At 39.6% G+C, this 66,606-nt stretch overlaps 1 protein-coding gene across 1 annotated transcript; it reads left to right on the top strand.

Moving 5' to 3' along the window:
• The first annotated feature begins 26,529 nt into the window (after window positions 1-26,529).
• On the top strand, window positions 26,530-64,675 carry LOC124253912 (sodium/glucose cotransporter 4-like). The gene is made up of 15 exons (XM_046687766.1): window positions 26,530-26,671; window positions 44,713-44,845; window positions 46,050-46,121; window positions 48,570-48,674; window positions 49,018-49,077; window positions 52,501-52,605; window positions 52,825-52,930; window positions 54,258-54,338; window positions 56,359-56,573; window positions 57,644-57,779; window positions 58,992-59,099; window positions 59,877-60,196; window positions 60,907-61,128; window positions 62,617-62,806; window positions 63,767-64,675. The coding sequence occupies exons 2-15, from the start codon at window positions 44,768-44,770 to the stop codon at window positions 63,973-63,975; spliced, it is 2,007 nt and encodes a 668-aa protein (XP_046543722.1). The 5' UTR covers window positions 26,530-26,671; window positions 44,713-44,767; the 3' UTR covers window positions 63,976-64,675.
• Window positions 64,676-66,606: the final 1,931 nt, after the last annotated feature.

Below are 66,606 nucleotides of genomic sequence, written 5' to 3'. Positions count from 1 at the left end.
TGAACATGGTCACCAAGGGTCGGTATAGCACGTCTGATGTGGTAGGAGATCATGGCCTTTCTTCTTGCTGTTATCCGGAGAGCCTTTACATTTATTTATTACTTGCAGCAATGTTGATCAATTCTGATTGTACATCGGTATGTCAGGTGGATTGTGATACAGAGAAGCAGCCTCCGTGATCTTGATAACATCAATGGCAAGTCTTGCATCACCAAGTTCCTCGTGTGGTTTATCATCTTTCATCACTACAGAGATACCCAAGCATTCTGCAATGATGTCTCTGGTCTTTAACTTCCATGTAAGAACATCTTTGTGGAATGACCTTTGCTTTTGTCAGCCCTGTAGTCTGTTCCAGAACTTGGTCTGTAGACACACAGTTGACGATCTACATGCAACAAATCTGTTTTATTTCGACAAAATGAAAAATGACAATTTATATTTGGGGCATTAACCAATAAATTAAACAACGCATTAAGTATGTAGGTCTTGATGAGATAAAATGATTATATTGGCGAGTCCTTACTGGTTAGTTTAAAGAAAACATTAGAGTTGTACCTGAATTAGAAGATAAAGCTACTCTGTTGTCAATTTTGCGGTCCTTTATCGTTGACTTAAGACCGCTAACTGTAATTTAATAACTTAACGCTTTAGCGTGAGAATCGAGTTTCACACAATGTGGTGGTAGAATAAACAATATCGTCACCATCCGTTTAGTGAGCCCCCACATGAAACATAGTTAGCTCATGTTGCCAAGGAAACAGAGCATACCTATTTCATTTGGCAACAACAGTACCTTTCTGGAAGAATGGACCTGTATCTACCAGAAAATATAGGTTGGGGCTGCGCGTATTTTATACCCCTTTGATTGATGGTCACTGGACCAACTTCACAGACTGATATACTAGCCATGAACTCCCGTGCTTGTGAGTGTAGCGGGTCGTGGCGGTGGAGCGGAACATGCTTATCACGTGAACACCTGGTATGCTGACGTTCAGTGTGAGAGAGAGAGATGTGTATTCAGTTTGTTCAGCTGACGTGATACGTAATATTTTTATCACCATTTTAGAGTTTACACTAGAATGATTCTATAGAATTGAAACTGATGATTCTCAGAATTTGTTTACCTTGGTCCATGTATTCTGCCATGTTTGTTTTACCCTCTCACAATGATGCGGTGTCCTCCCATTCTTCAGACAGCCATTCTTCAGACACTTGAGTAGAGGGATTAATTACCCTCACCCCACAGCAATAATGGAACAGCTTAATAAGCCTACACAGTGCTCAGGAGAGTAGAGAGATTTTTAAACGAAGATTCAATCTTTATTCCGTACTGAGGAGGCCACAGGCCTATAGTACATAAAACATACATACATTTATATCGCCTGAGTAGTAACTTTTACATTTTTTCAAATATAATTATTTTTCTTTCTTTGCAATGTTGCATGGAATATAATCATTGATAAATTCTGAAGTATTTAAATTGTTGTACTTGTTAGTAATGACATAAATTTAATGTTTGGATATCTATAAAATGATTTGGTAACTATTTAAGATATGAGTACAGCGGACAAATAAGAAGGAAATGGTACTCATCCTCGACAGTATTTCAATTCCTGAAGTCCTTGAGTCAGTGACATGATAAAATTAGTGTAGCAGCTAACTTTTTGGTCATACCATGCGTTACCAAGGGGTCTTCTCGTTTACCCACCACCTATTGTTCTAGGTGGACATATCACTGACTTGATAACGGACCATATGTATCATTATATACTGATGGTGGTAGTAAAGAATGTTCACTAAATTTATTAAAAAATCAGCAACAACAACAAATCAATAACCTCAGTTCATGAACGGTGAACACCGTTCACCTGGATGAGACTAATTAGTGTCACCCACCAGGACCAAACGGTGAGCAGTGTAACTTCTAATCATAGATTACCCATTGAAAGGGGACGATGGTTTAATATTAATCTAGGAAACAGAACATGTACAATTTGTAAAAATGATATTATATGTGACGAGTATCATGCTATTTTATCATCTACACAGCTTAATGTCGAACGTAAGAATATTCTTCCCTCTTATTTCTGTAATAATCCACATATGGACAAATTTATCTCACTTATGAAATCAAACTATACCCCTATCCTATTGAAACTTTCACTTTTTGCTAAAACTGTGCTTAGCCACTTCTAAATCAAAATACCTACCCATATGATATTGTATTTAAACGACTGTATGTTCTCTATATCATTCTGTATGATTTTCGAGAATAAACAATTCTTCTGTTCTGTAATCACTAACCCGTGTACACTAATCTTCTTTAATCCCTTATCATAACTTTAGGGTGGTGGGTAAGTGAGAATAACCGTTACCAAAACCAGTTTTAAACAGCAATGTTTTTATGTTCGTTAACCAATTATTGTTTCCATTATTGTCATAAACTATCATCATATTGTAACACATTTTGGGAAATCTATGTGCAGGCATGTTCAACAATCTTAACCAGTATTTGACAGCCTTAAGTTGAGAGAAAATATGTGTATCGGGAATCTACCACCTTCACCGTAAACCATAACACTAGGTGTATTCATTTTCCTACTCAAACCATGCATTCGTGAAAGATTCCATAGTTTATTTCTATGTACCGAGTCAAATGCTTTCGAGAAAACTACAAAAAAGAGCATAAAATGTACCACCTGATTTTAATTGACATATATGAATAGAGATGTACATACGATGTATGAATATTTCATTACATGTTATTCATGACCACATGATGCTATCATATGAATAAATTATATACATACATACGTCAATGTGTTCCCTTTCTCAATTGAAATACTAAACTGGGTTCTTCCATTTCTCTATCAAGGTAACAGCTTTCTCGATTGATGTGCATTAGACCGTAAAGGGTGTTGTTTTAAGCTGTCTGAAGAATGACTGTCTGAAGAATGACTGTCTGAAGAATGGGAGATGACCAATGAAACAGTTGTAAAAACCATTTGTTTATTTGTTTGTTTCGTCGCAATCAGTATTTTTCCTGTTACACCACGGATACTTTAAAATAACATCACTTGGGTGAAGTTAAAAACACAATAAAGGAATTGCAATTTATCGTATGGAATTCGATTGTCTAACCATGCTGTCCATTAAAAGCATGTCTATCAGCGAACTAGTTCTGTTTGTGATGCATTAATGCCATTATTGCTGTGAATGATAGCGTATCATGCACTCTTTTTGTCTTAATAATTCAGTAAGCAGTCATTTTATAGTTGGCACGTCTGTTTCAAGGTTTGTGCCTCAATAAACGCAAAATATGTTAAGTCAATTCATTACACGAGCAATGTATAATACCAGCTATAAACATAAAAAAGTGATTAAGTATTGTAACGAGATATATTTTCCACTCACGTTTCCGTCCGTGCAACACGAGACATAGGATCCGGCGTGAACGATGCAGGTAGGTATGCATGCAACTTTGTGTCATATGGATTCTTAAATGTGGCAACTTTTCAACCATGAAGGTTTTGTTTATGTTTGTGTTTGTTTGTTTGTTATGTTTTATTTTGCTGTCGTTTTGTTTTGTTTGGTGTGTGTGTGGGGGTAGGGGTGGGATTTTTGTTGTTTAACGCCGCACTCAGTAATATTCCAGCTATATGGCGGCGGTCTGCATTCAATCGAGTCTGGACCAGACAATGCAGTGATCAACAGCAAGAGCATGGATCTACGCAATTGGGATACGATGACATGTGTCAACCAAGTCAGCGAGCCTAACCACCCGATCCCGTAAGTAGCGCTGAAGGGTTCGTTGTCGGCACAGGTACTACAGATATGTACCCCAGCTACGTTTCTGTATACATATATATACCCTAAACAAAGTCAAAATACAGAAACGTACACGGTACCCTAAAAGGCGGACGAGTCCATATTCCGCAATCCAAAACCGAAACCGCATGTAGTTGTTCCCGTTCAACTGATTGCGAGTGGTATTCATGTGCATCGCGAACTATCCGTTACTGTGTATTCTCATTACTTACATAACGCAATCAAATGTATCTAATACAACAGTATGACAGTTCCGATCAAGAATACGACACAATGGGAATGTAATCGTCCTAGGGTACGTTTCTGTATTCTCATTATGGCCAAGGTACGTTTCTGTATACAGAACGTACCTGGGGTACATATCTGTAGTACCCGTGCCGACAACGACCCTTTCAGCGTTAGTAGCCTCTTACGACTAGCATGGGTAACTGAAGATCAATTCTAACCCGGATCTTCATGGGTTGGCGGCCTGTATGAGCAGCTATCAGCGATGTTGCGGGTTCGATGCCCCACATGGGTGCATGAATGGGTTGTGTGAACCCAAATTCTGGTGTCCCTCGCCGTAATATTGCTGGAATATTGCTAAAAGCGGCGTAAAACCATATTCACTCATTCACTTCCTAAAACTAGATTTCCATAGGACATAACCCGTGAAGATCCGGGCTAGAATTGGTCTTCAGTAATCCATGCTTGTCGTAAGAGGGGACTGACTTGGTTGACGCGTGCATCGTATCCCAACTGCGTAGATCGATGGACTCCAGCCCTGTAGCTCCCGTCCCCCTAGGCCCCTGTTGTTACAAGCTTCCAAAGTAGTACCTCTAGCCCCTCGCCGGTATCCTCCCATTACCCCTACATCCCATTACCCCTACAGCTTATAACAACAAAGTTCACGGTCCAATGCACTGCTAATCCCCTGCCTGTTACCTGTTACCTGGACAATGGACTAGCCCAAACGGTATCCTCCCATTACCCCTACATCCCATTACCCCTACAGCTTATAACAACAAAGTTCACGGTCCAATGCACTGCTAATCCCCTGCCTGTTACCTGTTACCTGGACAATGGACTAGCCCAAACGGTATCCTCCCATTACCCCTACATCCCATTACCCCTACAGCTTATAACAACAAAGTTCACGGTCCAATGCACTGCTCATCCCATTCCTGTTACCTGTTACCTGGACAATGGACTAGCCCAAACACATGAACACAAGATTTAATGTTTTAATTTATGGATTTAATTACACAAATAAATGAATATAATACACAGATATCTCCCTGGTCGTGACATGAATATGAGCAGCAGGTCATGTTAACTTTTTAATATTAATTTTTGTCTTTTAAACAAGTCTCTATCTATCTATGCTCAGTCATCTCAAATTACTTGTCTCATCTCAGTGTCAATTTCAACATTTACTTCGTTTCATCTTAACAAACTTTCTCTAACCAAGAACACCTTAATCCTTTCTAAGTTGTATACACAACACTTTAAAGATCTCATATACTCTAGGGGGGTACAAATACATAAATCACTAACTGGCATCGCTATAAATGAAACCCCGTCATTAAAACTACTCACTTCGATCTTTAATCAACTTAAATAGACCTTTTTGACAACAGTGCACAATTCTCACCCGCGAACGAAATTTCAACCAATCAGAGCGGGGCGTCTCTGTGACGTCATATGAGGAATACATATGAGGGCCGATGCAGAATTCATCTACATTTCAGGGGGTAAATTATCTTGTTTACAGGTTTGTATAAACCTGAAATCGTGACAACTGTTGTGGAAAATGAAAGCTATATGTTCTCACAATCTACTGTCATATAATCTGGTCTCCTGCTTTGCCTAGTTTCCGAGTTACAACTTGTTTTCATAGACGATTCTGTCAAAATCGCTTGGTTTCGTTAGGCCTTATTTGTATAATGACTGATCCAAATTGATCCCATTTCTGTGTTTTTTTACCTCAATTTTTAATCATGTCATGTAAAACTATGACGTCTATTACGTATGATATTAAAAATTGACATTTGATTTATTTGAATCGGTAAACTAAACAACCCTATTTTGCCATTGCTAGAGGAATCTGAAATTTTACTTAGGTAAATAGGTACATACAGTTTTAGCACACAGCAAATGTTTATATGTATTTCTTATGCAACAATGAAGTTCTGTTTGTAATCTCAAAACAGTGTCGGCCCATAAGTTTTCACATGCAATTAAAATTGCATGCAATACAGCAATTAATACTCCCTCGTTGTAACCCGTGTTAGGTGGTATAAACCTACACATGATATTTGTCATCATTCACTTGATGGTCAGTTAATGAATTTATAACAGGTATAATTAGTGGTAACACACTTAGATTACCCGACAAAGGTTCCCATTGGGCATTTCTTGTGTCTGGAGTAAATATTCAACATTATAAACATCGATCAAAGGATTAACCGATAACACGCTGATTGATTAATTACTTTTATCTTACACAGCGGATTTGTCAAAAGGTAGTGTTTATGTATGTAGATTTACTAATCTATACTGAATACACTCTGTCGTGTCGGTGTCTGCGTAAAAACAACGTCCTTCCTTCAAAGGATTAACCGCCAATACAGTGATTGATTGCTCATTATTGGCTAACTAAATTACCGTTTTTAAAGAATGGCGGACATTATGCAATCAGTTGCCAGGTGTGCTATCTTGGGTGACCAATGAGACTATACACCAATGTGACATACCTGAAACGATATACATGTATCACTTTTTCGTATACTAGACTGTTAAAAGACACATTACTTGGAACAGCTGCAGATGAATGGCATATCACTCGTTTTTGTGGATATTGATGGATACATTCCTCGAACAAGGTAATAGCCTGACATTGTTCCTATAAATTTAATCTGTTTTAATTTTAATATTTGCATTTAGTTTGTATTCATTTGTCGTAGCATTCAACAGAATAGTTGTTTTCGTCGTGAAGTGTAATGAGACATACACTAGGGCGTGTGTGCGAATTATGATTCACATTGGCAAACTATTAAATGTCTAGATATTAAAGTCCTGTTATAAATTCACTATAAGTATCAGCAGATCGTCTGCTTTTTATTTAGTTTCAAAATGCATGCAAGTATAATAATAAACTAATTAGGATTATAAGACCAAATATAAAGACGTACATTGACTAGTATCTACATACTGGTGAGTGCACGTTAACCACGTGAATGTAGCAAGAAATTTATCGCGCAGTATTGTCACTTCGACCCCCACCTCGCTTTCGTGGAAGAAATCGTTATGTTATAAGTTGTGTCATGCAAAATGCTTTTGGTTATGATTCAAATACATATTTAACTACGAGTAGATTTTGATTTTCCAACTTGATGAAAACAAACCATAATCTCATTAATTCTAACAGACTTTAGCCCGTGACTTCACGATTTTCAAAAATGGCGGCGCCCTGTCGCGAACGTCTGCCAGTGTGAGTATAAATGCTATTTAGGTTTGTTTTCACCGAGGTACAAAATCAAAACTACTTTCTACTGGTAGTAAAATATGTATTTGATTGATGGCCAATAGGATTTTGCATGACATAGCGTATAACATAACAAATTCTCTCGTGGAAGCGAGGTGAGTGTCAATATAATACTACATGTACTTACAGTATTATTGTTACTTCGACCACAACCTCGCTTCTGAGGCAGAAATCGTTATGTTACAAGTTGTGTCATGGAAAATCTTTATGGTCATCAATCATATACATATTTTACTACGACTAGTAAGTACTTTTGATTCTTTAACTTCTGTGAAGCCATCTGGACACAAGTAAGATATCGTTTCAGGCTTCCACAACGCTCGCTTCGCACTCACAAACATAACCCATTTTGCACGAACTGCGGGGTCCTGTGGAAATTTGTGCATGGCGACACCATCGCCCGACCTCTAGGAGCAATTGACGACAACACAACGATTTGGCATGTCTTCGTTGATGTCGAGAAATCATCAACATGACGAGCTTGCTACACACTTTCTATACAACTAACTGAAAATCCTTCCTTATATGACGTCACTGCAGTGCTCTGGCGACAGAGTTACGTAACCTGTCTGTGGTTTCGTTGGCGGGTGAGAGTGAAGCAGGCGACATTTTGGCAACTTTTAATCGCTCGGTACTAATTAACCACAAGTTTTTAAAGTAAGAATTTGGTGTTTCGCATAAGACTGACCACAAATCTTTCATGTGTAGTAGTTAAAAGAGTAAAAAAAACAAAGTTTATTTGTTCTTTAATCGCTCCCATGGGTAAGTTCATTATGCCAGACAGGTAAATGCTGTGTGTTGTTTTAACTAATTGTAGGCGTACTGGGATGTAGGGGTAATGGGATACAACCCCCTCGCCTGGCTGTTCTGTTAGCTGTACTCACAGTAGAGGGTAGAGGAATAATGCCGATCGATGTTCATGCTGTTGATCACTTGATTGTCTGGTCCAGACCCAATTATTTACAGACCCCCGCCATATAGCTGGAATATTGTTGGGTGTGGAGTAAAACTAAACTCATTCACTCCATAGACTATATCGACGTTTAACAACTGTCACATCCATCAATATATTTCGCCTGACCTTTGTTATCTGAGAATAACAGAATCGTTGACCAGATGAGGAGACGTTGTTGTGGTCATGGCCGTGGTGGTTGTAGTCGTCTTTCACTTTTACCCTTGAAAAATGATAATAACCCTGTTCCTTCAATCCAACTGCGAGAACAATGAAGAGATATCTGACTTACACACCAAACCCCTCGATCAGGACTTCTTGGAAGATACCAGTTTAACCACTGTTGAGAAACGTGTTGTGTCGATGACGTGTCAGTTAACTGTTGTAACATTTTGTCTGTGTGTATTATGTGCCGCCGGTGGAGCAGGGTATGTTCACCTTTTCGCGAACACCTGGTATCAGTACTATAGTGATTCATAAATACATGCTTTGTCATCTTGCGTTTTTGACATATTGTCATCGGACCGGAACTTGCGTTTTTGACATAGGGTCATCGGACCGGAACTTGAGTTTTTGACATAGTGTCATCGGACCGGAACTTGAGTTTTTGACATAGGGTCATCGGACCGGAATTTGAGTTTTTGACATAGGGTCATCGGACCGGAACTTGAGTTTTTGACATAGTGTCATAGGACCGGAACTTGAGTTTTTGACATAGTGTCATCGGACCGGAACTTGAGTTTTTGACATAGTGTCATCGGACCGGAATTTGAGTTTTTGACATAGTGTCATCGGACCGGAATTTGAGTTTTTGACATAGTGTCATCGGACCGGAATTTGAGTTTTTGACATAGGGTCATCGGACCGGAGTTTTTGACATAGGGTCATCGGACCGGAACTTGGGTTTTTGACATAGGGTCATCGGACCGGAGTTTTTGACATAGGGTCATCGGACCGGAGTTTTTGACATAGGGTCATCGGACCGGAATTTGAGGTTTTGACATAGGGTCATCTGACCGGAATTTGAGTTTTTGACATAGGGTCATCGGACCGGAGTTTTTGACATAAGGCTAGCCTTGCTCCAAGGCTGTACTGAATGCTAAGCCCATGGATGTATAGTAATTCTAGGGGGCGGTGGGGTAGCCTAATGGTTAAAGCGTTGGCTCGTCACGCCGAAGACCCGGGTTCGAATCCCCACATGGGCACAATGTGTGAAGCCCATTTCTGGTGTCCCCCGCCGTGATGTTGCTGGAATATTGCTAAAAGCGGCGTAAAACCAAACTCAGTCAGTCAGTATAGTAATTCTATCCTTTCAAGAGGCAAGTTTATGTATTATCATTTAAACTATCAAGTTTTATCTTAGAGACTTGTGCAAGTCTAACATAAGGCCATCGAACAGGAACTTGTCATATCAGAAAACGAGTCCATAGTGATCGACACGATTCAGAAAGACATAGTAAATATGCGGATCCAACCCGGACCTTAAGAAGTGCCCCATGTTAGGTGCTTTCCCATCTGATGACTGACACTGTGCCAGTAACAGGGATTGCTGTCAGCAATACAAGCCCTTCTGACACTATCGGCATTGAAGAAGGTTGCAGCGTTGGGCAGTCTACACATTCTCCGAATGTTCTTAGAGGGGTCGACCAGGTAGAGCTTCCTAGGAGAAGTCCCACACGCTGTCTGTGCAGCGTGGAACTGGGCAAAAACCCTAGCTGATAATGAACCACACCAACCTGTGTCAGGATCAACCGAACCCTCTTTGCTGCATCTCATTAGTTTGATATGCAAGAAATGATGATGATGATGATGATTATGATGGTGATGATGATGAAAACAACGGACGTTTCAGTTGTGTGATATCCACCAATAATAGGCTAACAAAAACATGAAAGCATAGCGAGAGAGCAAGAACAGATGGGAATTATTAGATAAGCGGTAACGACTGAAGACTCGATGTTTCAGGATTGTTTTGGCAGAGACTATAGAGGGAGAGAACTTGATGTCGGCAGGGAGGTAATTCCAGTACAGCTGCAGAGGTGAATGTTCTCTGATGACCTGACTTTTTTTCAATGGCACTATTAGCAGGCGTGTAATGGAAGGCTTGTGGGTGGAATGCATTAGTTGATGAGCTCAAAAGAGGTCGTCGAGAGCCAATCCAGGCTGGCATTGAAAAGCCTCACTAGGTATTCTGTATTATATCGCAGCCAATTTCAGGGAACCAAAGTATACTAAGCAGCAAAAGAAACGTCAGTTTGGAATTTTCCTTCGCAGAAACGGATAACTGTAAACTCATTTACTGTTTTGATTGTATATTTTTGACAACATCTCCAACTTTACCTGAGCAAAGACATTCCTTCCCAAACTCAGAATGGAACCCAGGAAATGGTCTCAAAAACGCAGCCTGATCTCTGAGATGGTACAGTGTTCTCCATGTTTTTTTATGCAACTCATGCTGCACGTGCTGTTCACAAGGCACATCCCTATAAAATGCACCCCCAAATCTGGTTGAAACATTCACATTACAACGTCAGCAGGATGCCCCTTCTCACGACAGCTGAGAGGAACCAGGCACTAGGAAGACTTGAAGCTGGCCACACTGCAGAACGGTGTCAACATTAGTCCTGAAACGTTCACGTAATGTCTTGGAGTTGTGCTGAGTTATTCATTGATGTGTCAAGATATTGTACACAAAACCTGTTTTTTGATCCGCTTATTATGTGCCTATCTAATTTTGAATTGGTACTGACGGGTTTTTTTGCTGCTGAGTATATATTACATGTAGCCAATGTCAGGCTTTCAGAGCTGGGTTGATGTGTTGTTGTTCTTGAAAGGCATTTAGAAGTTAGGCGAACATGAATACATGACAACATTTTATGGATAACGTCTTTTTATTTTTATATGACGTTTCAGAGCTAATTCTTGCTCCTTCATCACGTGAATGATGATTTGTATGGTGAAATAGGTTTCAATGATCAAAGGCCTGAAATATGCCATGAAGTAAATTTCAATTTATCAAATAGACTAGGGAATTCTAGGCGATGTTTGCCTAATATGTCAGAACATTTGACGGTCATAATTAGACTCGTGTCTCTGTGAACCGGACGCTGCTGTGGAGATTTTCCCAGGATTCAGTAGTTATATTCCACTCCCACTTTATTCGCCGGAGTCAGCTCTAGAAAACAACAACTCTACAGACCTTGAAAGTATCATGCAATCCCAGGTAAATGCCCATTGTGTCGTTGTACAAATCAACCTTATTGTTACGACCGTCGTAAGTCTATGTTAAGGTAATCATTTACGACCACCTCAGGGCAAAGATCGTATTGTACAACGGAACCCAGGACGACAAATGGGAAATGCTGGAGTAACAATCACCATATGTCGTTAACCTTGATTATTGTTCAAGGGGACGGTATGGTATGGTAGCCTGGTTGTTAAAGCGTTCGCTCGTCACGCCGACCGCCCGGGTTCTATTCCCCACATGGGCACAATGGGTGAAGCCCATTTCTGGTGTCCCCCGCCCTGATATTGCTGGAATATTGCTAAAAGCGGTGTAAAACCCAATTCACTCACTCACTGTTTTTTTGTTCTACAAAACATCATTCACACATACTCTTTTGTTTTGTTTTTATCCAACTATTTTCAGTTTGCAAACATTACAAATCTATCAGAAGAAAACTTGAATCAAACCGTAGTCAATGTACAAGTATCAAAACTGTATATAGGGAGCAACACAGATATTATATATACTGAACCACAAAAGAAATGTCGCACTGATAGGGGTTTCTTAAAGCACACACTATAATTCACTCTAATTAACAATCAAAACGGAGGACTGAGTTAAAACTTGACAATTATGGTTAACACATTTGCGGGAAACACATTTAGAGTTTACACAAACAAAATCACCAAAAATGGTACCATGAAGATACCCCAAAGTCAGTATCGTGTGTGGCCTCTATTGGCATCGATGAAATCGTTGCATCGTCTGTACATGGAATGAATTAGTCGGTCGATGAAGGTCATACGCACTTGGGTCCATACTCTGCGAAATGCCTGATCGAGTCTAGCCGTAGTTGTCGGCCTTGGTTGGAGGCCATTCAGTCTTCTTTGAATCTCGTCCCAAAGCTGTTCTACTGGACTTAAATTCGGACTGAGTGCAAGATTTTGTAGGGTTTGGATGCCATGCTATCTTAGGAAGTCCAATGTTGCTCTGGCAGTGTGGGCACGAGCGTTGTCTTGCTGGAAGATGTGATTTCTGTAACGGCCAAAATGTGGTACAACGTGGGGGTCTTATGACTTGGTCAAAATAGCGAGCAGCTGTCATGTCATTTCCTCATCCTGGACCAAGATTCTGGAACACCATGGTGACAACTAACTGGTTCAGACCGATTGCACCCCACACTAAGATGCTTGGACCACCCCACGAGTCTCTTTCAACAAGACACTCATTGGAAAACATTTCACCACACCATCGCCATACTCTCACTCTGCCATCGACTGTCGAAACACAATATCGGCTTTCACGAGATAACAGCACAGTTCTCCATTGTCGATAACGCCAATTTCGATGCTGAGTTGCCCATTTTGGTCCGTTTGGGAGGTGATGAGCGGTGAGGACAGGACTACGATATGATCTGTGAAAGTAGAGGCTTCTTCCGCGCAAACATCCACGCACTGTATCGGCACTGACGGGTCTGTTGTGAGTCCCAATGGTCTGCCGTGCTGTTTCCGTCGCTTTGGGGAAGCGATCCTGCAGATGGTTGCGCACAAGCTGTCGGTCTTGACTTTGTGATGTTACTGAAGGTCGCCCACTGCGTGGAATGGACTTGAATGCTGTTAGTGACCTGATACCACTCCTGCTGTCCTAATATGAACATTAAAATGATTGGCTACCCTCCGTGCAGTCTGGACAACTTGCAACCGTCCCACGACTTGGTTCCTCTGATCTCTCGTAAGATGTGGCATGGTGGTTGTGTCAAAACAAAAATGGTTTCAGGCGAGTTTGGGACTCGCTTTCATTGGTAGGGTTGTCACGACATGCACGTGCATTTTCATTTTCACGAATGTCATACAGAACCTTTTACCATGTCTGCCTTTTTTCGGTGCGTTTGGTCGATATGCTTTTTCATCAGAAAACACACTGATGTTGGTAATAACTGTCAATTTAGATTGAAAAACATGTTAAGAAAACGGTACAATCATAGTTAAAACGCCACCTTGCAAGAACAAAATTTTGCATTTGGTTTGAAAAGCGACGTTTTTTTGTGGTTCAGTATATAAACCACATGCTGTCTTGGATAGATTTGCTGCCTATAGCAGTGATATATTTACAGATTCATAGCAGGTAGTGAGTATGCGAGGAGAGCTTACTACAACCCTCATCTGCACACATTCACACACAACCCATGAAAATAACAGGAGATTTTAGATTCAGAACAGGTAATGAGCAATCGTTTAGCTGACTCAGCACGCACAACTTGTGAGTTTGTATGGATTCCATATGATCCTGAAGGACAGGTAATTGTATAATGATTTACGAAATCTTACAGAACAGGGTCAGTTGTGCATATAAATTAAACGTTTAAAAATGCGGGTTAGGACTGCAATCCATGACTGTAATATGGGACAACTGGTGTGAGGAATATCAGGGTTACTCGGTTAATGCGCCGTATCCCAGTTGCGTAGACCGATGCTCATGATGTCAGACTATATCCAGACTAGATTGTTTACAGGCCACCATCATATAGTTTTGATATTGCTTAACAAACAAAATAAATAAATTGCAAAAGTGGCCTTTCACACCGATTTCAATGGTCGTCCATAATTTGGTTTCCTTTCATTATGACATTGCGTATGTATGGCCTTAAAACAGGATAGATATGTTTCATGATCAACGCATTCCTTCATGTGCAGACCTACACTATGCCGGAATATTACACATGCCTTTCGGAACTTTAGTCTCCGGATCCGGTTCTCCATCCTCGGGATGTTCTTGAGAATTGAGATGGAGAAATGGAATGGTTTTAAATGCCCAGTTTCCTCACCATCATTCGTGTTATGATAAACAAGTATTTACTATAGAGAAAATCAAAAGGATGCCTATTTGTTCAAAGAATACGTTCATGTAACAGGACTTTTTGTCGGCATTATAATTCAATGTTTGCTTTTCTGTATATTGTACTTGTAGTCCATCGTCCCAGCAATATGACATCTGTCCACCGACATCTGGAAATATACAAAAATAGAAAGTTGTCAACAAATATGTACAATGAAAAGACATTTTATGCAATTGTGTTTATCACATATAAACGAGGGCAAGGCTCTTAATTCCAATAGAACCAGTGAAGGTCTTATCCCAATTGCGTAGATCTATGCTTACGCTGTTGATCACTAGATAGTCTGGTCCATATACTTGATTGTTTACAGACCGCCAACATATAGCTGGAATATTGCTGAGTACGGCGTTAAACAACCAACCAACTCATGATATCTCAGTGGGTCGCCACACTATAACCGCCACTACTTTGGACTAGTACAGACACTCAGACAGACAGTCAGACAGTAGGTCCCATACTGCCTACAGTTCCAAACTGCCTACATCCCAAACTGCCAACAAAAATATTGCAGGTAGCGTAGGAAATGATTTTTTGCCCTGTAGAATAATGGAGCAGCCCAATTATCAATGAAGAAGGGGTGTGTCGTTTGGAGTAAATAAGGTATTATATTACTTTAGTAGTTATTTGCTTCATTTAATGTCGCACGCACAACTAAGGTATTCCGGCGACGTGGTAGTACACCTATTAAGAAATGAGGGGAACAAAAAATAGAAATTTTGAAAGAGTGGTGTTACTACAAAAAACAACTGAGTATTAAGGGAAATTTGAATGGGATGCCAAATTAAAAAGGTAAAAAATATATGAAATACTAGTAGATAAAGAGTATTAGAGATTTTGAATTTAATATAGATGTGGTGTAGTAAATGTTTATTGTTATTGTATTTTTAACCAACCCATGTTTGAAAACATTTATTTAGTGAATAATGAAAAATATATAAAAGGTTAAAAAAGGAACTTGATAAAAAGAGATAACTGATTTGAAAAGTTAAAAGAACATATATACATATACTCTCCAAAAAAAGAAACGCATCATGAAAATAGCAATTTCATGTAGCAATGAATTAAAACGTGATTCATTTTACAAAAGGTTTTGCTCTGTTTATGAGTCCTATGGTGTTTATGTTTTGAAACATCACAACAAAACGCACCATCTGTAAAATACCCGTATTTAACAGCATGATTTTCAATTTCGGCGTGTAGTGTCACAGAATACACAATTCACATGCAATGCACGTGAAAGTTGGGGATCAGATAGTCTCAATGATGGGTATAAAAGGTTGATCGCTGTCTGTCGATTATTCACTGTATTTGGAATATTGTTGACGAACGCAAAATGCCACGTCTAAGTGAAGCCAACCGTCATATCGCCATTGGTTTGCTTGAAGCTGGCCAGTCTCAACGTGCAGTTGCCCGACGCATGAATGTTCACCAAAGCACCATTTCACGGCTGTGGGAGAGATATCGCCGGCAGAATTCGGTAGCAGATGCCCCTCGTAGTGGGCGACCTCGAGCGACCACTGCGGCGCAGGATCGCTACATCCGGGTACATCACCTGCGTCATCGAACAGCTACGGCGACCAGTACCGCTCGACAAATACCCGGATTGAGGAGGCTTTCTGCACAGACCGCCAGGAAGAGGTTGAGAGAGGCTGGATTACGTGCCAGAAGACCTTATTTTGGCCCTGTGCTTCGACAACAACATCGTCGACATCGAGTCCAATGGTGCACCAACGTTCAGGCCTGGAACCTACCGAATTGGCGTAGAATCTGGTTCAGTGATGAATCACCTTTTCTATTGGAACGACGCGATGGAAGAATGCGGGTGTACAGACGTGGACGTGAACGTTTCGCCGACGCTTGCGTTCCCCAGGTGGACAGATTCGGCCGGGACAGTGTAACGATGTGGGGAGCGATCACCTGTCGTAGGAGAAGTGATTTGGTGATGATCCAGGGCAACCTGACAGCTCAACGGTACTGTGACGAAATCCTACGCCCACACCTCCTTCCAATCATTGATCGCCAGAGGGAGTTGTTTCAACAGGACAATGCCAGGCCCCACACAGCACGACACACTAGAGACTTCCTCCAGAACCACAACATCAATGTGCTCCCCTGGCCCTCAAGATCACCGGACTTAAACCCGATCGAACATCTGTGGGATGTCCTGGACAGACGGGTGCGACGCCGTAACCCTCATCCACAGACACTTCAGCAACTCGCACAGGCACTACAGGCAGAGTGGGCTGCGATTGGGCAACACGAGATTCTGAGACTTATTCGTTCGATGTCGAGGCGATGTCGTGCAGTTCTGGATGCCCACGGTGGTCACACGAGTTATTGTCTTCAGCGCCACAACACGTCTCCATGTGACACTCAAACTGACTTTCCTCGAGTTGGTGCCAAAGACGGATAAGTCTGCATTCCCAGAATGCAATTTCGCTATATTTCATTGACTCATAAAGCCTACAAGATGTTTCAAAATAAACATAACAATACAGTTGAAATTCCTATATGCGTTTCTTTTTTGGGAGAGTATATTTATAATAATTTTTAAAATGGTAAAAAGTGGGATTATTGTTTTTGTTGCTAGATTGTTTGGTATAATTTTGTATGAATGAGATATTTAGTGAGTGGTTTCAATCAATTTGGAATTTGTTAGAATGTGCTTGAAATCAGAAGAGTACTACTGGTTTGGTTATCTACATACCCCAGAAAAGCCTTAAACAATCCTATAATCTCCCGGCAAACTCCTGTATCTTCACAGCAGAACTCGCAGCCATAGTTCAGGCCTTGCAAACAACATCTGACCAAACAAACACTACCATCTGCATTTTTACGGATTCCTTAAGCTCCATACAGGCTCTCAAAAATTACTCTACAACAAAAAGACCATAAGATCTAATAAGCAACATATACATAAGAATTATTTATCTGGGTCCCGTCACATATGGGAGTCCATGGAAATGAAATGGACATCCTTGTCAGTTGGGAGGAAGACCCGAAGTAATTATGAGGGCGAATGGAGGTTTCGAACCTGCGATGATAGGTTTCTGGTAACACACGTGTTGGTTTTGACAACGATTGGAAAATGTTTAAGCTTTTTAGTTTTGAAGAATAACACCCCAAAACTATTCGTAAATATGGTGATGCAGTTGATGATGTATTTCGCTGAATGAACGTGTATATGTGGTTCAGGGTGATTGGGGAACGTAGATGAAGCTGAACAGCTGCACAGTGGGTTACTATTAACATTACATGTGTTACAAATACGAAATCAGTAAGCTAAAACCTTAATTCTTCCCTAAATTGTTCTGAAGAGTACCTAAGAGCAACACGTGTTGTTGACATTACTGTTATTGATACGGACGTACAGCTAATGTCCCCTGGCTTAAGTTTCACTCAACGTTTCACTGCCACAGGGAAACATTAAATGAACATTAATGAACATTAAAAAGAGAAAATAAGGCCGGACGCAACCTTCGCGACAAACTGGATGAACACATCTTCATGGTCGTTGTCAGCTAGCATCAGCTCTTGGCAACCTTGCCAGGGTCATTGTGAGCTTAGTGTCAAATGTGCGAAGTATGACGACGAAACGAGAGGTACATATCTTTTGGAACATCTGGTAAAATGACCGTGAACTATTTTCGACAGCTTTTACGTGTACAGACAGGTGAAACGCTTGCAACAGTGTTTACGTCAGTCTTGACTATGTTGCTAATTTCAGTAGATGCTATCGGTGACCGCCAAATGAAATATTTGACGTCTATGCTACTCTCTCTATTGTATTAAGCGTTTGTGCATAGGCAGGTACAAGGTTCTTATGTCATGTTCACCAGACAACCATTTTCGGTTGATGCATCTAGGGAACCCAAATGTCACAATGGGCAATTAAAGGTTGGAGACCAATTACTGACTGAACCGCTTGCGACTGGTTGAGGAGCACAGCCACCGGCCCATCTGTCCATCGAGACTACTTCCAGTTTCGCTTCCACATCACTGTCACGCACGCCCACCATGTGAGGTTCAGTAGATAAGATTTGGACAGTCTACTGTCCACAGAAGAGTCCACCTTTCTACTAGACATCTCTGATGGTCAGACAATGGTCAGACAATGCGTAAGGAGAACGCATTAGCGACACTTGCATTACTCAAAGTTGTCAGTTTTGGAGTGGAAGTGTAACGGTATGGACGTGCACCATGCACCAAACAAAACTGTTTTACCCCTTGTGCAAATGCAGGTATGTAAAGTGAAATGCAACAGAATAATGCCCGCCCACATGTTGCACGTGTTGTGACAGACTTCATGAGGCAGTAAAATATAGGGATGAGACGGATTGAGGCCTACGACAGGACCAGAACTGATCGTTTGGGCGTTATATTTGGTTGACATTCCAAACAACAGGACTGTTTTCAATACTCTGGCGTCTTCAGTGCGCCCGCTGCCTAGCCTGAATTCGTACACCACCCCGCTTCTATGGGCGTGTCACCAGGTATCTTTAAATACATTCAGGATGCCTGTAGAATACATGAATTATATGTGTGTGACACTCCTGCTGCCACTCTAAACATCACATGAAAACGTGATGTGCAAACATTGGTATATTTGTCATCAGTTATGTCACGTATGTTAGTTGACTTCAGGTAAAAACAACGATGTAAGCCAGGTTACCCTCGGTATGGATATATTTGCAAATACACGCAAACGCTGAATGAACAGATTTCATAAAGCATACAAATGAACTATCTGCTGTTTGCAACCACCCTTAGACAACTTCGTTACTACACTTAGTTCAGAAAGTTCAGAGCCATTTATATCATAACAATAATATAATAGTTTGAATAACAGTAAAAATACACTACCTGATGTTACAAGCAATAATACGTCCGTATACATTTCAATCGATGCGTTATGTAAAAGGTCTCTAGCGTGCACTAAGTAACTTGATCCTTCAAATTCACTAAACAACTCGTGTTTCCACTGTCTGTAATGTGAACAAACATTGGACAAAGATAAAAAGAGAAAATCAAAGACTCTCTAACAAGAAAAGACAAAGCCTGGAGGTAGTTATTTTCGAGGGTCGCCATGGCCCTCAGAGCAGCGCATCCTCATCACCGCATATCACGAAGACACAACATCACCGTATATCATGAAGACACAACATCACCGCATATCATGAAGACACAACATCACCGCATATCATGAAGACACAACATCACCGGATATCATGAAGACACAACATCACCGGATATCATGAAGACGCAACATCACCGGATACCATGAAGACACAACATCACCGGATATCATGAAGACACAACATCACCGGATACCAAAGAACAACCTCATCAGCCCTTTGTGACTTTATCAACGATGATAACCACTGAGCTGGCTCAAGCTCTAATGCTTCTTCAGCTTCAGATGAATTCCTTCATGCTTGTTTCTGAAGAACATTATCATTGAAATTTTGCATAGATAACGGTACAGCATTCCTGCAGGAGATACTTGAGCCAAGACCGTTCCAAGAGAAATGTCGATGTTGAGCAAGGCAGACAGAATACAGTCAGACAAAGTATTGTTTTAAAGGCCCGTGTTAAAATTGCCGTAGATGAAAGAAGTAAGATGAAATATCAGTCAACTGACAGATACCAGCGAGTTAAATAGGAGAATATAAGGATAGAGAGACAGATAATCGTAACATTTGTTGCTGGGGCAGAAATATTGATGAGGTCATGAAAAACTGAAAATTACGGAAACGTTGTGACTCAGCGAGTACTTGACAACATAGGGAAGCAAAATATTTAAGAAGCTTCGTCTTTTCATTGACATGATCAAATTTAAATGATACATTTTGATTGCAATGTTATGGTAGCATGGAATTGTATTATTATGTTAAACAATAATATAATCCAATTACGTCGTTTCAGTTACGATTCAGTAGAAGTTTATAACTCTTTATGAATAATATTTAGTTGTTAGGAACATAATACTGTCTAATCTAATAGGAGTGTGTTGGTTATCACATTCTGATGCTTTTGGACTCACCTGTAATCCGGCATTGTCTGACATAGCTACTCAAGCAGGTATTTCGACTACATTGTATATAGGAGGGCAAGCAATACCTCTCCCATCTCACATCACATAAACACAAACGGTTGTCTGAATAAATACTGTCCCCCCCAAAAAAGAAACGCAAAACGAATAAACACGTATACTGAAATAGTATTCTACATCATAACCAACGGTTGTGTCAATATTATATCTATATCTTGGACATCATCATATGCCTACGTTTAGAAGAATGCCATTGTGTCTGTAACGCCACTAAGGAGATAAACCTACTGTGTGGGAAAATCAGAGGTATATAACGAAATTATAATAGCTCTAAATTTCATTTAAAACCGGACGCGTAGCGTGAGGTTTTAAATGAACAATTAAGAGCTAAAAAATTTCGGCGTTCGATGTTAATGCATCCTCCGTTACCGGATCAAGATCAGTGGCGATATCGTTGACGAAAGCTGATAATAAATTTTACACGGAAATTATGTAGCAGTCTATTGCTGGATCTATTCTGACATACCATAGAATCAACGTAAACATATTTGTTTTTGCTGAATCTTTATTCGGAGAGCAGGCGATGTTTTGATCTTGTTCGACTGAATATTTGTTTCCATGCTTTCGAAGTACTTTTGTATGTATAAACACCTATTGTTGTGATTCACGCAAGTAGTGAGTCGAGCCCGTCATCGCTAAATCCATCTTTAAAGACATATGTGTAATTTCGACAGCAAAATCGCCGTAATTTATCGATGCATCGGTAGGTTGTGTGGTGTCCGCCATGTTGGTGGGCAGACAAAAATAGTGCATTACCGTAAACGATGTATGATTGCGCACGGAAAATCAGAGGCCTGTATAACGTGATTATTTACCTCTGAATGACTTTAATTAACCAATCACAATCCAGTGTTTACTGAAGCCATGGTAGAATGAACTATATACTGCAACTCAATTTCTTTATTGCAGTAATTTGTACTTGTTACATTTAGCAATTGCATTTTTGTGGTATTTCATGGTTTCAAACTGCTTTCTTTTGAGTACAATTTTTTATATGTATGTATTAACTTTTCAGCTTTGAAATCAACACGTTACATCATCCAGCTCATTAACATACATAAACCAGACTTGAAACTTTGCTATGAGTGTATTTGAAATATAGTACTCGTATTGTTGAAAATGATAGCACATACAGAGTAGAAAAAACACACCATGATCAAATATAGCGGATTTGGAAACGATTCGCACGAAAGATTTGAGCTTCTTTTGGGTTGAAATGTAAAGGTAAAAAAAGTACTTAAAATAATGTTGGAATAACAATCGATTTGGGTCTCCTTTTCACAAACTGCACTTGGGGTTTCCCCAACAGGTAGCAGAATATTCTTGAAAATACTAGAATTATAAATTGCAGATAAATTATGAACGAAAAGTGACGTAACGGCAACGTTTTAACATGCTAAATAAATATTCAACGGTACAACACGAGGTGTCTACCAGATGCCTCCCAAATGTGACAATGGCATACAGCCACCGATCGGCAATCATGTTCTTTTCCGAATATTGGGATTTGAAAGGAGGATTGATCCCTGGGCCCCGTTTCACAAAGCTCTCGTAACTTTTCTCGTAGCATTCGTACTTCCTATACTGTAGCATTGCCTTACGATAGTCGTAGCGCTACAAGAGCTTTGTGAAACGGGGCCCTGGTCTGATTATTGCTGAGTATTACCAAATTTGTGACATTACAGCCATAAGTCATGTCATTTTTACACAGATATCTACATTACACGTATATTCTGTCATGTCATTGTGACACAGATATCTACATTACACGTATATTCTGTCATGTCATTGTGACACAGATATCTACATTACACGTATATTCTGTCATGTCATTGTGACACAGATATCTACATTACACGTATATTCTGTCATGTCATAAATTTAAGTATCTTCACGTTTGTTTAAGAGAGATATGGTAGTTGGAATTAAGGATGTGCGAGCTCTCTTAGTTTTCACACTTGGAACTTTGTAGCGGCGGCCTGGAGGGAGGAGGTTTATATTCCGAATTTAAGTAGTGAATACGGTCAGATATAATTTTGACAGCTTGATTCACGATCTGCCGCTCATATATTGATGATAAACATTCAAATTTGACCCCAGTGATTTAACTTGCAGTCTTAACAATTTTGTCTATTTTGAATTTAAGATGAACTGAGACAGACCCGTACCAACAATGAAAGGAAAATGTTAAAATATTCTGAAAAAATGCTACAAAAATGATGACATCACAGAGGGGTTAACATTAAAAAATCTCAGTTTACGCATGAGATGAAGACGTTGCTGACACTTGTTGTAAGGGGCTTCAGTGTTAGAGTTCCAGGTCAGCTTAGAGTCAAAGAAGGTTCCCAGATACTTATACTCCGACACTGTCTCAATACATTCACCGTTCATTATCACTGGAAGCATTTCTGTGGGTTTACTCCGAAAGTCAGTTCCTTTGTTTTTTGTGACATTTAAGTATTTTGGTATTGTTCCTATTTGCAATTGAACATCAGATTGAGAAACATGTGGTCGAGAAAATATGTCCTATGTATGCTGATGGTGTAGAAGACGAAGAGCACGTACTACTAAGATGTTGTCTGTATGAAACCTAAAGAGGAGAATTATGGAGAAAATGCTGCGAAGCAGAAGAAATTTGATGATCCTGTGAAAGTCAGTTTTATCCTGTCTACCCAAACTGTGATATATTTAAATACCAAAGCCTGCTTTAACATATTGTCTAAAAGATATAATTTCCTATACTCTTAATTCATGATTGTCTTTTTGATACGTGTTATTGTTTATGCAATATGTTTATCTGTATTTTAATATGCTCTTTTATGGAAAGTCTCTCATAACCCTGTATAGGGTGGCTCGTTACATTTTATACATGTATACTTTTCATTGCGATATGTATTTTATGATGCTTTTGGACTCACCTGTAATCCGGCATTGTCTGACATAGCTACTCAAGCAGGTATTTGGACTATATTGTATATAAGAGGGCAAGCAATTCCTCTCCCATCTCCCATCAAAACCAACGGTTGTCGGAATAAATACTGTCCCCCCAAAAAAGAAACGAATAAACACGTATACCGAAATAGTATTCTACATCAAAACCAACGGTTGTGTCAATATTTATATCCTGGATATCATTCATATGCCTAAGTTTAGAAGAATGCCATTGAGTCTGTAACGCCACTGAACTATATACTGCAACTCAATTACTTTATTGCAGTAATTTGTAACTTTTACAATTAGCAATTGTATTTTTGTGGTATTTCATGGTTTCAAACAGCTTTATTTTGATTTCAGATTTGTGGGTTAACTTTTCAGCTAGGAAATCAACACGTTACATTATATAACTCATTGACATATATAAACCCGATTTGAAACTTTGACAGTTGCTATGGTTGGATTTAAAATACAATACTCGTATCTCCATACATGCCAGGACTACAGATAAAAGGGTGTGTCACGCCAATATAGCAGCAGCTCTGTGTAGTTTCATATTATGTAAATCTATTCCTTTGTGGCCATTATCATACAGACACAGTAATCACGAAGCATCACTCTGCTCACAAAACCATTTTAACATTTTCCATATATCCGTTTTACATACCTCTGTGCACGTAAGTGCACACGCCTAAACTACGAATGATAACCAAGTTCTATGGATAGTCAACTTCTATATTGCAATGCTTGCGACGTTTCGGTGTAGGTACTAACACAGGTATCAAGCATGTGTTAGCACCTACGCCGAACCGTTTCCTTCCTTTACAAAATGACCCCGTGAAAATTCACTAGCCAGTGGGGCCAGTGGCTGTGGAGATTTACTGGCCCGACTGGATATTTACTAGGCACGGGCTAGCGGGCCAGTGGTTATTTCGCACACTGGTTTCAGAACGGAATCTCCCATATTGGTCATGGCATTGTACAACATATGTGGCTATTGGTGTTTTCTATGTAAAAGGAGGTCTACTGATCATAAACTTTTCAAATGTGTTAAATAGTCATACAAAGTAATTATTTACACCAAAATCTAATCTATGTGATGTCATTGTTGGATTAACAGCAACAAACAAACTGCCCTTATCCCATCCCTAGCTCCTTTCGAAATTCCAACTTGAGAACGAGCTGTAGCACCGTTCGACGTTTTTCCATTTGGCATCTTTACAGAAAGTGTGAGCGCACAAAATACTGCTGATATCTGAACGACATTCGTATATATGAAATGGATTTGTAAGCTTATGTATAACGTTATACATGCAAACATTCATTTGATATCATTTTGGTCGTGTATCGTCATCGTATGCCGCCGCAGTTGGTAGTGGGTTTGCTGCAATACCCACCAGCCATGACAGATTCATTAAAGAAACGGGTGTTCATAAAAATGTGGAAAAGTGTATGTTTTAACCTGATATATTCATTGAGTACGACAATGACCCGCCTCTCGCTGACGTCTATCGGACATAATAACAGGGCCTTAAAACGATAAATTAGTTTTCGCTCATCCGCATCTAAACAGTACTATGTTTGAGAAAATGGTTGGAAACTTTCAACATTCCTTTCACATGTTAAATTTGAATTGGAAAAAATCAGGTGAAATTACATAGCCTAAGTTCAAAGATGCGATTTCAAATCCACACTCAGCGCATCCAAGTTTTGCAACCCATAATAGCCAATAGTGAACTAATGTGACATAATAGTCAATAGTGAACTAATGTGACATAATAGTCAATAGTGAACTAATGTGACATAATAGCCAATAGTGAACTAATGTGACATAATAGCCAATAGTGAACTAATGTGACATAATAGCCAATAGTGAACTAATGTGACATAATAGCCAATAGTGAACTAATGTGACATAATAGCCAATAGTGAACTAATGTGACATAATAGCCAATAGTGAACTAATGTGACATAATGATCAATAGTGAACTAATGTGACATAATAGCCAATAGTGAACTAATGTGACATAATAGCCAATAGTGAACTAATGTGACATAATAGCCAATAGTGAACTAATGTGACATAATAGCCAATAGTGAACTAATGTGACATAATAGTCAATAGTGAACTAATGTGACATAATAGCCAATATTGAACTAATGTGACATAAAAGTCAATAGTGAACTGTGACATAATAGTCAATAGTGAACTAATGTGACATAATGGTAATAGTGAACTAATGTGACATAATAGCCAATAGTGAAATAATAGTGAATATAATGTGACATAATATTGAACTAATGTGACATAATAGCCAATAGTGAACTAATGTGACATAATAGCCAATAGTGAACTAATGTGACATAATAGCCAATAGTGAACTAATGTGACATAATCGCCAATAGTGAACTAATGTGACATAATAGCCAATAGTGAACCAATAGTAGTGAACTAATGTGACATAATAGTCAATAGTGAACTAATGTGACATAATGGTCAATAGTGAACTAATGTGACATAATGGTCAATAGTGAACTAATGTGACATAATTAACAAAAACACATCCTCATTACAGTATTCAAGTGATAACACAACGGGGTTTTTTCACTTAGTCAATAGACTATTTCTACGTGTGGAATCCTTGCTAAACTCATACAGGGCCGTAGCTACCATTATAAAAATAGCCCGGGCTTACACATGATTGTTGCTAAAAAGGTTGGGCAAGCCCTCAATCCTATCTAAATATATACCTTTGTACCCTATCGGGCTTACACGAAAAAATTGGCTTGCTACGCGCCTGTCATAATATCCGTGAAGATCTGGGTTAGAATTGATCTTCAGTAACCCATGCTTGTCGTAAGAGGCAGCTAACGGGATCAGGTGGTCAGGCTCGCTGACTTGGTTGACACATGTCATCGTATCTGGAATGATGATAGCAATATGTTTACAAAATAAGGATGTTGTTATTTCCATGGTTTTGTAGATTTGTGTGTCTTTGACTGATACTCAAAAAGCTCCACTTCTGTCTGGTGGGATGTTCAAGTTTCAAGTTTCCAAGAGTGGCAGCGGCAGATAAGCTGGCGGGTTTATATATATACGCTATGGTAGACGCAGAGCAGGAACTACACGTGAAGTAGACACAGGCACCGACCATCATTCTCACACGGCATACCGTATATGTGTGTCAAAGTTGAAAGTAAGTGTTTCTAAATCTGTGTAGTGGTGTACTTGTTTCTATTGACAGGTCATTTCGTCTTCATTTTGATTTGAAGGTGATTTCTTATTCACAACATAGATACCGGTACATAAGTTCGACTTAACACTATTCTACACTGAATCTTTTGAACCCTACTCCTGGTTTGTTTTTACCGAATATATTTATGTGGTGACAACAGTAAAAGATGGTATAGAATATACAGATGCTGAATATTTTTACACGTGCGCTTTACCGTATTTAATGGATACAATGTAAGGTGCATTAACTTTATATATTTTATATATAACTTGTCATGTTCGTTTTGTGGCTGAGCGTTGCCAAATCCATGTTTCACTCACTATATCATGTATATGTCGGTGTTCTATTGAGGTAGGCTAGTTGGTTGGTTGGTTGTTTAGATGGTTGTATGGATGGTTGGTTGGATGGGTGGATGGATGGTTGGTTGGTTGTTTGGTTTGATGGTTGGATGGTTGGTTCTTTGGTTCGTTTTTAGCTGGTTAGTTAGTTTGTTTATTGGATGGTTATTTGGTTGGTTGATTGGATGTTGGTTGGTTGGTTGATTGGTTGATTGGATGGTTGGCTGGTTGGTTGGTTGATTGGATGGTTAGATGGCTGGCTGGTTGGATCGTTATTTGGTAAGTTAGTTGGATAGTTCTTTTGTTAATTGGTTGGTTAGTTGGTTGGTTGGTTACTTCAATGGATAATTGGATGGTTATTTGGTAAGTTAGTTAGTTGGATGGTTGGTTGGTTAATTGGTTGGTTAGTTGATTGGATGGTTATTTGGTAAGTTAATTTCATGGTTGGTTGGTTAGTTGATTGGATGGTTGGATTGGTATTTGGTAAGTTAGTTAGTTGGATGGTTGGTTGGTTAATTGGTTGATAGTTGGTCAGTTAGTTGACTTAGAGCGTACAAGGCCTGCAAAGCTAACAATGAAAAGCTATCATTAGTTAAGTGAGGTAGCAGGCGCTAAATATACAAATCAGACGTATTGGTTAGAGTACAGTGCTGAGTCACCAGGCTTTCACGTTTTGCGGTTCCAGTACATTAACCTACTCCCAGAATACTCAAGGGGAACGTCTGAAGCTGAGCTGGTTGATTGCCTACACAATAGCTCCTCGTCTTGTACTTGTAATTGCGGCGAAATGAGGTCACACGATCGCACAATAATCTAGTTTGTACTACGTTAGCCTCATTCAATATGAAAATTAAGTTACCGAGTATCTTATCTCAGAAATATGGAACACAAGACAAGGAACTTATGTACATAACATGCTCATGCTGAAATAGCATTGCTTCCGTTGTCTGGCTCTGGTAGTATATCCTAATTAGCTTCGCCGTGGAGATACTATGAAATGTGACACCAAGATAATAATTGTACTTACTGAATAGATGTACACTTCCAAGCGGTGTTATCTTTCGGCGAGTAGCAGACAAAAATATAGTTTATACCGACTGTGTTTGGTGTTCACACTGTTTGGAAACCATTTCAATTATGAATTATGTAACGGCGTGTCTAAATTTGGGAGAAAGACCCGAAGTAATGATGAGGGCGAATGGAGGTTTCGAACCTGCGATGATAGGTATCTGGTAACCCACGTGTTGATTTTGACAACGATTGTAAAATTTTAAAGCCTTTTAGTTTTGAAGAATAACACCCCAAAACTATTCGTAAATATGGTGATGCAGATGATGATGTATTTCGCTGAATGAACGTGTATATGTGGTTCAGGGTGATTGGTGAACGTAGATGAAGCTGAACAGCTGCACAGTGGGTTACTATTAACATTACATGTGTTACAAATACGAAGTCAGTAAGTTAAAAACTTAATTCTTCCCTAAATTGTTCTGAAGAGTACCTAAGAGCAACACGTGTTGTTGACATTACTGTTATTGATACGGACGTACAGCTAATGTCCCTGGCTCTAAGTTCACTCAACGTTTCACTGCCACAGGGAAACATTAAATGAACATTAATGAACATTAAACAAGAGAAAATAAGGCCGGACGCAACCTTCGCGATAAACTGGATGAACACATCATCATGGTCGTTGTCAGCTAGCATCAGCTCTTGGCAAGCTTGCCAGGGTCATTGTGAGCTTAGTGTCAAATGTGCGAAGTATGACGACGAAACGAGAGGTAGATATCTTTTGGAACATCTGGTAAAATGACCCTGAAATATTTTCGACAGCTTTTACGTGTACAGACAGGTGTAACGCTTGCAACAGTGTTTACATCAGACTTGACTATGATGCTAATTTCAGTAGATGCTATCGGTGACCGCCAAATGAAATATCTGACGTCTATGCTACTCTCTCTACTGATTAAGCGTTTGTGCATAGGCAGGTACAAGGTTCTTATGTCATGTTCACCAGACAACCATTTACGGTTGATGCATCTACGGAACCCAACTGCGACAATGTTAGACCAATTACTGACTGAACCGTACGCGACTGGTTGTGGAGCACAACCACCGGCCCATCTGTCCATCGAGACTACTTCCAGTTTCGCTTCCACATCACTGTCACGCACGCCTACCATGTGAGGTTCAGTAGACAAGATTTGGACAGTCTACTGTCCACAGAAGAGTCCACCTTTCAACTGGACAGATCTGATGGTCATACAATGGTCTGAAGGCGGAAGGAGAACGCATTAGCGACACTGGCATTACTCAAAGTTGTCAGTTTGGGAGTGGAAGTCTAACGGTATGAGCGTGGCACCATGCCTCATGGAAGAACAAAACTCATCATAGTTAATGGCAATTTAAATGGCTGTGCCATACCGGGGCGACATTGTTCGAGATCATATTTTACCCTTTGTGCAAATGCAAGTACAACGTCACACGCAAAAGGATAATGTCCACCCATATGTTGCAACACAGACTTCATGAGGCAGTAAAAGATAGGGATGAGACGGATTGACGCCTACGACAGGACCAGAACTTGCCGCTGACGCCTGGACGTCTGGGCGTTATATTTGGTTGACATTCCAAACAATACTCTGGTGTCTTCAGTGCGCCTGCTGCCTAGCCTGAATTCGTACACCACCCCGCTTCTATTGGCGTGTCACAGGTATCTTTAAATACATTCAGTTTGCGTGTAAATTATATGAATTGTATTGTGTGGCACTCCTGCTGACACTCCTCTTTCACCTGAAAACGTGATGTGCAAACATGGATATATTTGTCATCAGTTATGTCACATATGTAACTGTAAAAACAGCAGCATGAGTTACACGAATGTAAGCCATGTTCCACTCGGGTATGGATATGTTTGCAAATACACGAGAACGCTGAATGAACAGCTTTTGTTAGTCGTGTTTCCACTGTCTGTGATGTGAACAACAGGGGACAAAGTGTAGAATGCCCACAGGCGGACACGGATACAAAATGAAATATAGAAGGCGGGATGTCATGCAGGGTTACTGCAAGACACCCTGGGTATCACCAAACTCAGGTGATAAGTACAAACATGCTCAAACTCGTACCTTGGAAGATGTAAGGGAACATCTGTCCGTGAATATCGAAAACTGCTTAGACTTGTAGGACGCGAACCCTTGACCGCTTCACCTGTACTGAGGAATCAGTGGAATACCAACAGATGACACCGTCCAGATGGGTACAAAATATCTTGGTCGTATGCCTCTTAAACGTACCCAGTTGGCTGAAAGACATATCCGTGAAAGGCTGACGCGGTGCAGGAATCAAGCACTCTGGAACTTGTCCACCAGTTCAAACTGTAGCAGAACTTGAAGCTGGAATAGGCCTTGGTGCCACCACAAAGAAATTCAGAGGTTAATTCATAACATGCGGCGTTCGGTACAAGCAGTGGTCAATGCAAACTTATATTACACGTCTTATGGATTTATTCTTCTTTGACATCTTGGCATGGCTAGGTATCTTTCTGGAAAATGGCATGTCATTATTCATACAAATATTTTACGCTGGTGGTCAACCTTTCTCGGCCTTCATTTCACTGAACACAGGTATGGTTTTCGAATACCGCGTGACACATTATACGTGACGTCATCAAAGACATATTTGTTGTCAACTGATTGAAATCATTATTCAATTCTACTGTTTTCTATGAAGCTATCGTCGTTTTATAATGTGTTTCCAAATGTGAATAATCTTTTAAACATTTGGTGGCGCTTCATTTGCTTTGATGAGTATATATGCAACTGCAGAAAACAAAATGCCACTCAGATGAAACCAGAGAGTTGACTAATCCACGTCTTCAACACAAAGAAAACAGAAAATCCAGGACTCTCTTGCAGGAAAGTACAAAGCCAGAATGTAGTTATTTTCGAGGGTCGCCATGGCCCTCCGAGCACCGAGCACCCTCATCACCATATACGTCATGAAGGCACAACATCAGCTACACCGGATACCAAAGAACAACCGCATCAGCTCTATGTGACTTTTTCAATGATGATAACCAATTATCTGGCTGAAAAATACTTCATGCTTGTTGCTGAAGAACATTATCTGTGAAATTGGCAAAGATATCGTTGCACTATTACTGCAGGATATATTTAGTGTGAGCCAAGAACGTTCGAGAAATATGTCGAGCAAGGCAGCTACAATACAATCAGACAAAGTGTTGTTTTAAAGGCCCGTGTTGAAACTGTCGTTGATGAAAAAGGTCCACTGGATTATCAATTAATCGGCAGATGTCATCGAGTTGGAAAGGAGAGAGACGGATACTCGTGACATTTGTTACTGGGGGAGAATTACTGAGAAGGTCATGAAAAACTGAAAATTACGGAAATAAACGTTGTGTCTCAGCGAGGACTTGACAAAACAGAGAATCAAAATATTTAAGGAGCCTCGTCTTCTCATTGACATGATACATGTAAATCATACATTTTTATTGCAATCTTATGGTAACATGGCATCGTAACATTTTGTCAAAGAATATTTTAATCAAACTACGTCTTTTCCGTTACGGTTCAGTAGAAGTTGATAACCCTTTATGTTAAGAATATTTACTTGTTAGGAATATAATACTGTCTAATCTAATGGGAGTGTGTCGGTTATCATATTCCGATGCTTTTGGACTCACCTGTAATCCGGCATTGTCTGGAATAGCTACTCAAGCAGGTATTTCGACTACATTGTACATAGGTGGGCAAGCACATACCTCACCCATCTCACATTACATCAAAGCCAACGGTTGTGTGAATATATACTGCCCCAAAAGTAGAAATGCAAAACGGATAAAAACGTATAGTATTACTGAAATAGTATTCCACATCAAAACCAAAGGTTGTGTCAACATAATATTTATATCTTGGACATCATCATATGCCCAATTTTAGAAGAATGCCATTGCATCTGTAACGCCACCGAATTGTACTTTATTTTACTTTATTGCACTAATTTGTAACTGTTAAAATTAGCAATTGTATTTCTGTGGTATTTCATGGTTTCAAACTGCATTATTTTGAGTTCAGATTTGTGGGTTAACTTTGAAACTTTGACAGTTGCTATGGGTGGATTTAAAATACAATACTCGTGTCTCCATACAAGTCAGGACTACAGATAGAGGGTGTGTTACACCAATATAGCAGCAGCTCTGTATAGTTTCATATTATGTAAATCTATTCCTTTGTGGCCATTCTCATACAGACACAGTAATCACGAAGCATCACTCTGCTCACACAACCATTTTAACATTTTCCATATATCCGTTTTATGTGCCTCTGCACGCAAGTTCACACGCCTAAACTACGAACGATAATTATGTCGAGGTGCAGAAAACTTCGGTTTCAGAACTGAATCTCCCATATTGGTCCAGGCATTGTACAACATATTTGGCTATTGGTGTTTTCCAGGTAAAAGAAGGTCTACCTTTAAAACGTGTTAAATAGCCATATAAAGTAACAATTTACACCAAAATCTAATCTATGAGATTTCATTGTTGGATTAAAAGCAACAAACGACTGACCTTATCCCATACATAGCGCCTTTCGAAATTCCAACTTGAGAACGAGCTGTAGCTGTGACGCCGTTTCCCCTTGTTCACCTATTTGTTTGTTGTCATCGCGTACATACATGTGTGATCAGGGGAACTAGCTCGGAATTGAGACGAACAATACGTTGACAAAGACGAAGGATAGGTTGAGTTCAAACTTCTTTAGTTAGTTACACAAGACATGACAAACAAGTATACATGAATGAGGTGAGCGGAGTTCCAGCTCAACCCCAGGGTGTTTTCTATGAGCAGCGTTATCCTGCTGGCGGTCGTCCTTACACAGACAGTCGGAATACCGGACTCCTTGATAATATAGATGTGAGCATATATACAGTTCTTGACATCAACGGACAGGCGAACACTCAACAATGGACAGATAGAGAAACAATAGCACTTCATTGACCAGTTGATGTGATGGCAGACGCGGCCAAGGGGGATGGCAAGTTAAGGCTATAAATGTCATATACAATAACTAATGACGGTGGCAGATTGGTACAGGGTGGCTGACAAGACAATGTAGTGATAAGGATTAAGAGTGCAGATTGAATAATTACAATTAAGTCACTCATGGCTTGGCTACATAGTTTTGGTTTTTTTTAAATATTTGGACGATGGCTGTCCTGAATTAGATTCTATAACAGTTTGCTTGAGGCCGAATTCAGCAATATTCAGCTATACGGCGGCGGTTTGTAAATAATCAAATTTGGACCAGACAATCCAGTTATCAACAACACGAACATCGATCTACGCAATTGATGACATGTTTCATATTCTTAATATAACGAAGACGCGAAATAAAGTATTCCGATGCGTGGGGGGATAGCTCAACAGCAAAAGCATCCATTGCCATATATCTAAATGTCCGATTTAGCGGGGAGGAATGTTTCGACAAAACAATGTCAGCATGGACAAAAGAAACAGAAAGCAACTGGACATGCCGATTTGTGTTTCTTGCATTATAAACATCTGTCTGTCAGGGAGATCCAGAAAACTGAAAGAACTTCAAGGCACTTTTATATTGTGGATCACAATCACATATTCATTCATGGTCTTTCTACCTTGAAAACCTTGTGTTCATTTGTTTCCGAAGGAAATCTTATTCTTAATCATCCTCCGATGACTATTTAAGGCTGTGACTAAATCTAGGATAGGTTTCAGTATGACAGAAAGCTGTTCTATGCCGTGGCGTTTGCGTAAGTAAGTGACTTAGTGTAAGTATGTACGTAAATGATTACATATCAAGAAAACACTTTTAGAATATATTTTTTTTGAAAGTATGGATTCTATAAATGCAATTTTATGTCAGTCCCTTCGTGTTTCAGTGTGTAAATTCCAAAAATATCGATACAAAACTGACAAATGTTTGTTTGAAAAAAGAAATGTAAAATTGTTCATCCTCATGATGTAAGTCATTGCGAACAAATGTTGACATTTTACAGTTACTGTTAACTCGTATTCTTGAAAATGATAACCCATGCAATGAAGAAAACATAGCATAATAAAATATAGCGATTTTTTGCAAATCAACAATTCACACGAACTATTTGAGCTTCTCTGGAGTTGAAATGTGAAGGTGAAAAAAGTATATAAAAGAACGTTGGAATAACAAACAAACGCAACCGCTGTCATTTTGAGCCACTTACGCAAAGGCATAGTATTCACGTGCAAAAGGCACAACAAGCATTACAAAAGTGCATGGTTCTCTATTTTGCTTCACTTCGGTTAAAACTCTCAGCACAGATTTCATAATGCCAAGGCTGAACGATGCTCAGACGAACAGCGTCATCGGACGATTCAGGCGAGTCCAGATCAGAGGTTGCGAGCTCGAGTTTTTTTAATGTCTCCCATAGCACGATACGTCCTGTTAGAGGCGTGATTTTGTCCAGGCAGCATCGTCAACTACGACTGCAATGGTGTTCGACCGCGCAGGGTATGGCCTCAGGGACGATGGAGACGCGCATGGTTTAGCGATGAATCCAAATTCATGCTTTGCAGACATGATGCAAGGGCCCGTGTCTACTGCCGAAGAGTTGAACGCTTCGCAGCAAATTGCATACAGGAAGTGGACAGATTTGGTGGATGATGTGTCATGTTGTGGGGGACCATCTCATACACCCGCAGATCGAAATTGGTGCTCGTCCAAGGCAATCTAACGGCCGCTCCGTGCTCACGCATCGCCTTGTCGACCGCCAGAGGGATCTGTTCCAGCATGACAACGCCAGATCTCACACAGCACGTGCTACAGTGGACTACCTGGCCAATAACAACATCAATGTCTTCCCCTGGCCATTCCGTCCCCGGATCTAAACCCAATTGAACATTTGTGGGATCAGATCGATTAACGTGTACGTCGACGTTGTGATCCGCCATTGACCCCGCAACAGTTGTTCAACATGCTACAGGTGGAATGGAGAAAAATTCCACAACGAAACATCCAACAATTGATTCAATCTGTGCCAAGGAGGTGTCGTGCAGTTCCAGCAGTAAGAGGTGGTCATGCGACGTAATAACGTCAACGCCACCTCGTGGACAGCAGTGATGACTGATGACCGCCATTCTGGTGAAATGTGCACGGAATACCAATGTATTGCTCAGTGTTGTACCACTGATTTTCGTTGATTTACATGTGACTGAATAACACCAATTTTTTTCAATGATATTTTCCTTTTCCGTTTCTTTTTTTGAAGAGTGTATGTATATATGCAGCGGTACCACACGATGTGTCTACCTAATGCCTCCTTAACGTGAAGGTCGCTGATGTTGACCTAATGACAATGCATGCAGCCACTGATCGGCAATCAATTTCTTTTCGGAATATTTGGTATTTGAAAGGTGGGTTGATCTTTGGTCTGATTATTGCTAAGTTTAACAAGATTATACGCATGATTCATGTCATCTTGCCACAGTTACACAACGTTCATAATTCACGTCATCTTGCCACAGTTACACAACGTTCATAATTCATGTCATCTTTCCACAGTTACACAACGTTCATGATTCATGTCACTTTGCCACAGTTACACAACGTTCATAATTCATGGCATCTTGCCACAGTTACACAACGTTCATAATTTATGTCACTTTGCCACAGTTACACAACGTTCATAATTCATGTCTCTTTGCCACAGTTACACAACGTTCATAATTCATGTCACTTTGCCACAGTTACACAACGTTCATAATTCATGTCATCTTGCCACAGTTATACAACGTTCATAATTCATGTCACTTTGCCACAGTTACACAACGTTCATAATTTATGTCATCTTGCCACAGTTACACAACGTTCATAATTCATGACATCTTGCCACAGTTACACAACGTTCATAATTCATGTCATCTTGCCACAGTTACACAACGTTCATAATTCAACGTTCATAATTCATGTCATCTTTGCCACAGTTACACAAACGTTCATAATTCATGTCATCTTGCCACAGTTACACAACGTTCATAATTCATGTCATCTTTGCCACAGTTACACAACGTTCATAATTCATGTCATCTTGCCACAGTTACACAACGTTCATAATTCATGTCACTTTGCCACAGTTACACAACGTTCATAATTCATGTCATCTTGCCACAGTTACACAACGTTCATAATTCATGTCATCTTGCCACAGTTACACAACGTTCATAATTCATGTCATCTTGCCACAGTTACACAACGTTCATAATTCATGTCATCTTGCCACAGTTACACAACGTTCATAATTCATGTCATCTTGCCACAGTTACACAACGTTCATAATTCATGTCATCTTGCCACAGTTACACAACGTTCATAATTCATGTCACTTTGCCACAGTTACACAACGTTCATAATTCATGTCACTTTGCCACAGTTACACAACGTTCATAATTCATGTCACTTTGCCACAGTTAGTTCATAATTCATGTCATTTGCCACAGTTACACAACGTTCATAATTCATGGCATCTTGCCACAGTTACACAACGTTCATAATTCATAATTCATAATTCATGTCATTTTGCCACAGTTACACAACGTTCATAATTCATGTCATCTTGCCACAGTTACACAACGTTCATAATTCATGACATCTTGCCACAGTTACAAAACGTTCATAATTCATGTCATCTTGCCACAGTTACACAACGTTCATAATTCATGTCATCTTACCACAGTTACACAACGTTCATAATTCATATCATCTTGCCACAGTTACACAACGTTCATAATTCATGTCATTTTGCCACAGTTACACAACGTTCATAATTCATGCCATCTTGCCACAGTTACACAAAGTTCATAATTCATGTCATTTTGCCACGGTTACACAACGTTCATAATTCATGACATCTTGCCACAGTTACACAACGTTCATAATTTATGTCACTTTGCCACAGTTACACAACGTTCATAATTCATGTCATCTTGCCACAGTTACACAACGTTCATTATTCATGTCATCTTACCACAGTTACACAACGTTCATAATTCATGTCATTTTGCCACAGTTACACAACGTTCATAATTCATGTCATCTTACCACAGTTACACAACGTTCATAATTCATGTCACTTCTCCACAGTTACACAACGTTCATAATTAATGTCATGTTGCCACAGTTACACAACGTTCATAATTCATGTCATCTTTCCACAGTTACACAACGTTCATAATTCATGTCATTTTGCCACAGTTACACAACGTTCATAATTCATGTCACTTTGCCACAGTTACACAAAGCTCATAATTCATGTCATCTTGCCACAGTTACACAACGTTCATAATTCATGTCATCTTTTGCCACAGTTACACAACGTTCATAATTCATGTCATTTTGCCACAGTGACACAACGTTCATAATTCATGTCATCTTGCCACAGTTACACAACGTTCATAATTCATGTCATCTTGCCACAGTTACACAACGTTCATAATGCATTCCATTTTGCCACACATGTCTACATTACATGTATATTCAGTCATGCCATTGTGACACACCTCTACATTTACAGCTTGTTCAGCTTGAGCTGAGCTACTCTTCATATGCATGACCCGGGAGGTCAAATGGTACACACGGCAGGTCGAGTTAACTTCATTAAATAGGGGGAGCAGAGAATGTTATTAATATTGCTGCTCGCTACCTTAAAGCCTGGATCGGAAACATTAAACCATCTGTAGCTTCTTTTTTAAGTTTAAAGAAAGTTAGGACGTTGCTGGCGATTTCTCGACACATAGATGTCAAAAGGCGACTTTGTCTCGGCTGTTCGGACATGTTGACAATCAACTGACAAAGATGCACCCCTTCACAATAATAGACCCAACCAGTTGTGACACGGACACGTAATGCATTAGTATTCACTTGATCAGATCAAGCTGAACAAGCTGTAGTAAATTTATTTCCAACCATAATCCTACTCAGGTTTATCTGGGCCTTGTTTCTATTCATACATCAGGTAGAGAAACATGTGGTTGAGAGAATATGTCCTATTTGTGCTGATGGTGTAGAAGACGAAGAGCACGTACTAGTAAGATGTTGTCTGTATGAAACCTAAAGAGGAGAATTATTGAAAAAATGCGAAGCAAAAGAAAATTTCCAGAATTTCGGTGATCCTCGGAAAGTCAGTTTTATCCTGTCTACCCAGGCTGTGATATATTTAAGTGCCCAATACTGCTTTAACATATCATCTAAAAGATATAATTTTCTATACTCTTAATTCATGTTTGTATTTTTTTATACGTTTTATAGTGTATATGTTATGTTTATCTGTATTTTAATATGCTCTCTCCCACAACCCTGCATAGGGTGGCTCGTTACATTTTATACATGTACACTTTCACATACGATAAGTATTTTATATATTAATATTTTTATTTTTTTCATAAATATATACTGAGTCAAAAAAGAAACTTCACAGAATGTAATTTGAAAAATAATGAATAATTTTTCTCTGACGATACGTTTTCTTCATATGCACGTGTTTGCATTGGCCTCAAGAATTGGAAAAAAACACTTTTAAACCACAGTTCTAACGGTAATTGAAATGCCATGATTGTCAAATGTGCAACGTGAACGTGCCGTTGGCATGTTGCTAGCGGGAAGATCAGTTATTGACGTCGCAAGAGCAATGGGATGCAGCCGTCGTACTGTGTATGACTTGCGAGGTCGTCTACAACAAACTGGCACAACTTCTGATCGCCCAAGGTCGGGTCGTCCACGTGTGACGTCACGAGCAGAAGACCGTAAAATCGTCCTACGTCACCTACGTGACAGATTTCTGCCGGCTACACGAACCAGGGCTGAGATGTTTAGAGGTCGACTGTCCTCACAGACCATTCGAAATCGGTTGCGGGCTGCCAATCTCCATTCTCGACGTCCATATCGTGGGCCAGTATTGACGCCGTTTCATCAACGTCAACGTCTGCTGTGGGCCCAACGTCACCTCCGATGGACCCAGAGAGACTGGAATCGAGTCGTCTTTAGCGATGAATCCAGGTTTACCCTCAGATTCGCGGACGGCAGGCATAGAGTCTGGAGGCGACGTCGTGAACGGTATGCCCAATGTTGTGTACAGGAAGTCGACAGATTCGGGGGCGGAAGTTGCATGGTGTGGGGTGCTTTCTGTGGGAACAACCGTTCCCGACTTCTGGTCAACCGTGGAAACCTCACAGCTGCTGCTTGCCGCGACCAGGTGCTCACCCCTGAACTCGCTCCTTTCATGACGGCTCATGGCCCAGGTCTACAGTTCCAGCATGATAATGCTCGGCCGCATACCGCGATGTTGACACGAAATTTCCTTCAAAACGCTGGAATCAACGTCATGGACTGGCCATCGAGGTCTCCTGACCTTAATCCTATAGAGCACGTTTGGGATGCACTTGGGAGAAGGCTTCGTGGTCTTAGGAACCAACCTCAGAATTTGCAGGAACTTTGCGCTGCCTTGCAAGAGCAATGGCGCAGAATCCCCAACCACGTGTTCACAAGCATCAGGCAGTCGATGAGGAGACGGTGTTTGGCAGTGGTGAATGCGCGGGGCGGCCATACACGATATTGAACAGAGAGATTTCGCATTTTTATTCTTGTAACTTGACATTCTGTTTACCCATGTTTTGGAACGGCGGTGTAGCCTAATGAAACTGATTATGGCACTGTCAGTGTATCGAGTACATCACACAGATCTCAGCAATGAAATAATAGCAATTTTACCATCTTACCATCTCTTGTTCTTTTATAGTGCCCTGAAGAAAGAATGTGAAGTTTCTTTTTTGACTCAGTATATATAAACCATTATAATCTGTCATACCTGTCGGTGGTGGTTATTCTAAACACTAACCGTACAAATATGATGAAGTTGCCGAACAGCCAGAGAGACAATAAGCTCACTAAAGTCTGTGTGAGTAGTTATGATGCCCACCCGTGTCGTACCTGTCACCCACCCGTGTAGTACCTGTACATTGTATGTGTTTAAACATGACAAACAGATATCTTTCCCCGGCATTTCAGTCCGCTTGGCCCATTGTACATTCAATTTCAAGATAAGTTATTCCCCGAAAACTGATGAATTATAAAATACTAGTCAGAACAATGTATGTTTCCCTAGTTTTTGGTTATGGAAATAGTTATGGTGCTCGGTCATAACCTTAGAATACCATAGTGACCGAGCACCATAAATATATGCCGTAAATGCATAGTTTTTTTCAACATTGATATTATGTTCTTCATATAAAAGTTATTAGGAAGTAATATTTCTGATAAATGTTCCATCAGTAAACTCATAACTATGTATATGTTACGGTGAATGTGTCAGATCAGGAAATGTGTAAATTTCCTGGAATATTTAGGAAATATGTACATTTCCTGATTCACACAGTAAATGTACACATTTCATGAAATTTTCAGAAAACTTACAGATTTCATTATACTTTTATATGAAGAACATAATATTGACAACAACTATGCATTTGTGGCCTATCTTTAATCAGTTTAAATAAATTGGGTCATTTTGACTTCCACCCTGGGGCAATTTGACCAAAACTAGTACTCCGGGGCAATTTGACCAGATTTGCTGGGGCATATTGTAGCTGGGGCAATTCGACTGGCAATCGGACTTGATTCAATTTATGTTAAAAATACCACTGACAGTAAGTTGCAACAGGGAATTTGAATGATGGAGAATATATGAATCTCGTGGGTACTTCTTCCTTCTCCAGCCTAGCTTTTGGATTTTCATACCCCATGTGTGCATGTCTCTTTCATATACGTCCGACTCGGAATGATCGGAGCATTTCTTCTGCCTAAATCTGTCTCTTTACTTGGAAAACGGAAGAAATGGTGGCTCTTTCCATTGTTCGATGATTCCGTGCATCCCCAGGCAACGGAATACATCATCGTATCATTTACAAAACGACAGAAACAACACGATTTGTATTACTGTAGTGCTTGTTCTTTGGCAGAGTCTAGTCACATATGACGTCACGAGCAGAAAGGTCACGTGAGTTCCAGCGGAATATGCATAATGGCCGACGCTCAGATAACAGAAACTGTTTTCGCGATTGAAACATAATAAAGCATATTTTTAAAATAAAAATTGGGGTACATGTTTCTGATGACTTTATCTTTCACCCAGCAAATTATTGCAATTGTCTAATAATCTCGGATAATTTCAGCCTGCACTTTATCACTTGATTTGACGTCACAGGAGGGTACGATGACGGCCTATATCTGTTGAAGTCGCCTTATTCTAAGCATATTTGCAAATTCCTATAAACGTTTAAAATAAGCAAGTGTATATTTTCCATAGTATCATTATATTCTGTACCCAACATAATATACCCATATAATGTATGAATGATCTCAGCGTCAAATACAGCACAGGTTGAAGAAAGTTTCTCATGAACGTTTGGTTTGAAGACATTATAGATAGGTATAACTGGTGTTGATTCATGATCTGCTAGGACGCTCCTCGCATACCCCATGTCATTCTGACACACACGGAATATGAATAACCCTGCTGCATATTTAGAGCAATGAAATCTGGGCAAATCCGTGACTTGGACACACAATGTGAAGGTTCCAATTAAACCTGTATAATTACCATTTCATTCACGTATATCTGACCCCTATTATTATGTTTATTATTCATATTATAAGATTTTTAGGCAATTTAATGACTTTATTACTTCGGTTGGTCTTAAAATGTCAGGGCAAAACGCTTTGTCAGCATTAGCATTTTGTTCAGGTATGCGAAAATGGTTTGACACTTGATGTTTCAGTGAGTGAGTTAAGTTTTACGCCGCCTTTAGCAATATTCCAGCAATATCACGGCGGGGACACCCGAAATGGGCTTCAACCATTGTACCCAGGTGGGGAATCGAACCTGGGTCATCGTCGTGACGAGCGAACGCTTTAACCACTAGGCTACCCCCACCGCCAATCATGAAATATTTGTTTTAGAAGGTGAACTATAGCATCTTTACATGTAGTGGGCATAACATTAATCCCTTTCTCAAATGAAGGATATCATAATGAAAGTGCCCTAATTGTTTCATCCTTAAGAATATGCCCTTCGGCTACAAATCAATATTAGATTATACCCATTTCTATATTTACGGCTAAAGAATAGAAACATTATTTTTTCTTCATTTTCACCAGTAATGCTGTTTCCATCTTTTGATTATGGCAACTGCAGCGAAATCAAGAAATGACAGATAAAACTGAATTTAAGAGTAGTGTAAAGTTCTGAATTTTGCCTTCTGTAAAATATTACCATAACCACGATATTAGCCCAGCTTCGTCTACGCCTTCAACCATAAGGTAAGTCTGTTTGGGTAGCCAGTGTGTGTATACAGAAAGAAGTTTGGTCCAATATTTTAGACATTGAAATGTGTCAATTTGCCTGTTATAGTGATATCCAACAAGTTCTGCTTCCTGATTCCACAAGAGAAAATAACGCTTATGCGAGACGAAAAACGACTACACGCGAGGAGATACCGATTACACGAGAGGAGGACAAATTACACGAGAGGAAAAAACATTCCACGAGAGGATATAACGATTACACGAGAGGAAAAACGATTACACGAGTGTAGAAACGACGATTCTGCGAAAGGAGATAACGATTACAAGAGAGGAGAAAGCGATCACACAAGAGGAAAAACGATTACACGAGAGGAAAAACGATTACACGCGAGAAGATAACGATGACACAAGAGGTAAAACGATTACACGAGAGGAGCAACGATTACACGAGTGGAGAAACGACGATTCTACGAGAGGAAAATACGATTACACGCGAGGAGATAACGAGTACACGAGAGGAGAAACGATTACACGAGAGGAAAAACGATTACACGAGGATAAAGGATTACGAGAGGTAAAACGATTACACGAGAGGAAAAACGATTACAAACGAGAGATTCTGCGAAAGGAGATACGACGCGAGAGAGATAACGATCACACAAGAGGTAAAACGATTACACGAGAGGAGCAACGATTACGCGAGAAGGATGAAATACGATTACACGAGAGGAAATATTACGATTACACGATTCTAGGAGATAACGATTACACGAGAGGAGAAACGATTACACGAGAGGAGAAACGATTACACGAGAGGAAAAAGGATTACACGAGAGGATAAAGGATTACACGAGAGGAGAAACGATTACACAAGAGGTAAAACGATTACACGAGAGGAGAAACGACGATTCTGCGAGAGGAAAATACGATTACACGAAAGGTGATAACGATTACACGCAAGGAGATAACGATTACACAAGAGGAGAAACGATTACACGAGTGGAGAAACGACGATTCTGCGAGAGGAAAATACGATTACACGAAAGGTGATGACGATTATGCAAGTGGAAAAACGAATACATGAGAGGAAAAAACGATCACACGAGAGGAAAAACGATTACACGAGAGGAGAAACGATTACACAAGAGGAGAAACGACGATTCTGCGAGAGGAGAATACGATTACACGGAAGGAAAAAACGATCACACGAGAGGAAAAACGATTACATGAGAGGAGAAACGATTCTACAAGAGGAGAATACGATTACACCAACGGAGAAAGCAATATTAGTATCGCTTGATCGTCTCGTGTTATCACTTTATCTCTTTCCCTTTACAACACTGATGAAACCCACGCAAACCCTTGATGATGACATTCCAGTTATTCTGAAGGAAGCAACTTTGTATAGTTAATGTCAGTGCCGTAAACAACTTTTCATACTAAAATAGTAGGCGCAAAATCCACTGCATTGACTTGTCCTCTGCATTCGCAATTAGTCGTATATGGTGAACAGAAATATATAGTAAATTTGATTGGTTGTTTGCTCATTACATAAAGATTAAAATCAGTTGCTCATAGGCTGCATGAATCATGTGTAGCTAAAACATTTTTAAAATCGTGACAAAAATGTCTATATATGTGAGCATTAGGCTTACGAAATAGTTCAATTACAATAGGATGTCTTCGCAGTCACACAGGACATATGACGACAGCGGAAACCTCATGGGTTATTGACTTAAAGGTGATCGAAACAACAGGTACTTTTTGAAGGAGGTGGAGGTGACTTATACAAAAGTGTGGGTCTCCTCCCTCTCTCTCTCTCTCTCTCTCCCTCCCTCCCTCTCCTCCCCTTCTCCTCCCTCCCTCCTCCTCTCTCTCTCCCTCCCTCTCTCTCCTCTCTCCTCTCCTCTCTCTCTCTATCTCTCTCTCTCTCTCTCTCTCTCTCTCTCTCTCTCTCTCTCTCTCTCCCTCTCTCTCTCTCTCTCTCTCTCTCTCTGTGTCAGAAGGGATGTTCACGTCCCTGACACACAAAATTCGTCATAACGAAGGTGATATTTCGATTTGTCGCATGTATAGCGTCATCAAATTGTTGATATGCGGGACAGCTATACAATGCGACACATTAACATGTTCTTCCTCTTTGTCATACACCAGTAGTCTTTTTAGCACCACAGATCCTGAACCAGAGTACCAATTGAAATGTTGATCGTTTTCTGCATCTTATCGTTTTGACTTTATATTTGATTTCAAAAGAGCAATCGCACTTATATTTCAGTTAAAGTGAACTCTTGTCACCACGGCCCATCAACTATTATCACAACGAACGGAAGATGCCAGAGCAACTACAGAACGGGGACTACGTGGCAGTGGCCGGGTACTTCGTGCTGGTGATGGGCATAGGAATATGGGTAGGTCTTCATTCAGTGGTGCCAGATGGCACCAGAGACTGTCGTACATTTATTTGTACTATAGTCTGTTTGCGGTGAAAACGTACCGATGAATTTCACATTAAACAAAAATGTAAATCAAATACAGAGAAATTAAGATTGTGAATCCTCATAATTTTACCTTGCCATTTCAAATTTTAAATCTCAGATTTGTATTCAACTTAGGATAAAAGTTGTTTAACAAACGATCATAGTTTCAAATCGGTATTATTGGTTTGTATTACAAGGGGGTATGCACATTAAATGAAACACCGAGAACAAGGAAGGTTGGTCTAAGTAAACGCTCATCACGTACCGCACGTGCATTTGTTTCACCGTTCCAACAACTGCGCTTACCCCCTTGTAATACAAACCAATATAAGCGATTTGAAACAATGATCGTTTGTTAAACAACTTTTTTCCTAAGTTGAATAAAAATCTAAGATTTAATTTTTAAATTGGCAAGGTAGAATTATGAGGATTCGCAATCTTAATTTCACTGTATTCGATTTACATATTTGTTTAAAGTGAAATTCACCTGTACGTTTTCACTGCAAACAGACTATAAATATCGATACTGTCGGCGGCAGGGAGTGAAAGTTAGAGTTATCACCCTTGTATGTAAACATGACAGACGTGACCGTTCGAGAAGTTTCGGTATGGGACCGTTTCGGGAAGGATGGCTGAATGTAAAAACGAAAAATGGTCGAATCAAGGCCTTTTCCAACCAGCCTTGTAGTTTATCATGTATATCTATTTGGATTCCTGTCACCTTCTAGCATGTGGCGATGAAAAGGTTTTGTACATGTTGGAAAACACTTACTTTAATTGTGATTTCAAGTTGTTAGTTTGGTTGCTTTTACCATAGTTGATCATGTCCCTTGCTTTGCCATTAAAATAACCTATTCTTGGCGTATATCAAGAAGTTATCCCCCTTCCCTTTACATTAAGGCCCCAAGCAGTGATTTAAATTAGAAATTAAGAGGTAAACAATACTAACTTTAACATCCTAAGAAGTGACTATTGTGTTTTATCACTCGCCTTATTTTTGGAAGTTTGTGCTTGTTAAAGATGGAAGGTATTCATGCCTCCATGGCTCGGCGATGCATTCAATTTTAGTTCACTTTGTATGACAATGTTTTCAATTTTTTGTTTACTGATTCAGTAATTCTTCCTCTCCCTACAGGCCAGTCTACGACGCAGTAACAACAGTGCTCAAGGCTACTTTCTTGCTGGGAAACACATGACCTGGTTTCCGGTTTGTAATTTCGTTTGTTTCATCGACGTTCTCTGAAATCTATGGCCACAACCATAAAACATTATTAGGATCACACACCATATTTGACATTGTAAGTTTGGGGTAAATAAAAAATGAGAGAAAAATAGTTGTTTGATTTAAGACCTATGTAATACGATCGAAACGTTTTATGGTAGACTGAGTGAGTGAGTGAGTGAGTGATTATGGTTTTATGCAATATTCCAACAATATGAAGGCGGAGAACACGAGAAATGGGTTTTACACATTGTACCCATGTAGGGAATCGAACCCGGGTAATCGGTGTGCGAGCGAACGCTTTAACCACTAGGCTACCCCACAGCCCACGGTCCTCTGTTGGGCGGGATATGCGCACCTTTTTAGCCAATACCTTAATATATATCTACAATTGGATTCAGAAATCGTGCAATGGAATTTTGTGGCTTGTACTTTCATTTAGTTGTTTTGTAAAAAGGTATACGGAGAATATATTATTTATTTTACGTTTTAATTCGATTTCACATTTGAAAAGCTCCGCCGAAGCTTTGAAATCTCTCAGCGTATATTACTTTTTGAAACGGAGAATGGTACAGAATTTTGAGCCCCGTGATAATTCTGTGTCAGAGTAGTTGCCCACAATGCCATGCTTGTCTTGATAGCGCACTCATGGTCTGGTTACATTGTGTGTTGTGACTCATACAATAGATTACCTGGCTCTGATATATACTCAGCAAATAAATAAAGAACCGCAAAAGTAGAATAAATGGAAAATATCTGAGGGACGTTTGCTGATATTCATAAAGAATGAACACCATTAAACTTTTTTCATGTCTACATGTATCGGGAGTCATTTGTGCGGGTATGATCAAGTGCAATAAAAAATATACCGAAACAGTTGCTGAAACACTAAGACGCAACCACGAGGGAGCACGGGGCCCAAAACAGCAACATAAAAGGAACGTGGAACATGAATTGTTGGGCTATGTATGTCATCATAATTGTACAGTCTGTGAAAAATGAAAACATGCCAGAACTGACTGGAGCTCAACGCGATAACGCCACCGATGACTGCAGACAGGCGACTCTGATTCGCCCGGAGCCAGTTTTTTCCACGCATCGCCCAGCAACATCACAAGTCTTCACAACCGTTTTCAGTAGAAAGGGTCAACAGGTGACTTACCCAGATCAGGTCGATCACTTGTCACAACTCCAGCGCGGAACAGGTGTATTGCGCGATGGAATCACCGCGGCCACCCCTACAGCTGCACCAATACCTGGATTGCTCAGGATTTCAGCCAAGACAGCGAGGAACAGTCTACGCCTCACAGGTGTTCCCGATATGATCACCTTGAGGCTTCGTTCTGAATGGGCAGCATGAGACTGATACGACGTCAGTGATGGCCACAGCAGCGACGGAAACGTGTTTGTCAACGTTTTTGGCTTCTCTGTACTGACGGGAAATGTGTTTACAGACGTCGTGGGGAACGTTATGCTCGAAAGTGCATACAGGAAGTGGACAGGTTTGGTGGCTGGTGTGTAATGTGGCCTGTCTTCTATCATACCGACAGAACAGACCTTGTACTGTGAATTACGGCAATTTAACGGAATAACGTTACACAGATGAAATACTTTTGTTACACGATCCTCATATTATGCAACATGCAAACGTCATTTTTCAACAAGACGGCAAGCCTTTTTGAGGAGCTCAACATCCAGATGGTGCTATGGTCCTCAAGGACTGCAGATCTGAACTCCATTTATGGAGGCTCTTGATCAACGTCTACGACCACGTCAGCAACAACCACAGAATCTCCAACAGTTGGCACAAACATGAGAAGAGTGTATTGGCATTCCACGGCCACAGTTCTGGACTCTCATAGAGGCCATACAACATATTGAGAACAGATGACCTTCACCATGACATTCAATTGTTCCACGTTTGCCGTGATGAACCAAGGTCACTGACAATGACTTGTGCCATATTTGAGCCATTTATTATGATCTGTTGTTAATTTATATTATACATAAAGTATACATCTGAAAAACACTTTTCCGTTTCTTTTCTTTTCTTTTTGCAGAGTATACCGTTACATCATTGGTCTTGCTAGTATTCAGCTGACGGTGACGTAAAGCAATATTCTCTGTAGTGATCAGTGAAAAGATACTGTTTGTAGGCAGACAAAATAGCAAACATGTGATCGGTTTGTGAAAAGAGTTTGCCAATACACATGTATTGGAACCAGCAATCTTTGCTTTCTTTTACCATACAGATAGGGGCATCTTTGTTCGCAGGCAATGTTGGAGCTCCGATGTTCATTGGCTTAGCTGTGATCAGTAAAAAGATACTGTTTGTAGGCAGACAAAATAGCTAACATGTGATCGGTTTGTGAAAAGAGTTTGCCAATACAGAAGTATTGAAACCAGCAATCTTTGCTTTCTTTTACCATACAGATAGGGGCCTCTTTGTTCGCAAGCAATGTTGGAGCTCCGATGTTCATTGGCTTAGCTGGTGCCGGGGCTGCATCCGGGTACTCGGTTGTGGTCTACGAGTGGGTAGTAAGTTCAATAATTCAAATGCAGTTGTGTTCTTTTGGATAATTTCTATTTTAAATTGTCAAATTTAGCATTCCTTATTCCTTATCAAGTAAAGCCTTGTAACATATAACAAAAAAGTGTGTTCGAGAATATTTCGCGTTCTTTTTCGTCCGTCGTAAACTGGAAAGAAACACCAGTATTATTATGTTAACGTTTCTCTTTCATATTGGTTAATACCTTCGTTTGAGAAATCTGTTTTAAAAGTTGAAAAGTCCCACCGAAGAATAGATCCTGTTATTTCTATTTTTATCCAAGTTATGTCCTTTTCATGGTACTAACTAGTAATTAATTCATTGTCTTTTAGGCATCATTCCTGCTAATTAGTCTTGGATGGTTTTTCGTTCCTGTTTTTGTCGCCAGTGGGGTAAGCCATGACCAACCTGTCTCCCAAATGTACCGTAAAGGACAAGGTATGATAAAGGCCCTTTTGGGCCCACAAAATTTCATGATATTCAAAGTTCTACAACATGATAATTTTAGCATAAAAAATGCTAAATAAGTTGTTGAAATTACCTCCATATGGTTTTTTTGTACGTTTTAGTGCTGTTTTTTTCCTCCTTGAAGACCTCAAAGTTAACCTATTTTACAATATCTTCGAAAAACCTGCATTTTCATATTTTCAGAGTGATAAAAAAGTGTGAGCAAAAGCTTGACCCATCCCAATTTTTTCACCACACATGAAGAGAGTAAATTAGAATGCACTCCTAAAAAATTGTGGTGGGTCACGCTTTTGCTCATATCAAAATGTTTAAAAAAGTACATTTTTTCTGGTGTATGAAATTGCCCCATACAACATCTCAAAAATAAACATTGGCGTAAAGTAATATCTCTGAAAACTATCCGTCACATTTACACAACTATACCATGATTCATTACTATTTTGAATGTTTTAGAGCACTAAAATGAACTTATCAAACATGTTTCTTAACAAATTTCAATATCGTAAGGGACTCTCAAGGCTGATTACTTTGAGGTAAACAAGGGTAGTTTTTGGGAGACCCTGTTGATCACTGCTGGAAAAATAAGAAGACATCAGAAGATTTTTCAAAATATGATCAGGCAGCATTCTAAAGGTGAGGATCTTTGTAATTATGCTAGAATTTTATCATATTTGTTCTATCATCTGTTTAGCAAACCCCTCTGTGTCACCTGTCACTGTCAAATAACACTGGCATTCCACTGGATGTAACTGTGTATAAACATACACATTTTAACAAAAATAATGTACCTTGATGTTTTCTAGGCTATATCAGGCTACATTTAATATTGTTAGAATAAGAACATTGTATCAAGGTCTAGCAGATTATGAAAAGCAAGCAGACGTCAAGTGACACATTGTTGCAAAGTGTAATATATAAGCTTAAAGTGGCAAATAGTAACAGTAGAATCTGTAGCCTAGTGGTTACAGCGATGGCCTGTCAGTTTTTTTTTCTGTTATCAGACATTCAGGTTCAAATCCTAATGTTTTTTTTCTTTTTTTCTTTTTTTTTCTTCAAAAGTTAAGTTAAACATTGTAAATTGGCTGACAAAACTTGTGCACATGAAATACAAATTTTTAAACAATTTTTTCTTAAGTTTGATAATGTAAGTTACACTGTTCAAACAAACTTGAATTAACATCATGTAAATCTTGTTTAAGCCTGAAGACACTGACTTTTCCACTTTGTTCCCACACAATAAAGAACCTGTAGAAGGTAAGCATTGTTTCAAAATGTTAGTATGGTAATTTCTTTAAGTAAATATTTACAAACTGTCCAGAGCTGTTAATTAGTGGTGCACTGATCAAACAAATAATTAGTTTATGGATATTTTGTGGGCTGCCAGTCAATTACCGATAACCAAATCACATAATCAATTAAAGCGTTCACTCTTTCTTCTTAAAAATATGTTTACAGAATCAATGACTATTGGTTTCAATTGTCATATTAAAACTGAGGACTGATTACCTTTGTTTTCATGTGCTCTAACAGTTGTTTTTATCTTATATCTATAATTGATCAAAAAGTGGCCTCAACAATTGATTATGCTTTTGGAGGTCAATTCCCTTCCCTATATAACTATACTATTGACATGTTTAGCATTAGAAAAATTAGAAAGCACCAATTTCTTGAACATAATGATAATTCTTTTATGATTTCAAATATTTGTTTTCAGATAAGATAAATTTGCTTGGACTGATTTCAGGAGTGTCATTTCATGAAGATGACAACTTAAAACTTGAGGTGGAAGGTAAGCATAATATGAGTGCTAAAAAATAACCAATATTTTTTTCTTCAATTTTCTAATTTAATGTGACAGAATTTCAGAAATACTGATGTCTCAGTGGTGATTGAATCTGCATAAGCCTTCAAGGCCAGGCTACTGACATTTGAAAATAAATAAGTAATGTTACCCTTGAATAGATTTTTAATATCAAAGTTTTAAAACAGTATTTTCTTTTGATATAAAGTCATCTGTTTTTCAGTTGAGAGAAGATCTGGGTATGGCAGACACCAAAACAATATGCCTGTTTCCAGCAACTCTAGTGATACACGGTTGAATGCTGCAGTTCTTGACAGTGATTCAGAAACTGATTCAGAGATTGATGACCATGTGGATGAAGAGTGAAAGTGGATGTTTTATATATCTTTGCAGTGAATGAGTTGTGAATAATGACTTTTTGAAGATTTTTGAATACTGACTTTTAACACTTACTTGGTGTCTAAATCAAGCTGTGCCAAGAATGTAATTTCACCCAAAATGGCCCCCTTTGAGGTCAAGACCTGTGATATTCAGGGAAGTATGGTTGGTTATTGTAATAACATGTTGTGAATGAGATGTTTACTGTATATATTTGCAAGAATGTTGTAAATACTGACTTTTAACACTTACATGGTGTTAAAATCAAGCTGTGCCAAGAATGTAATTTCACCCAAAATGGCCCCCTTTGAGGTCAAGACCTGTGATATTCAGGGAAGCATGGTTGGTTATTGTAATAACATGTTGTGAATGAGATGTTTACTGTATATTTGCTAAAACCGGTTGTGAATACTGACTTTTAACACTTACTTGTTCAAATCAAGCTGTGCCCAAAATGTAATTAGACCTAAAATGGGCCCCCTGTGATTTTTCGTGGGACATGATTGGTTATCATAAGTACATGTTGTAAAATTGACCTATAGTTTATGTTTGCAAAGAAAGTTGTGAATAATGAGTTTTTGTAATCAATTGGCAAGTAATTGAATTACTGTCCACAATGTATTGCAACCCTAATTGGGCCCCTTGAAGTTAAAACCTTGTGATTGATGTTGACATGTTTCTTCATCATGAATACCTGTTGCAAAACTGATACTGTTTGTATGTAAATAAACTGATAGTTGTATATAAGTCATTATGGCACACTGATATTTCAGATTTCTTGTTATTTTTTCATGGGAACTGATAAAACCCATTTTTGGCCCCTCTGCATTGAAAATATGGCCTCAGATCATTTAAAAAATAGCTTTTTTATGCAAAGCCATCTTGTCCCTAAACAAATAACATGTGTTCAGCCAATTCTGTTTGTGGGCCAAAAACCCCCCTTATCATACCTTGTCCTTTATGCCCTTAGTATAATTCCCAAATTCATTTTACGACACGTCAACCTTTCACAAAACCTAGAATAAAAGATAATAAATATATATTTTTAGAGAATATAACATATCAATCGATAAAAATGAATTTGTGTAAATCGTATCCACACAGAACATATTTGTCCGTGCAAACAGGTAAGTCGTTTTAGCGATAGCATCTTTTTGATCTTCTGTAGGCCTTCACGATGCCAGAGTATCTGATGAAACGATTCGGGGGAGCTCGTCTGAGAATCTGTCTCTCCATCTTGGGGTTGTTCCTGTATGTCTTGACGAAGATATCGGTGTGTAACTGGTTTAACATTGTCTTACTTCGGCCTTGGTTGCGCTTTGATTGACTGTGAAATGTATGTTCGTCTCATTTGTAGATGGTATTCTCATTTTCAAATGTGGTGGTAACTATCAAAATATCGTCTTTGTCCGTTAACTTGAAGACATAAACATGCTATTTGTGTGCACCAAACTTCATCATATTTATCATTAATTTTTAATCACTATTTCAGATTGAAATCTACTGCGGGGCTCTATTCATGCAGCTACTTCTGGGCTGGAATCTCTACATGTGTATCATCAGCATACTGGTCGTGACAGCCCTATATACAGTCATAGGTACATTGTAAATAGTCCATACGTCAGCCCTTTGTTAGATACAGTCAACATTGTAAATAGTCCATACTTCAGCCCTTTGTTATATACAGTCATAGGTACATTGTAAATAGTCCATACGTCAGCCCTTTGTTATATACAGTCATAGGTACATTGTAAATAGTCCATACGTCAGCCCTTTGTTATATACAGTCATAGGTAAATTGTAAATAGTCCATACGTCAGCCCTTTGTTATATACAGTCATAGGTACATTTCAATAGTCCATACGTCAGCCCTTTGTTAGATACAGTCAACATTGTAAATAGTCCATACTTCAGCCCTTTGTTATATACAGTCATAGGTACATTGTAAATAGTCCATACGTCAGCCCTTTGTTATATACAGTCATAGGTACATTGTAAATAGTCCATACGTCAGCCCTTTGTTATATACAGTCATAGGTACATTTAAATAGTCCATACGACAGCCCTTTCTTAGATACAGGCAACATTGTAAATAGTCCATACTTCAGCCCTTCGTTATATACAGTCATAGGTACATTGTAAATAGTCCATACATCAGCCCTTCGTTATATAGTCACATGTACGTTGTAAATAGTCCATACGTCAGCCCTTGGTTATATACAGTCATAGGTACATTGTAAATAGTCCATACGTCAGCCCTTTGTTATATACAGTCACAGGTACATTGTAAATAGTCCATACGTCAGCCCTTTGCTATATACAGTCATAGGTACATTGTAAATAGTCCATACGTCAGCCCTTTATTATAAACAGTCATAGGTACATTATAAATAGTCCATACGTCAGCCCTTTGTTATATACAGTCATAGGTACATTGTAAATAGTCCATACGTTAGCCCTTGGTTATATACAGTCAACATTGTAAATACTCCAATAAGCCCTCTGTAATAAACAGTCACAGGTACAGGTGTAAATAGTCCACTGTCTGCTACTGTTTACAAACTACAAACATGGGAAGAATGATTGAAGTTTACCCCAAACTCTTTTAAATATAATGTATCAAAACAAGTCGTTAATAGTGTACAAATCCTCGCCAAGCCTTCTGGTGTTAAACTTCTATATGCTTCCGTATATCGCCAGAATCGAAGTGATGTCATCTGAGCAAACATCCTTATTATTTCTGCTGTCACAAGTAGGACAATCTAACATAAGGACCAAGTAATAAGCAGTTCCTATTTTATGTTTGAATTGTATATCATATTTGAAAACAAATTCTGTTCATATTTACTCTGTTGTATTCACTATTTGTCCTCACCCCGTCTCTTTGGCTCATTAAATAATCCATCTCTACAAATCTCATTGCAGGCGGCCTAGTCGCAGTGATGTACACCGACACCATACAAACACTCGTAATCCTGATAGGTGCTTCTGTTCTAACTGTCAAAGGTAAGCTATACATCATATCGGAAAACGAATGTAAGAGCCTCCCCTCGTGTTTATTATATCCACACAACCAAGGTGCGTATATATGTATTATATGTAAATATTATATAAATATTATATATATATATATATATATATATATATATATAGAGTGAGAGAGAGAGAGAGAGAGAGAGAGAGAGAGAGAGAGAGAGAGAGAGATGTATGTATGTATGTATTAATATTTTTATATAACACATATACATTTATACGCACCTATGTTGTATGTGATTCAGAGCACATATACCAGCTGGCCTGTTAGCTGCATATGAATGAATTGCGTAAGTGTCATGTCCTAGTTTGAAAATATTTCATTTAGCATTTCACACTCGTTATGAAATGTGTGTCAGCGTATAGATGTCATGGGGTATATATGCCAGGCGTGACTGGGACGTTTTGAACTGGAGGACAGTGTTGATGAAGTTCGTTGCTCATTATATTTCAAATTAATCTCCTCCAAGGTCCAAATACTTCTTCCTACGTTGCTGGACTGTATGGATCCAACGTTATTGGCACTGACTGGCAATCATTCACAGCAGAATCTGTATAATGCTTGTCAGTCAGTGCTAGCCAGTTCTTTATTCACGTTCGGAAAGAGGAACCAAATCTGGTTAATGTGGATGAGTTCAATTAGATCAAAGCCACAGTTCTCTACTAAAGGTATGGCAAGATCAGATTGATAGTATTGACCACAAGACTTATCCATAGCTGCAATTTGCTCGACAAAATCAGCTGATACTGCTTCGAAACGACGTAGATTCTCATAAGAGGTAATATGAATTTTGAACGTTTCTGTGAGTCGGTAACCTCTGCATCCAGCTTGCCGAAACCTTTGTACTGCCTGTTTGCCTGCCACGTTTGGTGAATCTTTGATTATCATAATTTTAAATTGTTAACGAACGAAAAGGTTATGACATCATCTCCAACAGTTGACACCTTTGTCGCTAGGATGACTAATGGAGTTACCCCTCTCACTACAAGACGACAGTTCACTGTACAGGTTTCATTTTCATCATCCGCTTCAAAGCCAGCTTTTACACATGGAACGTATTGCCCTAAATACCGTAAGACGTCCTTCGTAGTAAAGCTCAGAACTTTGAGGAGCAGACAAAACTATCAACCAGAATATTATACAAAGCATCCATCTTTCTATAAGTTGTGGGACTACTAGCCAACAAAAATGAAAAACTTACCTTGTGTTTAGCCATTTTTATAACAAAGATATTTAAGACTAGAGAGACCTAAGTTTAATCCCTACCGTGCGACTTTGTATAGCTTACATCATTATGCTATGTATTTGTGTACCCTCAGGTTTATACACCAAGTCTAAATTGCAGCTCAAGAAGTTTGTTCATCACTAACTATACATTATTATTCAATGTGTATATTCATGCATCCATATGTATTGATATACTTATGAATATTTGCAAACGATTACATGAAATGTATCGCCATAAGGCGCTCACGCCACTCAACAGTCTGTATTGACATGTACTAGACAATTCTATCAAGTCATCTGGTTCATATAGCGTCAGGAGGAACGTGCTTGTTTCTATATTACTTTATGTCCTTAATGTGCCAGCGCGAAAAAGGTGTATCATTTGAAAGCTCTGGGGTACGACCTTAGTTTCGAATGAACTTCTAAATGTACTGATTTTCTTGATCAAAATACAGATTACTAATTTGTAGATCCGTCAGAATTGGTCTTCGGCAACCCTTGTTTGTCGTAAGAGGCGACTAACGGCGACTAGCAAGGCTCGCTGACGTGGTTGACAAATGTCATTCTATCCCAGTTGTCTGGCCCAGACTCGATTATGTACATACCGCCGCCATAGAGCTGGAATTTTGCTGAATGCTTCGTTAAACAACAAACCATCCAACCAACTAATTTGTTACACCTTCATCAAATGGCGGTGTTTTATGTATTTCACTGTCAATAGTAATCTCCTTGCACATCTACCACTGTATATTTGATTTTGTCCAGGCTTCCTACAAGTCAACGGCTTCGAGGGTTTAGAAGAAGGTTTTCTGACTGCTGTCTCCAACGTCACTAAGACTAACTTCACGCACAACACCTGTGGTCTTCCCCCTAAGGATTCTTTGCACATCTGGAGGGATCCTGTTGATGGGGACATTCCATGGCCAGGGGCAGTCTTTGGCCTGACTATCATAGCGGCATGGGTGTGGTGCACTGATCAGGTAGATACACAGAAGCACTCCACTTCAGTCAAGAATACCCCATGTTACATTATACTGTCATTGTCCATGGTTATGATCATCCTTGGTATGTCAAGGCCACATTCGTTGAAGAAAAATCAAATTTCATTAACTTCTACGGCATTTCATCGAATAGTTCCCTAATTGTGTCATACATCGATTAAATAAAATATCTGTTATTGGCTTGTGAAGGTTTCAGCATGGTAGTGCCCAAGTATTGGATTCATTATGGGACAGCTCAACCTCTGTGGGCCTGTTTGGTTGTATTTGACCTTATATGTTATTTCCTGATGCTGTGGTGGCAAACCAAACCGAACAATTACGGCTAGAATATGCTTGATTCCTGTTATATAATCGTGTTCGAGGGGAATGCTAATTCAAGCTTGATTTTGTCGAAAGATTGGACAAAATGCGTAAAAATAGAATCACCTTTGCTTTTAAGCTTTTTGTGAGAAGGATAGAGAAGACAAATAATTCATTTCGTTAGAGAAACGTTAAATTTCCGATAACCCGAGGCATTAACAATGCCGCGCCCAGAATCAACATCTTCTCTCAGTTCCCCAAGTTCGTCTCAAACACTTTGGCCATAGGTCATTCAAATTTGCGGCACCAACCCTATGGAACAGTCTTCCTACTCCCATAAAAAATGCTTCATCCTTAGAAGCATTTAAATCGGGACTCAAAACCTTCCTCTTCAAAAAAGTCTACAACCTATGACTGCGAAATATTCTCATGGTCATTTGACGAATTGTCATATCTTCCTCTTGAACTCTAGTGACTCTTTTTATATGTAGCGCTTTGAGAATGCTCTGGATGGACTATGGCGCATAAGAAATATCCATTTATTATTATTATTATTATAAAATATGATCACGAGAGAATAATCAGTTTCGATGCTATTAAGCGATAAACGGCAAAATGGTGATAAAAATTCTTTGAATAAATCACTCAAAGCCAGTGATGACAGCACGCGAAAAGGGTACGTATTCCTGCGCTACCGATGGAACTGACACTTCCGCCCATTACTCCTAAAGTTGAATCTGTTCTTTCAGTTGATGGTCCAGCGGACTCTCTCGGCTAAGAACATCAGTCATGCTAAGGGTGGATCTCTGTTTGCCGGGGCATTGAAGATATTACCCTTCTTCCTGTGGATTATTCCTGGGATGATCAGCCGGATCCTCTACCCAGGTACATTTATCAATTGTTACAGTCTGTGATCCAAAACTTGAGTGAGTGAGTGAGTGAGTTTAGTTTTACGCCACACTCAGCAATATTCCAGCTATATGGCGGCGGTCTGTAAATTATCGAATATGGACCAGACAATCCAGTGATCAACAGCATGAGCATCGGTCTGAGTTTTGACTTAAGTTCGAGTTTTTACTCAAATTTGAGAAAACACAGGAAATACATTTCACAGAATGAACTGAAATCGGTATTAAACTCGAACTATAGAAGATAATTTGAGTTTGGTGGATAGATTACTTAAGTTGTTTGGGCTTTTATATTTTAAAAATGCAGTAGAGTTAAAAATTCAGCTGTTCCAAATTGTGAACTCAGTTTGAGATTTGAGTAAAAACTTAAGTTTGTTTCGAGAAATTGGGGCCTGGACCTTCACGGGTCTCCAAAACTTGAGGCATTGCTTGGTTGAGATATTGCTTCAGTGAAATAGCATCTCAAACGTTTGTAGACGATTCGTGACGTCATTGGCGCACGTGTTACCATTAGTCATGGCACAATCAGATGTCATCACAAATCCCTTTGTCATTGGTTAGCTGTATTTAACAATCTGACATATCTGGAAGAATTATTTTTACTGCTATACAAAATCTCACCTTTGTGTCTTTAAATTTAAAATCTAGCAACACCACTAAGGTGTACAGCTTCTCGGCAAGCCTCCGTGTTTCATAATTCATCATTAATAGATATGATAGTAAATGATACTCCGGTAAGCTTCTCTGGTGAGAAAAACTTGATATGACAGCAACCGTTGAAATAGGAAATGCTATTAAAACACGTACTTGCATGATGGAACCACACTCGGATTCTGACATGACCAACGGCTCTCAAATCTGGATGTGCGTATAACATCAAGGCATGAAATTAACAAAGTCAGTTTTAAACAAACTTAAAACAAAATGAAAGTAAAGTCAATCATAATGTTACTCACCTGGGCCCCCGTTCCTCAAAGCGATCGTAGCGCTAAGATGATCGTAACTCCCATACTTTAACATAGACTTACGACTGTCGTAGCGCTACGATCGCTTTTAGGAACGGGGCCCCTGCACCAGTTGTAAAGGTCGGTACTTTGGGAAAGGAATACCTGATGCTATAGTTAATTCGAAGATGTTGCAGTTCCTTTCATGCATTAAATGTACAATAATTACTATTTTCTTCTTTTAGACGAGATAGCATGTTCTACGCCTGAGCGATGCTATGAAGTGTGTCAGAATAAAGCTGGGTGTACGAATATCGCCTACCCGATCTTGGTGTTGAGGCTTTTACCGGAAGGTATGTCGGAAATCATTAGGCCGTTAAGAACTTCTCATATTTATTCTTATTTATTTATTTCTCATATTATTCTTAAAAAAGTAGGGGATCTTCATTACTAATTTACGATTGAAAAAATTGGGAGATAAGTCGGAGTCAATCAATGTTGATATGATAATAATTAATGTTTTGAGAGTGCATCACCACTTGCACTTCCCTATGACAATAGCTGTTTTCCTTTTCAAACCAAAAGATCGGCTAGAAACAAACACTAACAACTGTGTGATGCATGATGATTGTCAAAATTAATGGTCTACAGTGATTTATCGACTTTCTTGAAAACGTCCAAGTCAAGAGTGACACCCCATGCACGTGTATGGGGCTACTGCCTTTTGAACGTGAATCCCATCCGTAGTGTGTAGGGATGGTGATAAAGAGAAATGGTGGTGCGTTCATAAGATGTCTGTTTTTGAAAAGTTTGTTAACGCTTCTACTTCCTCTCCAAATTGACAGTTAAGGTTTCCCTACTTTTTTAAAAGAGTATATCATGATGAAATAGAGTATAACACACAAAGGTTTGCATGTCATGTCTGAAATGACTTAAAAAGTCATTACATAAGAATTTCATTACTTATTGTAGATATTCAGGTTTTCAAATTAATTTTAAAAAAGTGAAAGAGAAAGAAATATAGTTTATATCTTCCACCATTTACTTTAACAGATTCTTCTGACTTGTTCTTTTTTCTTTTATATTGATATGTATGCACATACAGATGTAATTCAATTTATTGGTTGAAGGTCTTCGAGGTCTGATGTTAGCTGCTCTGCTGGCTGCCCTCATGAGCTCCCTGACCTCCATCTTCAACAGTGCCAGTAGCATGTTCACCATGGACATCTGGCCTCGGATCAGAAGGAAGCCATCGGAAAACGAACTCATGATAGTCGGACGAGTAGCAGTACTCGTCTGTACAGCAATAGGCATTCTGTGGTTACCTATCTTGCAGCAAGCCCAAGGAGGGCAACTGTGGGGGTACCTGCAGTCAGTAACGGCCTACACTGCTCCTCCTTGGCAGACATTGTTCATGTTTGCTCTACTATGGAAACGGACTACTGAACAGGTTCAGTATATCTTGGAGGATCCCCAACCGTCCCTTTTCCCAATTCAGCAAAAGCCCAGAAAATCCTTTCTGTATTTGTGTCTTGTAATTCCGAAACAGCTCCAATGTCGTAGAACATGGTGGTATCATGTGGATTTTTTTTCATGTTTCTTACTGACACGCTTCAAAATGGTTTTACATTACAGATCTTCAATAGAGCAACGTTATATTTTTATTTTTATACGGCTTTTTCAGACCCGTGAAGATCCGGGATAGAATATTGATCTTCAGTAACCCATGCTTGTCGTAAGAGGCGACTAAGGGATCGGGTGGTCAGGCTCGCTGACTTGGTTGCCACATGTCATCGGTGCCCAATTGCGTAGATCGATGCTCATGCTGTTGATCACTGGATTGTCTGGTCAAGACTCTATTATTTACAGACCGCCGCCATATAGCTGGAATATTGCTGAGTAAAACTAAACTCACTCACTAACTGTTTTTTTCATCATTCGACCGACTGTAAATTGGCCGCCGACCGGGATGATATGAAAAAACAACAACAATACTTTTCTACATCCGTCGACTCAAACTTAAATCTTGATTTTAATGAGTTTTTTTTTATTGTAAACAGACCGACCGACACACGTTAAGATCACTGTGGCTACATGGAACACAGAAAAGCATTGTTGTCCTTACATACCAAAACATTAAGTGGTCACGTTTCAATATAGGGCGCCTTCTGGGGTCTGATCGCTGGGCTGGTTGTCGGGATAATCCGTATGGCGGTGGACTTCACGTACCCAGCCCCGTACTGTGGCAGCGGAGAGGAAGACACTCGACCTGGAGTGTTGAAACATGTACATTTCCTCTACTTCGCCATGATCTCCGCTGTGGTCACCTCTGTAGTCATCGTTCTGGTCAGTCTGTGCACGGAGCCCAGATCAGAAGCTCAGGTAGGGTTGGGGGACCATAGAGATGCGATAGACTTTCAGCATCTCCATTTAGGAAGTGACGATGAGAGAATAGAGGTTTAACGTCGTACTTAAGAATATTTCGCTCATATGACGACGTGCATGCGTGTGTATGTGTGGCTGCTTGTACTAGACTTAAGCTGGTTTTATAGTGCTAAATCACTGAGATTCCATGCCGCAGTTAAACATGAATACCCCACCCGACACATTATACTGACTCCGAGCCGACCAGTCTTTGTTATACCCATTAATGCCGAGCGCCAGGCAGGGATCAACAAGTACCATATTTTAACGCCTTTTGGTATGACGCGGCCGGGGATCGATCCCGATGCTATAACCACTACACCACGGAGGCGGTTCCATTTAGGAAGTGATGCATATTGATGAAATATCTACATGTATGAAACCAGTACACGAGGAAACGCAAATTTACAGAATAAATGCAAATATACTGAATAAATGCAAATGTGCGGAAAAAAGACCGCTTCAGGATTGTCTGGTTGCTTCAAAAGGTATTTCGGTTATCGCAAATATAGAACGTGCGAAGGAATACCGAGGAAAATCATCAGAAACAAATTCTGTTTGGTGTAAAGGGAGGGAAGTAGTGTAGGACGTAGATCCCAACCACTTACATGACAACCACGAACGCTGGTTGTAGACGGTGAACAAGCGATTGTGACTGGAACGGACTCTGGAACCACTAAGGGAAGTAACTTCTAAAATGCCACTCAAACAGTTACAGGGACCAATCAATAGCAATCCCACAGTGATATATATACTGATTTGGTGCATGATATATGTCAGGTATATCCATACCATACTAATATTCAACGAATCATTCGTGATCACTCCGAATCTGACGGTATCACTGCGTCTGAAGCCAGACTGTCGAGAAACCTTTATCTTATCAGAGATCTATTGTTACTGCCGTACCAGTGGATATATACATATGCTCATCTCTACCAAATTGACACTAAAATGAAAGACCCGTGCAAATCCGGGTAAGAATTCTTATTAAGTAACCCAAGCTTGTCCTAAGCGGTAGTCAGGCTCGCTGACTTGGCTGACACATCTCATCGTATCCCAATTGCGTAGAACGATGCTCATGCTGTTGATCACAACCAGCCAACTAAAATGGGAACGAATCCCCAATATCCGTAAAGATGACAGGCAACATGGTTTTCCCAAACATGCTACAACCGCTCTTGTATTGCCCGCCGTGATGTTGCTGGAATATTGCTAAAAGCGGCGTAAAACCAAACTCAGTCAGTCAGTCAGTCTTGTATTGCACAAAGGAATGACACCAGATGTCCTCAACTTCAAGTCCTCTCATAGTTTCGTGGTTTGAGAAATTGAAAGAACACAGTCACATACTTAAAAGAACCCAAGCTATGTATATGTTTCAGATACACCACAGCCAATCTCGTTAATGAGAAGATTGGAAATATGTCTTGTTTATTCTGCATACAGATTGGGCGCACCACGTGGTGGACGCGTAATAATGTTGATCCTGACTCGGAGCTAGAAAAGGGTGATGTTGACGAAGACAATGACGAAGATGCTGACGACCCCGACTTTGAGAAGGCCGAGGAAGGAAAGGACAATGCTGACGAAAGGATGACAGCAGCCATGGAGGAGGAAGACTCTCAGTTGGAGCGCCGTAAGTTTCGCCATTGCTTCATGTTTCAAATCTCAACATATTATTATTATTATTATAGGATATTTATATAGCGCACATATCCACGCACTAGTGCATGCTCAAGGCGCTGGTATTTTTTTCCCTCGATCATTGGATGTCAATCTCAACGGCACATCGCATTATCAATCTCAACTCCCCTGGGGAGTATACAACTCTTGCAGCCACTAGGCGCACCGAGTTATTGTGGCTTTCTCATCCTAACATACTGCATGTTACCCTTTTCTACACAATCTGAACAATTCTTATGTTGAGTAATGTGGTGCCATGCTTTCTATTTTGACAGTTCTAAAATATAAATTGAGGGACAAGTTGTTTTCAAGGGATATTTTCCTTCTGTCACGGTTTACTGTGGTGAATAATTACTTTTTTACCATTTACTTTTACGATACTTCCGAAGAACCTTTTTTCGCATATTTATTTTACGAAAAGTTATGAGTTATTATCAAAAAACTTTCCTATCCATGAAACGTCAAATTTGTTTTAAGTCTTCATGCTAATATTACACTGCTATAACTTTCAAATGAAATGAAATAAAACATTCAGTGGGGGTAGCCTCGTGGTTAAAGCGCCCGCTCGTCATGCCAAATACCCGGGTTTGATTCCCCACATGGGTACAATGTGTGAAGCCCATTTCTGGGGTCCCCCGCCGTGGTATTGCAGCGGCGTCACCTTTGTGACCGTTTCACGCCATTTTGTCAGGTTACTCAGTGAGATGAAAATCTCATTTGACCGGATAAGTCGATACCTTCTTTATATTAATATTTAACCCGGGTCCACAACGGTATATTGTATGATGGCCATTTCTGGTGTCCCCGGCCCTCATATTGCCGGAATATTGCTGAAAGCGACGTAAAACTAAATTCACTCACTCACTCAAATTGAAATTTCGCATTTTGTTCCATTTTTGTGTATACCCCACAGGAAATGGTAAAACCATTTGTAAAACCATCGCTATGTGGTTGTGCGGAATGACCCAGAGGAGGAACCGGATCCTGTCGCCCAGTGAACGAGCCGCCATACAGAAGAGATTTACAAGTTTGGAAGAAAATGAGACAACAAAAATGGTGTTGAATTTTAGCGCCATAGTACTTTCGATGCTAACTGTCTTTCTATTTGGTTATTACAGTTAAATAAGAATTAAATGTGAATCTTTAAATCAGACGTAACACCCTCAACCCGAGTGTTATTTATCACCTGCATTGTTTCTTTGACGTTTTGTCGCAAGCAATAATACGACTATCACAGGTATTAGAGACTTCCTAACCAATCTGTTAGGGCGACATTGGAGTTGTCAGTGTCAATGTCAGTTGGTCTGAACAAGTCTTGGAAAAAATTGAATGTGAGAAAATATCTTGAGGAAAGTTTAGATTTTAGTAAATATTTAAATGATACGGTAACTGCAAAACAACTCTGGTTTTGGTAGACATTTCCTGTGAGTCAGGATCAGTTTTGTTACTTTTATATATGATTGGAATGTGATGACACTTGACCCGGGGTTGACTGCTGTGTAAAGTCTAGCTTACCGAAGGGCAAATTATTGAACGGTGCTAAATATTTATGAAATTTAATCCAGGGTGGCGTATGATTATGAGAAGATATTCAAGATCACTGTCATTTATTTTAGAACAGAGGCGGTGGGGTAGCCCAGTGGTTAAAGCGTTCGCTCGTCACTCCGAAGGACCGGGTTCGATTCCCCACATGGGTACATTGTGTGAAGCCCATTTCTGATGTCCCCCGCCGTGATATTGCTGGAATATTGCTAAAAGCGGCGTTAAACCCAACTCACTCACTCACTATTTTAGAACATGGGATATTAGATGTAAATTTATGTAATTTAAAAACATTTATCAAAGATTAATTATACAAAATCACCTTCTTCTGTACTCATGCCATATGTCATTCACCCATTGGAAATATTATGTTTACTGTAATGAGCATATGTTATCACTCAGCACATTGTGTCTACATTCTGACAACGTAATCGATCAAAGATGAGCATATATATACTGTTTTCACCTGATCGGTATTACCAAGGTGAATCCTGTTTATGATCCAACCCGTGAAGATCCGGGTTAGAATTGATCTTCGGTAACCCATGCATGTCGTAAGAGGCGTCTAACGGGATCGGGTGGTTGACGCATGTCATCGTATCCCAATTGCGTAGATCGATGCTCATGTTGTAGAGTTGTTGATCACTGGATTGTGTGGTCCAGACTCGATTATTTACAGACCGCCGCCATTTAGCTGGAATATTGCTGTGTGCGGCGTAAAACTAAACTCACTCACTTTATGGTCTATGTTCCTGCCGTGAAAAGCTTGGGGCACTTGAAGATGGTGATGGGTCTCCTGGGTGTTTTTAGCATGTAATGCGAACATTTTTCGATAGTTTGGCCTTTAGCATTACCCACGGTGTTTCCATGGTAACTGTGAACACATTTAAGACTTTGCCATAAACAGTGAAATTTTTTCCCACAAACATATTTAGTACTCTCAACAAATGTGCCTCGCTCTAAACAATAGCAGCTATTCGTTCCATCTAACAGTATCTACGGGTACTGGTGAGTTTATTGTTAGAGTGAGTGAAGAGTACAACGTTTGTTCTCTAATTTCTATTAATCTTTCTTTTAAATCAAGCATAAGCTCTACATACCACGTACATGCGTGTGTATTTTTCATAATGACAACAGTCTTCACTTTAAACTGTTAAAATGTTGAAATATAAGTGCAATAAATAATCATAAAATATGTTCTCATTTGTTGGTTGATGAACGTCAGCTACCCGAATATTTGCCAGGGCATTCTGAACACATTAAACTACGGTTAGAGCGAACTCAAAAGGACGACTTATTTTAGTTCGTTATATCCGTTGTTCGTTATACGTATTTTGAGAAGTATATATACATCAAGTGGCCGGGAAACAAACTAGTTCGTGATAAGGGTATATCAGGCCATATACAGCGTAGCCCCTGCATTATATGCCAGGATAGTCAGTCATCCTGACACTCTTTTCGTGGAAACAATAGCAGAGCATATGTATGGAAGATGCCGTTGTTCGTTATACGTATTTTGAGAAGTAGATACACCAAGTGGCCGGGAAACAACTTGTTCGTTACAAGCGTATATCAGGCCATATACAGCGTGGCCCGTACAATATATGCAAGGATAGTCAGTCATCCTGACACTTTTTTCGCAGAGCATATGTATGGAAGATATCAATTTCTTTCCGTTGTTCGTTTAGTTTATTATCCGTGAAGATCTGAGTTAGACATGGTCTTCAGTAACACATGTTTGTCGTAAGAGGCGACTAACGTGATTGGGTGGTCGGGATCGCTGACTTGGTTGACACATGTCATCATATCCCAGTTGCGTGGATCGTTGCTCATGATGTTGATCACCGGTTTGTCTGGTGCAGAGTCGAGTATGTACAGACCGCCGCCATATAGCTGGAATATTGCTAAATAAGGCGTTTAAAAGGAAAAAAAGAAGGAAAACAGAAAGTGATGAGTCAATTCTATGTATGCTAGTGACTCCACTGGTCCACGGAACTATGTGCATTATAACTGCATTCTCATCACCCTTGGGAGTATACAACCCAAGCTACATTCACCATAGCACTTCCTCCTGGCACTGGCCTCAGACGATGCTACCTGTAGCATCACGGGATTCAGAACTGGAAGGATTGAAGACCTAGAAACTCTCAAGGGTAAACAAAGCTTAGAGAATGTTGGCATGTACAGGACCATCTGTCAACAGAATTTGCA

Source organism: Haliotis rubra, unplaced genomic scaffold, assembly GCF_003918875.1.
Source record: "Haliotis rubra isolate DU_JTF1 unplaced genomic scaffold, ASM391887v1 Scf558, whole genome shotgun sequence".
Lineage (NCBI taxonomy): Eukaryota > Metazoa > Mollusca > Gastropoda > Lepetellida > Haliotidae > Haliotis > Haliotis rubra.
The sequence above is the reverse complement of the archived record's forward strand: the minus strand, read 5'-3'. Positions and strand labels throughout refer to the sequence as shown.

Coding starts and splice junctions, on each gene's coding strand:
- LOC124253912 (XM_046687766.1), top strand. CDS start 44,768: ATGCCAGAGCAACTACAGAACGGGGACTACGTGGCAGTGGCCGGGTAC. Junction 57,780..58,991: donor CAGCCGGATCCTCTACCCAG/GTACATTTATCA, acceptor TTCTTCTTTTAG/ACGAGATAGCATGTTCTACG. Junction 62,807..63,766: donor AGACTCTCAGTTGGAGCGCC/GTAAGTTTCGCC, acceptor TATACCCCACAG/GAAATGGTAAAACCATTTGT.